The 72,089-nt window shown below is 37.3% G+C and overlaps 1 protein-coding gene across 1 annotated transcript; it reads right to left on the bottom strand.

Moving 5' to 3' along the window:
* Positions 1-5,682: 5,682 nt before the first annotated feature.
* LOC122034089 (protein SWEETIE-like) lies at positions 5,683-56,825 on the bottom strand. The gene is made up of 44 exons (XM_042593217.1): positions 56,531-56,825; positions 52,770-52,977; positions 51,262-51,368; positions 50,383-50,619; positions 50,173-50,262; positions 50,014-50,098; positions 47,464-47,528; positions 45,811-45,915; positions 44,766-44,855; positions 44,603-44,683; positions 34,494-34,562; positions 30,025-30,150; positions 28,419-28,522; positions 26,992-27,124; positions 26,781-26,887; positions 25,774-25,887; positions 25,517-25,684; positions 25,307-25,393; positions 25,028-25,121; positions 23,896-23,964; positions 23,677-23,799; positions 23,514-23,582; positions 23,324-23,428; positions 21,845-21,886; positions 21,294-21,482; positions 20,650-20,799; positions 20,434-20,483; positions 20,165-20,264; positions 19,727-19,861; positions 16,258-16,380; positions 15,071-15,223; positions 14,788-14,874; positions 14,574-14,702; positions 14,171-14,371; positions 13,627-14,085; positions 11,330-11,392; positions 10,615-10,712; positions 10,378-10,471; positions 10,067-10,202; positions 8,582-8,916; positions 8,359-8,505; positions 8,123-8,287; positions 7,033-7,158; positions 5,683-6,896 (listed from the first exon to the last, which is right to left on the bottom strand). Exons 1-44 carry the CDS (start codon positions 56,690-56,692, stop codon positions 5,931-5,933), a joined length of 6,546 nt encoding a protein of 2,181 aa, XP_042449151.1. The 5' UTR covers positions 56,693-56,825; the 3' UTR covers positions 5,683-5,930.
* Positions 56,826-72,089: the final 15,264 nt, after the last annotated feature.

The following is a 72,089-nucleotide window of genomic DNA, read 5'->3' on the forward strand; positions in this document are numbered from 1 at the left end:
AGGGATTAGATATGATAACTGTTAGTTGTCTCTCTACTCATTAAGTGCCACATATTCCAAGGGAGTCATTTAGGAAACCCGATTTAACATTTACTATCTTTGTGGAAACTAGTAGATGAAGAAAAGTATGACATATTTATAAGCATAGTAATAAATATATTAGATTTGGAAATATTATTTTTGCTATTTGATTCATGTCAATCTTAAATGTAATGTCGATATTAATTGTGATATTAAATATAATAAATCTTAATTATTTAAAATTAATTTAAAATTATTTTCTATTATTATCATTAACCTTCTCATCTATTTAGCAAATGCCATGTATTCTTCATCAGGAGACCAACTCTGACATCCACCAGCCCTCTCCCCATTCAAGAGGCACTACGTACTCACTCACAGGCAGTGCAGAGTCAAACTGGAATACTAAATCCAAGTGATCGGTCTAAGTTGGTTCTAGTGCCCAACAAAATCCTTGCCTGATATCCGATACAAGCTGAATTTGAGCACTGAGGCTGAGCGCTTGTTGTAAACTGAATTTAAGCCTCAAGGGCGGGTGTCCGATGGAACCTAATTTACTTGGTGCCCGGTGTAAATTGGCTCTGGTGCTCGATATAAGTTGGTCCTGGTGCTCGATGTAAACTATCTCTGGTACTTGATGTAACCAAGTCCTGATGCTCGGTGTAAGCTAGTCATGCAGTACCATCAATAACATTAATAGTATTTACTTAGAGCATATCATGATATAAATAAAATATTGATAAATTTAAAAAATACAATACAATTATATTTTAAAAAATAATTAATATAAACCATCTTTATAAATAGAAAATATTAAAATACATAATAAAGACTCTTTCCTCCGTTAAATTTTTAGTGCACCGCTGATTTTTATTCACCCAGTTCTTTTGCTTTTTGCTGTTTAATGTTTCTTCTGTGTCTTCATCTTCTCTGTTGTTGAATAATAGTAGAGGGATGAATGTTCTTACAAAACAGAAGAAGAATTCCTTAGTTTATTTGCCACAATCTTCTTGACGCCGGTTGTGAACAGGGATGAATCTTCTTGACAGGGAAAGATAATCATAGAAATCAAGCAACAATTATGCAATTGAAAATCGAAACAGAAATATAAATTAACTTTTTATTCTAGACAATCTGCTGAATGATTTGCGACTAGAAGCCCTGCACCGGCCACCTACGGTCGGGGTCAGGCAGCCACGACGACCATCTTCTCTTCCTTTTCTCCTTCTCCTTCCTTTTACCCCCGCGGTCGCTGTCCTCCGGCGCGGTCCGGCGCACGATCCGCCCGGCCTTCTTGCCGGCGGCGGCGGGAAATTTTCGGGCGAGTGAGTGGGCGAGGAAGCAGCAGAGACCGAAAAGGGGCTGGCGACGAGGCGACTCGTCCAGCCGGCTCACGGAGTGGGGGAGGCGCTCGTAATTGGTGAGGCGATCACAGTCGGCGGAGACAGAGGATTCCAGAAGACCGTGGGAGCTGTGGGAAAGGCCGAGGACGCTGCGGAGCCGGAAGTCGCCATGACGCTCGTCGGTTTCCATGGCGCCGCGCGCTCTGTTAGATCTCACCGACTCAATCTTGTGAAATGAAAGATACCATCCCACGTTCCCTCAATCTTTTTTCAGAACTCTCAATTAAAAAACTAATGAAATAAAATTCTTTTAATAATATTTTTTTTAATTGATATTGGAATTCGGTCTAATGAAAAAAACTTATTGATAAGAAAGACGACATCAATTGCATTTGTTTTTTATAAGAAAAATGTAAAAAATCAAAAATAAAAAAAAACGTGCCGATAAGGAAGACGACATCCATTGCATTTGTCAGCCAAAGATAGTTCCCCTTGGTTGAACGTTGACTCGTCTAATCCACTCCTTCTCGATGGTAAAAGGTCAAAAGTCAGCGCAGAAGTAGGCTACCAAGATTCATTAGTTTCACCAACCTCTGGTCCGGAATCCTGATTTTTTTCCGGGTCCTTCTGTCATTTACATATTAGACCGTGATTGAAATTTAATTATGAATTCCTTTAAATTTATCTTTCCACTTAAATTATATTTTTAATCGAGTTAGATATTCATTGGCGATAGTTCATCCAACTGTCATCCGACCGCTTAGCTCTAATACAAATTATAATCTAGATGGAAATGTGAATCTAAAAAAGATTATAACTAATTTTAATCGGATTTCAACCACCACGATCTAACATACAAATGATAGAAAAGATTATGAGAACATCAAAGATCTAACATACAAATGATAGAAAGGATTATGAGAACATCAAAGCTTACCGACTATGCAATGACAAAGAATAATAACTTTTTTTATTATTTTCTCCTGATAATAGTTATAAAAATATAAACTAAATTTACAATAACTAAATTAGAATTAAAATAAGTCCAAATTAAGATGGTTAATATATTTAAAATTCATTATATAGTACAAATTGAGTTACCATAAATATAATATGAGATTAAGTAATTTCATTTTAAATTTGAATTTTGAGTGAAGATCTATAAAAGGAAATTCATTTTTTTTTTTTCCAAATTAATGAGTTAAAATTTATCAAATGAAATGATAACTAGCACGGATCGGACTAAGATAATTAAACTTGAATGAAAATTATTTACTTGGGTAAGTAATAAAATATATAATTTGTTTCAACACTAAAAAAAAGTTATGCTAAAAAACTTCAAATTGTTAGGACCAAAAGGAGCTAGAGGGGGGGGTGAATAGCTCGTCGCGTGCTCGTTGCTCGGTGTTGCTGGTTTCTTCAAGAATGCGCAGCGGAAAATACATAAACAAACACAAACACGCTAACACTAGGAGTTTACTTGGTATCCACCTCCAACGGAGATGACTAATCCAAGGATCCACACCACGCACCCTCCACTATGAAAACACTCCTTTTCGGTAACTACCGAGGGCGGAGAAGCTCTACAAGACTCTCAGTACAAGAAGAAGAAAGGGTAGTAAAGAATAAGCAAAAGCTTACAAGAAATGCAGTAAAAACCCTAGCTTCTTCTTCTTCTCGTTGCAACTCGCCTCTTGACTTGGATGAACCTCCAAGAACCTTCAAGAACTAGCGGTGAGGAGCTTAAAGAGTGCTGGGGAGGAGCTGTGTTGAATCTGGAATGAATCGGTGAAGTTCTGCTGAAGAAATCGCACGCCCCTGCGCGACGGTCGAATCCCAATCGATTGGATTGCTCCCAATCGATTGGGAGGCTGGATCGATCCACGGATCGATCCAAAGCGCCTCTGTGAAAAAACTTCGGATCGATCCACGGATCGATCCGGCCACTCACGACGGCGTCCCAATCGATCCACCGATCGATTGGGACCTCTGATCGATCCACGGATCGATCCAGAATCTGTTCGTGGGGACTCATCGGATCGATCGGTGGATCGATCCAGATCTTCGGATCGATCCAGCGATCGATCCAACCTCTTGGATCAATCCACGGATCGATCCAAACCTTGGTTTTGCCCAAAACCAAGCCCAAAGCCCCTAAACCAACATCTAGTCAACCATGACTTGTTGGTACATAAGACCTAGCATCCGGTCACCCTTGGCCACTAGGACTCTCTCACCAAGTGTCCGGTCAATCCCTTTGACCCACTTGGACTTTTCTCTTCTTGCCAAGTATCCGGTCACTCCCTAAGACCTACTTGGACTTTTCTTCCTCGTGCCAAGTATCCGGTCAATCCCTTTGACCTACTTGGACTCTCACCAGATGTCTGGTCAACCTTGACCCATCTGGATTTCTCTTGCCTGGCTTCACTCACCAGGACTTTCCCAATTGCCTAGATTCACTCACTAGGTCTTTCACCTGGCTTCACTCACCAGGATTTTTCTCCTGCCTAGCTTCACTCACTAGGACTTCCCAATTGCCTAGCTTCACTCACTAGGTCTTTCACCTGGCTTCACTCACCAGGATTTTCCTCCTGCCTAACATCCCAGTTAGGACTTTCCAGTCAAGTATCCGGTCATCCTTGACCTACTTGACTCTTCTTCAATCAACCTTGCATTGTCAAACATCGAAACTCAAATCAAGACTCAAGCTTGGTCAACTAGGTCAACTTTGACCTGAGGGATATTGCACCAACACAAATCACTTGAGGCATAGAAATTATTGTTTTTCCCCATCATTTATTGGAACGATGTGAGTAGTTATAGGGTAAAAGATAATTCGAGCTTAAAATTTTTTGGATACTCGTATAGTTTAAATTTTTTTTTTATTGCATTTTATTAGGGGAAAAAATAATTTCATATATTCTGCTATCTTTGCTAAGATTATGAAGGAAAATAATATAATTAATTTTAAAAATAAATGTAAAATATATTTAATCAGATTTCTTGAGGTAAACCTAACAAATAGAAGAAATCTAGCAGCTCGGAAATTTTCTCCATAAGAAAGAAAAATTTATTGCCTTGAAAGATTTTTGGTAGTGAAATAAAAAAATCTAAACGCGAGATACATATTATGCCAAGTTTATTATGCTATGGAATAAAAAATTAATTACCAAATGTTCCAATGTATTGAATTACTCTCGTAAGAGTATTATGGTGTTATCATCATGAGATCTAGTCTGGAGGTCAAATTCTAATTAATAACTGGATGTCTGTTCTCCTTATGTGTTATTCAACTGCCTAAGACTAGTAGTCTGATTTACCTCTTTTGTATTAGCCTCAGAACCGGTCTTGAAAGGGAGCCTTGGTGCAACGGTAAAGTTGTTGCCATGTGACCTTTTGGATTTGAATCCTGAAAACAACCTCTTGCAAAAAAACAGGGTAAGGTTGCGTACAATGGATTCTTTCCCGGGACCTCACATGACAGGAGCTTCATACACCGGACTGTTCTTCTTTTTTATTTCCTAATTTCATATTTGATTGAAAATGTTGAACTTATTTAACTTTAGCCAGACAGTTTTTTCAGTCAAGAGATAACCTTAAATAGTATTTATTCCAAAGGCTAATAGTCGTCCATGATTTACCTTCTCCGTGTTGGCCTTGAGACGAGTTGATGAGGACGCTGGGGGCGAATATATTCACCTTTTGTCACAATGTACCTATCGAGAATCAAACCATGTCTTGAAGAAGATCAGGATTGATTACACGAAATGTAGGTACATGCTCTTCAAGAGATCTACATTAAGGCTACTATCAATTGGGACACTTGACTCGACAGATGATCAAATTACTTATTAACCGCCACTAATAGAATTGCCAATGATAATAATATACATTCATCTAACTTGAGTGCACTCATCCATCCTAATTGCTTGTAATTGGGATGGATTATTTAATAATTGCTTCTGAATCAAATTATACAAAGAAATTAATTTGAATCGTGTAAAAGTTTGATTAAACTTACAAGTATTTAGAGATATCAACAGATTTAAACACATTTAAATCTGATACCCATTGATGCCCGTGTTTCACTAACACTCTTTTGAATAATTGACATAATTGTTTGCATTATTCTTTACATGCTTGAAATTGGTAGACATGAAAATTGTAGTCCTGTGTTCGGTCCAACCATGTGTTTACTTTGTAAGGTAAATCAAAGGATGCGCGTTGGGTACCATTCATTAACCGTTCCTTCACCTTTACAAGAGAAAATATAATGAAATTAAATACAAATTTGATCTTCTCTTTTCCCCTTGGCCGATACACATCAAATTTCATCCTTCATTGACAAGAACCAATAAACACTTCAGAGAAACGAATTCGCAAGTCATGTACATTCTGTCAGCCACCCTGGCCCTACGTAATCTTATAACGCCAGTTATGAGGATACATACATACATATGGAACTACAAAAATGATTTCGCTTTTGCAGAATTAAATCACTATATAAAAGTTCTAGCACATTGGCAACAACAAAAAATTGAATAGCAAATGAGTATCATCCATAATTTAGGTGCTTTCCACTTTCATGTCATTGGCTGGTTCATTGATGTCCTCAGAAAGTTGCAATGAACCAGCGGATAGCTCTTTCAATTCCTCTTTGGCATTAGTTTCAAATCCACTTCTATCATTGGACGTGCTACCAACCTCATCTGGCTTATCCGTTTCAGCTATCAGTACACCATGTGAATGGTTGGAGTTGTCTCCATTGGTGTAATTGTCCTTTTCAGTGTCTACAGATGCAGAAAGCATATCACCACTATTTTTTTCAACGTAAGCTTCACTATCTTTTGTAGCTTCATCATCATTGACAAGTTCACTTTGTTCCTCGCTCACTTCCTCAGATGAATGATTTCGAGTTGAAGGTTGCAGTGAATTATGCCCTATATTTGAAAATCCATCTTCATTTATCTGGGCACACTGGTGGAGATCCTGATAACTGCTTTTACAACTATCTTGTACGACCATTTCTGTTTGTGAAACACTCAAGTCTTCCTTAAGTTTGTCCGTGACAAGGTTTGTGGTTTCTTTGGCTTTGACAGGTGATGCATCATGTGTATCGTTAATGTCTTTGTCTTCACCAGGTGAGGCATTTGGGGGTGCATTACTGTCCTCTTCAGAAATATTAAGCTGCAAGTCATCATGGACAAGACCTCTATTCTGATCCAGAGGCAGACTCTTGATGGCTGGATCAAGTGAAGCTAGCTCTGATCTTGCTCTGCCATCATGTGATTCAACAGCAGAAGCAGGTGCAGTATCAGCAGGAAAAGATTGGAAGTTATCCCAATCGTCATCTTCATCTTCATTTTCATCTTCACCTTCATCTTTAGTGTCACCATCATAAGTATGTTCTTCATTTACCTCTTGCTTTTCAGATAGTGCTTGTATAGTATCAAAAGTCTGCACCTTAGTGTCCGGTAATTTGACCTGCATTGTCATCTGACCTTGTGGATTAATGGAAGCCCTAATCATCTCCTGAAGATGCAAATAACAGTATCTCAGTAGTTACATTCAAGTAAGCAGAGGAGAATGCAATACCAACCCACAAGAATACACAGTGAGTTGATTATTTGCAAGCAACAAAAACTAAAATTTAACTCAATAACTGAACCTGAAGTTGTTGTCTTTGCAGAACAGGCATTTCTAACATCGCATCTTTGATATGGGCTGCAGCTGTAGGAATCTGAACAAGACGGGAAACCATCCTCCTTGTAGTAGTATTAATGCCACTCAGTACCTAAACAATATGTCATGTGCAATGAGAAAGCATGAAGACAATAAGACAACACTTCTACTTGTGCAGAATGATGAAAGTTTTCCCTTTTTTAGACTGTATCATTAAACACTAAAAACTGGTAGATTGTCCTCCTAATCCCCCAACATATGAACCTGGCACTACTTGATGAAACCACTATAGTAACTATAACTACATGTCTATATGCCAACATTTTCTAATTAGAACTTGTTGCTAGGGATATGTATGTAGTCTGGAAAGGAGTAGAGTATCTTGAAGACTTTAATCTCCCAATGATTTGGTGATGATATACTTCTAGTCTGCTTGACTTGAAGCCTACATCTGTCCAACTTCATTGTTTAAAGGAGTCGGTAGAGCACCAAACATTAGATGAGACCTAAAGCATTTCCTTTTCTGCTTTAAATCTGTAAATGACTATATGAGTAAAGAGTCTAACTGTGCTAAGGTCATAAGGATCAGAGATCAGCCAGGATGCTCTGATAATCTATACTTCCCAACCAAAGAATCAGTTCAATTCACAAGGAGTTGTTTAGCTGTCACTGAAAAAGACATTTGAAGAACAGACCATGATGGAATGAAAAATTCAGTAATTGTATCGTCTTGGATGAATGATACATAGATTCCAGTTCAACAAGTGACTGACAATTGAAACTTACAACTCAAGTGGTCTATAACACTGTACGGTGTGGAACACCTTGTGTACACTTGTATTGAGATGTAGAAGATGGTATAGTGCCAGATATTGGGCAGTACACACATGGGCATTAGCTTCAAGAAAACAAAATTGAATAATAAAATATTAACTTTGACACCCACATATTAATATTAACACTAGAATCATCATTATCATCATCAAATTGAGTTTGCCCTAGTCATCTGGGTGGCTAAAGGAGACATATCTAATATCACCTGTAATTAAGTCTAACCGAATCATTAGCTGAATTACCTCTGCATGGCATTCATTGGATTGATAGAAAACAAGATGTAAGGCTTCCAGAAGAAGCAGTGTGAAATGATGCTGATGTTCACTTCCTTGTGCAAGTGTGTGAAAGATGAAAAGCAGTTTCAAGCACTCCTCTGTGACAGCTAGAGATTCCCTTTTTACTCGCTCCTTCATAACAAATAATTCAGTCAGGCATGAGCAAGTGGTATGTTACTTGACCATAATTGTTCAACAGCTACCTTGAGTGTTTTGTCAAGGAAAAGAAAAAGAATCCCTAGTAATTCTCCAGATAAGAGTAGAATAAATGAATGGTCCCTCCGACGCGAGTCCTCAGCAAGTTCTCTTTGTGCAATAGTTTTCAGCATATGAAGTCCTAAAGCCTGAACCTGTCAATTAACTACCACTAAAATTCCCCCTGAAACTATCATGTTTTAGGCAGCAAAGATTAGCAAGTACCGTTACCTGCATATTGTTGGTAGAGATAATATTGCTGATACAGTTGGTGAAGTTGTGCACGATGCTACAAAAGAGCATACCATCAATTGCACTATTTTCTGAGAGTTGTTGAGCTTCATGTACTAGTCTAGCCAAAGCTACAGTTTCTTCTAAACAGAACACAAGTATCATGGCTAGAAGTTTAGAAGACTCATTTATCCTGTCGTCCACAATCAAAATCCTTTTAATGCATTCGCCAGATAAAAATAAGAGGACATCAGCCCAGGATCCTAAGACTGTTTTTTGAAGGTTGTTTTCCTCATCGTAGTTTCCACCATCAACGGCAAATAAGGAGAGGCAACCTGTAAAATATATGGTCATTTTTGCATGCAACATCCCATTGAAATTATCATCAAATAAACAAAAGCACAGAATGAGAGAGTAGTAAATCACAAATTTTCATAAGCAATACACATGAAATATGTCAAAACCCAGGACTGCATGTTCATAGAAATTAGTGAATTACAACCCGAGTATGCACATCAAGTAAATTAACTAATTTAACATGGATCAACACCTATGCCAATACAATAAATGAACAAGAATTTGATGGTAGATGTTAGACTACCCACAATATCAATTAAGAGAGAACAAGATGCTTCCAATAAAATGTTTGTCCCTAGTTTACTGGCTGGCACGTGTTTTGTCTTTCAATGTTTTCAATTAACATAATATCCTTGTGTCTATCTGGCAAGAGTAGAAGAAAAGAACTAACTTGCAGGATTATTATCACTCAATTTCCTTTTGGTGTTCACCATCACAATCATCAAAAAATAAAGTTTCATTGGCCTATTCAAGTTGGTGCTACCATTAGCTTCATATTACTTCTTGGACCCTCCATAATGCCCAGGCATCCATGTTTGGTTATGAAAATCTATTGAAGTTGGGTGACAAACAAATATTTTCAATTATTAGTACTATTGCAGTCCCACAGTCTAGGGATCAACACTTGGTGGTGACAGTCTATTGAAGTTTGGGAATTACTTAGTTACTGCTGCAAAGTCAGTTCCACACTTTAGGGATCATAAGATTAATTTACTCTATCATCTAGCCTGTAGGGAGGAGGATTCCAGTAGCTGGAACTTGGCCTCCTCCAGAGTAAATAAAAAATCATTTTAATATTAGATAAACGACAATATCACATTAGATTGCATTACAGATAACCATGGAAAAAAAGGCTCACACATAAATTTAACACCAACTACGATTGAAATTTTCCTCTTTTCTTTGTAATTAAGTCTCATCCTTAAATAGAATGCTCTGTCTCAGACATTATAGCACAATATAAAACAGCATATTTCCTCCCAAATCCCAATTCAGAATGAATGGTTTTGGACAAACATTTTCAGTTTTATAACAATGTTATACATCAAGCTAGCATGCAGTCAAGGAAAGGAAAGTCATGGATCTATTGTGCATGGAAGGGCCGTGAACAAGTCAAATAACACATACATCTTAGCAAATCTTTAATTGTAGGCACCATATATTGAAGAAAATAGGCAAATTTTGACAATCCTAGGCCATCTGAAGCATCAGTAAACCATTGATAGAAGAGTGACATAACTGCCACTATCAATTTCCACCTTATCTGGTATAAAGAAATGACACCAATTAGTACAAAAAATAAAGAAAGGAGAACCTTGACATATATATATATATATATAAAGAAACACTAATTTTTGTTCAATTCTACAGGATGATAGGAACTTCTCAAAAGCAAGCAAAGCGATGGTCAAGATGGAATATTATGTACTGTAACATACCTTTTGCTTTGTCCTATATGCTACTGTTTTAAAAACAGTGGACAAGGCAGCAAGCAGATCCTGGCCGCTGGACTGAAAATTTGCATTCTTGCTTCTGCAATTAAGTTGATAATTAAGATGAAAATTCAGTTATTGACGACCAACAGAACATAATCTGATATTAGGAAAATATGATAGAAAAGTTAACAATCTTTTCCTCGAAATAGTAAAAGTTTGAGCTCTGTGTTGCTTAACTACCTTTGAAATGTTATTACAAAATACTTGAGAAAAAGCTCTGTTGTTGACGTAGTAAAATTTTCCAGCTCAAAAAAGGTATCAGGACAGAACTGGACTATCTGTTCAAAATAATAATCATTGTAAAATTGAATGTTTGTGCTAGCAAAATTATATTAAGAGAAATATAATATTTTTGAGATATGCAAATATATTTTAGCGAAAAATATGCATACTTGCACTGCCAAGAGTATGAAAATCATCAATGAACTAAATATGCAATACATACTTTCTCCACAAGCTCAGAAAGCAATGGCAAAAGGACATGTGTTCCCAGGAGGTGAAACTAACCTTGTCTGTGATCATGTATATGTAATTTACATGTTCAAAAGAGATAACAATCGTTCACTAGAAATAGACAAAGTTTGAGTTTGGAGGAAATTAATAAAACCACCAATTGGACAGATGAATCAATGGCAGTGAACATACACCATTGAATTGAAAACTGAGACATTTTCTTCCCTCTGTATCGCTGAGGTAAATTTCTATACACCAATTAGTTGCCACTAAGCAGTTTTTCCCCCCAATAAAAGATGTAAATCAGATTACAGAGTTTGGAGGACCTAATGTCTACTGTGAATTTTGATTTCCATAGATTTCATGGACCTGATTCTTGCCGGTATTGTGAGTATGCAACTAATAGTTAATCTATTGGAATTAGAGCATCAATTCTACTTACCTGTGACAGTAAAGATATGACAAGGCCACCCCTAGAGTAAGGTATCTGAGCATACACAAGAATCTGCACTCGAGAAAAAACATGAAGAATTAGAGTATTACCTTCCATCAGTCAAATTATAATGACAAGGAAGATTTTAATAGTAGTAAGCATCAGAAAATATTGGCAGTGTTTTGAACCCTTTCGAGCATCATACAATTATCAGAAAGCCATTAGTTGCAGTCTCTCTTGCTCTATATCTTTGTGTACATGCATACATGTACATATATTTGTGTCCATATATATGCATATATCTATTTATACAAACACACACATTGAGTCTTGGAAGTGCAATGCATGTTTCCATTGTTTTAATATTAACTCTGTTGGTTAACATGACACCAATAGATATTAACCAGAGGGTAAATAGTTACTGAATAACAAAGATGGACTTGAATGAATGCAAAAGAATAAGGACATTTTACCAAAGGGCACACCTAAACTTTGGAAATTACCAAAGGGCACACCACACTTTCAAATTTATCAAAGGGCGCACTTCTTTCCAAAGTATTCCTTTCATTAAAAACTTATATAGAAAAAGCTGCCACACAGCCAGGGGCATTCAGTGTATATATATATATATATATGCAACCTTTGGTAAATTTCAAAGTGGTGTGTCCTTTGGTAATTTTGAAATCTAAGTATGCCCTTTGGTAAAATGCCAAAAAAATAATAATAGAGAATTAAAGAATTGGAGACCGGAAGTGTGAAACTAAAGAAACCAATATCACACGCAAATTCATTTTATACCCTCAGTCCCAGACATCATTGTGACCTATGTTTAGAAGAACATATAATTAAAGATTATTGTAGCTGATAGCCAAAAGGGACCGCATGCCACTCAAGTGTGATAGGCAACATAAGACAAGATTAGGCAAATGACAATAATTGATATATAGTATCAGTTCCCATGACAATTTAGTTCAATGGAGTCAAGTACCGACATATATATGCCTCATTGCTAACTGCTAGTTGTTAGTTTAGGGGGGATTATTTCTAATGAATAACCCTTAAGTAGCCCCCACTACTCATAGATGTTATTGATATCATGAAATATTACAAGTATTTTACTTTGAGATACATATTTACACATAGGTCCCGACACTCCCCTCAAGCTTTTTTTAATATATTGTAGAACCCAACTTGTTCTGGACAAGTTTAATTTTAGGCCCTCTTAACCATTTATTTAGCAATGTGCCAAATAATCATCAGAAATAACAAAGTCACAATCTCATTAGATTGTATTACTTCATCTCAAGAAGTGATAATCACTTTACGTGCTTTGTCCTTAATATTAGATTTGAGGTTGTGTGCATTGTAGTTTGAATATCACGTAAGGATGTACTCTAGCTTAGTTAACAAATGCTTAACCCAAATGAGCTCATATCTTGCTAAGGCCATAGTCCTATATTCTCACTCTACACTTAACCTAGCCACCACCACCAGTGTTTGTTTCTTACTTTTCAAGAAAGAAAATTAAGATTACATCCTAAGAGCCAAGAGGATACAATAACATGATGTCCAAGAAATACATACTAGAGCATATCAAATACGTACTTCGGGATATAGATACCTTCTTTCAAGCGAGTCATCTTTATGTCAAGAAAATACTTAAGGCCCTCCAAATCTTTAGTCTAGAAGTGCTGATGTAGATAGGCCTTCAATTATATAATCCCTATAGTCATCACCTATGATGATGATATTGTCAAGCTCCTAATCATGTCATGCTGAAGAAGAGCTAAGTTGAATTACCAAATCTTTAGTCAAAACATGTCATGCTCCAAATTTTTGGTCAAAGGTGGAGCACAAAGGGATATTTGGATCATCAAATTATGGGTGGGACACTGTTTTGTTAAATATTTACATATAGGTCCAATAGTTGCCAAAAGATGTTATGGCACAATTAATGCAAAACCCCATCAAAATATATTAATTCTTCTCATGAAGAATGTAAATTGCTTAATGACTGTGAGAGAATATTATCCTGTTAATAGTATACAACCATGTAAAGACACCACACAGATACATAATTAGTCATACAAGTATCCATGTACTTTCACATTCAAATGCAGACAAATGCATATGGGGGCAATCAGATATGTACATTAGTAAACACATATACCAACATATATACAAAGAAATTAAATAAAATCAACAAGATTACTGATGATAGATATTCTTCAACATAATGCAATGGCCAACATCAGTCTAAGTGAATTCAAATCCAATAAATTTGTTGCCACCATGAATAAATTTACCTGAAAGATGTCGGCGCAGAGATCTGGTGAAATAAAATCATGTTGGAAAAAAGCTTCTGTTGAAAGAGAATGAAATACAGATAGAGCAATCTCATAGGAAGGCAACATAAAATGAGACCCCCCTTGCAACACGGGACATCGATTTCTCTTTTCATCAGGAGGGAACAATGACACTTCCATATCTGATACAAGTTGCTGCCCTTGAAACAAAATCAGCAGTGACAGTCCCCACATAAAATGAAACTCCTCATTTTCCAAGCCAATCATGCTGTAACCAGATAAGGACAGATGTTTATCCGACACTTTAGTATTTAATTCTGAAGGATTTTCTGTTTTGAACTTCAAAGGTACAACATCAAGAACAATTGCCTGCAGAATTAGTGCCCAAACTTCATTCAGACACTTTTTCACCTCGAAAGAAACCACTGCAAATTGAATCCCATCTAGGAATGGTTTATACTGCAAGAAAATAACCATAAATGAGAACTTAAGTGTTTCAATCCACCTTTGTAATAAAAAGAAAACAAAAGAAATGTATACTTACATAAAATTTTGAATGCAAGCCAAAAGACATATAGGTAAAATCTTTAAGAACACTAATCCAGTATTTCCCCAAAATTGTTGAGCTGGAAGAAAATAATGGTACCAACTGCAGGTACCCATTAGGAATATCTTTCTTCTCTTTCAATAATTGATAGACATAATTCTTTATGGAAGCATGGGCAGCCAGAAGTCTAATCTTAATCTATTAAGAAAGCCAAAATCATGGATAAAAATATTAAAATTAATAATACAAGAACCAAATCATCATTATTATTATTATTTGTTACAAGGAAGATCAGTAAAAACTAGCTAGCACGTCCTCACTCTAATTTAGGTCTAGCTTCGAGAATTCAAACTATAAAACGTCTAGTAAAACAAATTGATGGTGGTAGAGAAAAAAGTACCTTGCATGCAACCCAATCAGCAAATGATGGATAGCACAAGTCTTTAATATCATCAAGTGGACGAGAAATCAGAGCATACAATCGACTAAGAGCAATCTGATCTTCACTAATGATTCCGCTAGTCAGGATCTGCAATTTCAGGTGCAATGTCCTTTAACACCTTAAACTAGCAAACAAGTAAAAGAGATCAATACAAGAGTTGTAACTTTTGCACCTTCGTTGCTAGTTCTAGACCAGATTCCAAGAGAAGAGGACTAGAAGATGTGCTTATTGAAGTTCGAACAGCAGAAACTAGTTGAGCCTGCACAGAAAAGAGCAGTCAAATGCAGCACAATAATCATGAGATGCATAGCTGTACCTTTAATCCTTTATCCAACTAATATATGTCAAATGTTGCAAAACCAGGGATATAAACTTTCCAGTTTGTTCTGCAATTATGCTTACAAAACATGAAGAAATGATTGTTCTTACAAAGAAAATAAATATGATTGACCTACCTGATATTGTTCCAACAAGAGGTGACCAGGAAGATCAGGATCCAATGTACCACCAAACTGCAACATTAAAATATAAGGTTGAATGTCCAACTTGATTATCCATGTGTAAGAGCTCAATTCAAGTAATAAAAGAAAGAATATGAATGTAGAAAACAGTAGAAATAATGAAGATCAAGAAACATGAATACGTAAGAATGAACGATAGCCCCTTCAAAGATATATCTGCAAGTCAAAAACACCAGATCAATACAGTTGGAAGCTATATGAATATTTTCCCATCAGTACACTGCAGTATTTTTTATTTAACAGAGCAAACCAACTAGGATGACAAATATGCATTCAGCAATTTGATATTGCATGAAATACAAGGAAGCCGCATAGTGAAGGATAAATTACTGGAATTTATAAAGGCTAAGCAGAATATAATTGTTGAATAAGCCCTGCCTTAAGAAAATAATTAGGCTAACTCTGATTATATATAGTTCACTAGTAAAAGGAATGTTTAGACAATGAAGGTTACATAAAGAACAAATTTGTCTAAGGAATGTGCAAGACTGCCCGTACATCAGACTGACAAGATCAAACTTAATGCAAAATTGCAATGGCACACAAGATTTATCTACAGCAGAATTAGCAACATGAGCTAGAACAATATATGTTATATCCTGAAAATTAATAAGATTTTAATGGATGTAATTTAGGATAATTGGAATTTAATAAGATTAATTTGGGATTTTTACAGCTGAACCAGATGTGTAAAAAGCTTATTTAGGATAGAGTAGTTTCAGGAGCATTTCAAGTTGATTTCACTTTGGCTCAAACTAGGCTCCAATCAGACTCAATTTGGATATTTAAGGGATGAGCAAGTTTTGGACCAAAATAAATTGATTTAATAGGTTTAGTCAATTTGTTCTAATGCCTAGGTTGATTGGGATTGGGTATACGGTATTTTAGATACCCATTGTTTCCCCTCCTCCCTAGTCCCATGAAAAACCACGAAATCCCCTCCTCTCCGTTCAGTGTGACACACGTGACACACCTGGAGCCCCTCTTCCTCCTCTGCTCAATGCAACCTCAGCTCAGGATGCTGCTCCTGATTTAACCAAAGCCCCCAGTTGTATGCTCTTTCCTCTCCAATCATTTTCCCTCCTCTTAACCTTTCATGAGCCCAATCCATGTGATGCCACCAGTGGCTCAGTGCTCCTCTGCCACTGCTCTTTGCTGGCACAACTTGTGCATCCTCCCACTCCAGTTGCAGCCTCCATTGCTACTTGACGATTGTTGCCTTGTCCTATGTCACCATCAAACAGCTGCACCTCCCATGGCAGAGAAACCATAGCATCTTCATCTCCCACAGTCACAGAGTATTGACAACACCATATTGTATTCGGCACAACCCTTGCAGTATCCATGCAACATGTTGTTTCACATCCATCCACTGATAGTAGGTTTATGTTTTGATAACTTAGGTCTTCTTGTGTTATTTGGATTGGCGTGCTAATTTTTATTGTTCACTAGATTGTTTTCCAGGACAATTAATTGGGAACTGATTGAGTTGCAGCATTGGAAAGCACCTCTTTGAATCAAGGTAGAGTCTTACCTCTCTTTCTTAGTTGTGGGCAGTTTTCCATAATGGTCGGGCATTGTAGATCACAATATTCACTATGATCTTTGTATTTGATCGGTTTGAATTGAGTGTTATGTGTGGATGAGTTTGATGTCTATGAGAAGAACAGATTGGTTATGACAATAATATAATGAGGCCAACGGTGACATGAAAGATGTATTAGTTAGTTATTGAATCAACAGAAGCTATTGAGATTGTTAAACAAAAAGATAAAATTAGAATAATCTCAGTGGAAGTTAGAGGTATTACTAGCAAGAATGATTGCACATCTAGATCCCTAAGGATAATTGTGTTAATTTTCTCAAATGATTAACCATGATAAATATGTGATCTTGTGGATTGAGTTTGCTTTAGTATAAATTGTTCAAATTAGAAATTTGATCAATAATTCAGAATTAAATCATCTATTTAGGAGTGTGAATGATATAGTGACTTCATGGATTTGTGATGGCATATGATTGTATACTCGTGACATCAATAGAATAATCTTGGATCTTTATATCCATGTTGTTTAGGAGGTTGGTCATTTAGGAGATTGGTCTTGATGTGCTAGATCATATGGAGAAGCTGTTTTACCAGGTTGTTCGATATGCTTGTATTGTCTACCGCCATTGTATTCTTATTACCTTCCTTTTTTGATAATATATTATTGATACATGTGTCATCTGATGATCTATAATCAGCAATTTACAGTAGAATATGTTATATCTTACACCGTATTAGAGTTTGATTGTGTAGCTATTCATGCACTTTTTTACAGTGTGTGTATATATGTGATGCACTTTGCCTTCAAGAACTTCCTTCGGCCTTGTCCTTGTTGTCAAGTCTTCCTTTGCCAGCTTCTTGCTCTGGGACTTCAACCTTGTCAAGTCACACTTCGACTTACATTGCCAAGACTACATACTTAGACTTACACTGCCAAGACTCCACTTGGACTTTAACCATTGTCAAAATCACACTTGGACTTTTCATTTACCAAGATCTCACTCAGACTTTCCTTGTTGTATCTGTATCCTGCACACTCACAATGCATATCAAATAGAACAATAAACTTAACTTAAACTTTGCCCAAACATCAAAACCTATAGCACCTAGATTGCTCCAACAGTTTAATCGTGTTGGTATGGTATTTCTGTGGCAAAATTGGTGGACTGTGACTTAGTGACAATTAAGGTTCTTCTTCTCCTTTCGTTTTCTCAAGATATGCATGATTAAAATTGGGTAAATGACCCTCTATTGGCTGAAGATTTCGGTCCTATTAGACTAGAATCTAGGTGGCTTCTTCTGATCCTGTTAGACTAGATTCTAGGTGGCTTCTATTTATATTTGGGTGATGGTAGTATTGGGAATGACACTGTTTTTATCCAATGTAGCAAAGAATAGGAGATTATCTTTTACTTGTCACTTGCAAATGAATTGTATCTCTTATGTTTATTGTTAAGAAATTTACTGTTAATAAAAGTATTAACTATTATACCTAGGAAATAGCGCATGAGTCCCAACTCTTCCTAGATATCTATACATGCCCCTCATCCTGTCCTTCGGTTTATCTTGCCATTTATTTCGAGTGTTCATTCTCCTCTAACGTCACTGTGCTATTTTGATTGCTTTAGCTCTTTAGGACATGGAGAACCATCAGTAAATGTGTGTTCATTTTCTTGTAAAGTATGATATGAATAACGAAATATTCCTCAGGTAAAGATATGTGGTCCTTCCATAAAAGTTAGTTAAGTATTATGCATGAATGCTTGAGAAGTACATTGTGAATAATGTAATGTTCATCTTGTAGAGATATCAAGATAAATATGTGTATGTGTGGTGACAGGTGCCCCGGGATGAGCTCCGGGAAGGCCTTGCCAAACATAAATGAGGGTGCAATACGGTGGCTTCGGCTACACCTTATAAGTTATCCTAGGCCGCACCTCTAAATTACATGATCATGGACCACATGAATGTGCTCTAATGATGGTTACCACATTTGCATCATATTCATCTCCTATAAGTTTAGGTATAAGTTCCCTCATACGTGTAAATAAGTTCCTGTGTCATGTTCACAAGTTCTCTTGTTTTATGTTATTATTCATTTCATGTATCTACTATCTGAATATGCTTACTGACTCCTTGGACTCATGGTGTGATTGATGCAAGTGAGGTAGACGCCACCACAGGTATGGTAGAGGACTTAGGGGCAAAGTAGCTGAGGAGACAAGATGGATGCATGGCACACTGTCCGGGGACCCCTATTAGCATGTCATGATACCTGCCCCCTACTATGTCGTGTAGTTCATGAATTAGGATTTATTCGTTTGCTAACTTGGTAGAAGTCTCTAAATTTTCATTTGAATGAGTTTATGTTAAGTGTTGAGGTTCATATGTTATGCAACTTTCCTGTGGTTTTCCTGTTTCAAAGCTTTATTGCATATCTTGTCATAAGTAGAACTTTAGGGTTGTTTCATGTTTTATCATTGCTAACCAAGTCTTCTAGATCTTCCTCTTCCCCGTGTAACTCTTCTATGATTACATATCATAGAAATTCAAACAAACAAAAAGAAAAGGTGACAAACTCAATAAGTTCATTATGGTGATCCAGCTAAAAAAAATTTGCTATTCGTACCCAGTTAGATGAAATTTTTTAATTAGATTAAGCTACTTTGAATTCTAGTGGCGTTTTTCATAGTAGTCCAAAGGGGGTATGAATATTAACTAGCTAAAAGATATGTGTGAAATATGGTAATTATGAAACTTTGACAATATACATAGTAGCCTGTATTTTCTGTTGTACATATAATCCAGTAAACTTATTTGATTCTCAGAGAGCATTTGAGCTATTTCAAAGCAGAATAGTAATGTAAACAAATTGACAACAGTTCATTGAGCATGTCATAGTTGATAGGAGATTATTTCCTTCTCTGCTCCCCATATAGATTTGCCACTATCATATCCAACTAAATGGAAACTAACATTGGTAGGACAAACATTAAATAAGACCTAAAGAATAAACTCTAGAAGACATTCTAGATTCTTCATACCAAAACACAATTGAGAACTTGATAGCACTTGTGATATTCAAAAGGTGGAATAGCAAAACAAAACCATGAGTTTCTCACCGGGTCCTTTTCAATAAGATGGCGAAGAGTTGATACAGCAAGATGACGAAGACTAGGCTGTTAAGAAGTACATGAGCATATTTTAAACAAAAAGGAGAAAAGGCATAAACAAAGTCTCTCTGCTTCCAAAAAAACCAAACAAGCCAATTTGTGAAAGTTCCCAACGAAGGCCCCCAACGTTACAATCCTATAATATTGTGCATCATCTCTATTCAATGGGCAATTTCAGAATTGCCTGTCATGGGGCCTTGATAGATAGATTTTGAAAATGACAACCTTGTTTGGGTATTTTGGACCAGAATTGACTTTTTGGGTATTCGCCCAATGAAAAAGTGAGAACTGGTATTAATATAAAGATACCTGTCCAGAGTATAGAGTAGGGAGAAGGTTTCTAACATGAGAATGCACAGAAGCAGCATGTGGAGCAAAAAGTACAAGCTGCTGAGTGAATCTAACAGATCTGCAAAAAAATTACATTGATTGTCAAAAATATATATATTAGAATGATACCACTCAATACAACCAATTTAATGACACCATAGTTCTTAACAGGTTCCATATATCATTAACCATACATCTGATAAATGTAACTAAACAAAAAGAAACTAAAGTTTAAGATAGATACTTACTCTATGAGGGATGATGTTTCTTGACAAGAGCTTATTTCTGCAATAACAGACTGGCAAAACACCAATGTTATACCAAAAGAGGAAAACAAAGGGCTTTCTAATAATATCACAAGTACATTTCTTGACACAAACAATATATATTACATCATAACACAGTTATATTTGGAAAATATGAGTAGCTCAAAAATAATAGTATCAGTCAACATAATAAGATACCTTGCAACGAGAAAAGAATGTACTTCCAGGAGAAAGCTCAGGACCAAGAACAGCAACTATAGCATTTATAAGGCGTCCTAGCTCCTGCCTAAGATCCGCCGATCCATTCTCCTCTGCCAAGAGGATCTCCATTGCAAGAAAAAGTGTTGCCTACATATCACAGACAAGAAAGGACAAAGCATAATAAAAAAAATAAAAACTCACTCATATGTGTGGATCGTGGGCTACTAGATGCAATATCAAATAATTAAAAAAAAAAACAAGAACTGCCAACTACTTGAAATCAGGATTAGGGATCTTATCTCCAATGCATGCTAACCTAAAATAAGCCAATCTTCTATCAAGATATGGCCAAGACATTCAGATTACCACAATCATGATTATGCCGCCGCCTAAATAACATTTGCTAATAAAATGTTGGTCTAGGCTTCCTTATTAACCTACTCTGGACACATTGGTGGCTATGGGTAATTGATTATTTAATTATTGTTGCTTATCCAGAGAGAATCAAAAAGATTCAATGATTTGGAATTCAAAATGATCTTGTCAGTAAAGTGAAATAATTGATTCAGAATATAGAAAAGCATAACAAAATAACAGGCATTGCACTGTCTGAGCACTGATTATAACAGGCCACATTGTACCTGCACTTGAGAGACATACGATAACCCAGCAGCTTCAATGATCAATAGAAGCGAATGCAAAGACCATAACTGCAGGTAAGCATTTGAACTCTTGGCTGTTAAAGATATTGATTTAACAGCCGAAGTCACCAGAGTATTCAGTGCAATGCCCCCTGCACTGCATTCCATATACCAGAAAGCATCAATCAGCTTCAAATACCACAGAAGAAAATTGCAGATATATTAAATAGACACAAGAAAATGTTTTTACACCTCAATAATCTCTTGATGTGATTAAAACATAACATTGCAACAGTTATGACCTTAGAATTTGAATTTGGTTTAAATTATTCAAATTAAGCTTAAATTAGACCTTGGATTTTATTAATAATTTGATTGGATTGTTAGGCTTCGATTCAGATGTTGGCAAACAAAGGAGACAAAAAGATCAAGATTCAGGGGTCATTTGGGCCCCAGATCATATTTTTCTTCTTTCCAGATGACTAAATCATGATTTACGTTGTTGATTGATCAATTAGATTGTGTGAGGTGTGAAAATAGTGTTGACTAACTGTTCGAACCGGAGATCCGAGCTCTCCAAGAAGTGACCGAGTCTGATCAATAAAAGCAGTTCGGCAATGTAGAAAACAAAATAAGAAATCAGAAAAAATAAAGTTCAATTCAACAACTATTGTATATTTCACATCCAAATTATTAGTCAGCCAAGTACAATTAAATGCCCCTAATGAAATAAAAATATGTTTACAAATCCAGATACTACAAACATCAAATTAAATGAACACATTAGCCTAAAAGTATAAGGTGTGAGCAGAGTCTACTATCCAAAATGACTAACTGTTTGGGTGGGGATGCCTTCTGCCACACATAAGCCTAATACAATCATCAAACTTGGCCACGCATGACTAAAAGAGATATCCCTAGCCCAGAGCTAGGTAGCCATCATCTACCTCACACTGTCATGCCTCACTTGGCATATTTGGGGTGCCTAGACTAGGGCAACTTTCAAACAGAACTCATGTGCCTCACTCTGTGAATTGCAGGACAATGATGTATACATGCATCATGCCAGATCAACATCCCATAACAGATCAACATCCCAAAACTATTAGATAAAGGCATCACGTCATATCAAGAGTGCAAGTAGTATAACACAATCAAGGAAGGACAAAAAATATCTATCCCCTCAACTGAGTAAAACATATTCTCTTCAACTGTGGTTAGAAACCAGTAGGTAACTAAGTAAGATATTCTCTTTTCAAACTGTGGTAATTGAGTAAAAGGATAAGATTGAGATCTTTTCAGTCTCCATTTTCAGAAATTTTGGAATATTAAGAACAAGGAAATGAAGCAAATTAGTATGTAACTATCTACTTGAAATGCTAACCATCAAATGGTATCTGTCCACTCACAGCCATCTTCTCTAATTCATGTCAGCAACAATTGAAAACATACATGGAAAGTCATCTCAAATCTGTGTTTACTTGGAGAAGAATTAGTGGGAAAAGAATACATTGAATGGAGGACCAGGAATATATTCCACCAACCCTGTTGACTTTTGATGGAAGGAAAGAACAAAAGAATTTAACCTACTTGACCATGACTTGAATGACAACCATCGGAACCTGTGACAATGTGACATGGCCGAATAGCAACGGAAAGGACGAGTAAGCTCATTTATCATAAAAACAATGCGGCCAGCAAGAGTAAAAGTGAAATGATCATTCTTGTATTTCACTCCTTAAAAATGAGAGAAGTTGGTGGAAGTATTTGCCAATTCAAAATCTCAAGTCATGCTTGAGTTTCTGCTATGATTAGTTTCAATGCTTAAATTCAGTTGTGGTTCTTTATACTTGAGTAAATGAATCATGTTGTTGATATCACAAACAAGTGTGGCTTGTACTCACAAAAAATCTATTCAAGAGATGATCAGCTAAGTTGTGAATACAAACCATATTAACAAATAGCCATATTCTATCCAATAGTTGAAAACAGAGACAATTGTGGCAACAACATCATAGAAACCAACCGACCATCTTTGCAGTGAAGATATCACTTGCAAGACGAGCTAACAAACCAAGACCCTCACAGGATGCTCTTCGTTGAGCTGAACAAACTTCACTTTCTGCAAGAATACCCTGTTCATTTCAAGGAACAAATAAATCAACAAAGATATGAATTAGATTGACAGTGAAAAATACTGAAACAACAGAGTATGCACACCTGGAAGATGGCCTGGATGATGGTCAAAATCTCAGGTATTAGTGTCTGCTGCCGTAATGCAATTGTGGCCTGTGGATAAGGAAATTATGAGTTCATGAAAAGGCATTTCAAGCAAGAGTGATCCTAACATGCTATTCTATCAAAATTTAAAGAAGGTTCTTACCTTCAACCCAGCCAGTAGGCCAACACATGCATTTGTTACTGTGGCCACATGCCATGGTTGCTTCTTTCCGGTTTTTAAGCACTGATCAACTTTGTTAAGTAGTGCTATTTTTCCTTCATTATCCTTGAGATTTGGAATATCAAATCAAACAAACAGATATTGATCAACATTATTAGTGAATACATTAAATACTTCACAAAAAAATCCTGGTAGACACACCTGGGCTGCAAACATGGTGCCAAAGCATAGAAGCATCTGATTAACTAATAGTTTGCACATTGATTCTGACTGAAGTAGATACAATTAATCACCAGTAATTAGATAAAGTAAAATTTCTTTCAAGAGAACATTAAGATCAAAAATAAGAAATTTGTTCGTGTTTTTAACAAATGCTACTACATGATGTAGTGATCAGAATGAACAAAATAGAAATATCTTCCAAGAGAACACGAGCGAGCGAGCAAGCGAGCGAGAGAGAGAGAGAGAGAAGAAAAATATAATGAGTGTTTTGACACAGAGCATGTGGGAGCATCCATAATCTAAAATATCAATTGGAACAAAGGAAAACAGCTGCAGAAAAAAGATCAACCATTAAACAAATAGATACTTAAAATGTAACTTTATTTAGGACCAACGGACCTTGCCGCTAATAAAAAATTAAGCAGCAATATATGTTGTGCGAGGAAGAAAACCAATATCTGGAATGATTTATCCTTTGACTGAGGACAAACATCTTCAATGAGTTTGACCAATATTTTACGAAAGAAAGGATTCTGTTTCAATTAACATATTCAAGGGGCAAAGCTTAAAAACAGTAGATTCGGCATACCATCATCTATTTGCATAAAAATTAGGGTATACATAAGTTTCCTAAGGCATACAGTGAAATTCTGGCTCAAGAATTTAAATTAATTAAACCAGAAGAGACAAAAGAGTATATGAGGTTCAAGTTTTTAGAAGACAAACTTTTCAACCGTGCATTGGATTTTAGATCCTTAGGAATAGGCAAGCAAATGGATAGAACACTCTTGCATATTTGACGGTGGGAGGAATCAGAAGATTGGAGAGAAGAGGAGACATAAACCAGTATCTAGCAATATATTTCGAATGGATTCTCTCCCATGTAGAATCCATGGGTCTGCTTAGCCTTTATGATTTACAGATTCATGGGTCCAAAATAAAGGCATTCTATTCTCCTAACATTTGATACATAAGAATACAAACATGATCGAAACAAACCTTGTTTTTTTCTATTATTCTATTAAGCCAAAAAAGAGAGTATATATTAAAGGATCACCTATAGCAACTAGCAACTAGCAACTAGCAATCAAGCAATATGTGTTTTCATTACCTGAGGGAAGACGCAAATATTATCATCCCAAACACATGGTGTTAGTCCATCTTTACCACCATCAAAAGCTCGAAGTTCATCTTCATACCAATCACTAAGAATACACAATAACATGAGGTTGTTAAAGTTACTGAAAATTAACTGCTGACAAACAGAATTTGGCATGGGATATCAAGCAGTATGATTGGCACATGCACAAAATCAGTAGTATGAACAAATATCACTCCAACGCCATGCAGAAGTTTCAGTAAACAGAATGCATAAGAATGAAATAAGCACCTCCCAGGTACCCAAGGGCCCAAACATGCTTCCTTCTTGTTTAACAAGGCTCTCAAACTTGAGCTTTCTTCATAAGCAGAAGGATCACTTTTTTTGCAAGTTGTCACAATGAAAACAAAACAAAATCATAACTAAATATCATGAAAAGCATTTCAGTGTTAAGTATGAACACCACTCAAGTATCAAAGATAGAAAACCAGATCAGTTTACCTAAATGGAGAAGTGCATATTTCGATAATTTGCTGATGATCATTTTGATAGGCCTTAGGATTGGGAATAGATTGATATGCCATCAGTGTTCTGATTGTGAAGAGTGCTAAAGCTGACTTCATATTTGGTAATTGCTTTGTGGAAAAGAATGAAATGTAGAACAAAGCTCTGAAAAGGATCAATTTTCATATTCAGATATCTGTGGGGGAAATCAATGAAAGAAGTAGCAACGATAGAGGTGACGAGGATTAACTAACCCACTGAGGTATGCCAATACTGGTTGTAGAAGAACTCCATTTTGAGTTGCAACTTCTGGAGAAACAAAGCTTCTTATGAAAGCAGTGAGTGCCTCAATTGCAGCCGATAACACACTAGATCAAAGTTTTGCTGAAGTATTAGATTAACCATACTAATAATGTGAAATAGATGATTCTACTAGACAGTAACAGATGCATTATGTTGATTTCACAATGAATAACTGCAAAGTGATGACAAAGCATCTAACAAATTTCATATATATTGTTCAGTGAGAATATCCAAATGAAGTAATCCATCTCAATCTGAAAAATAGTAAGGGAAAAATAAAGTTTCTTCAAATTGGCCAAACACGATCAAAAGCTGTAAGTTTCACAAGAGATTTCTCTGGTCAAGAATTGTACATTCACAAGATCCTAGAGGCATCCTCCAAACCAACTCCAAGTATGTTGAACATGACCAATTGGCATGATTAAGCAACTAAATGCACCAAAATAAAACAAAGACAGAGACCCAAGAATCACAATGACACCTTTGAGATCAAATACATCTATAAATTAATTGTTGACAACAGAAGCAACTGCTATTAAAAATACAGGGAAAAAAAATCTAGTAGTCAGAAGGCAGCCATTCCAAACATCCAAATATAAAACCAATAACTGAGAAACATTGGATCATATAGTAGCATAACCAATCATATACTTGGAGGCAACTTAAAACTTAAAAGTGATACTTTATAATTGGATTTGAAACACCTCGCATAAAAGGAAAACTGTCCTATCATTGTCTCCTTCCAAATAAACCCCAAATGACACAATTCTCTAATCACTTGATTTGTGGATCATTGTGTTTGACAAACATATAGAACATTCTTTTCTATGATATGACAAAGCTTTCCAAAATTCTAGTCAAAAAAGGAATATAATAAGAACACTAGAACATGCATGCAAAATAGGACTAACAAATATATAAGGGATTGTAATTTGTAAGAATGATAAATCATGTTTACAGCAGTTCAGCTGCCAAATCTTGTGTCTGCCTAAAGTAAACTTCTGGATTTCCAGCAAAGGGACCAGCCCAAAGTAAAAGAATATCGAAAACTTGGTCCTCCAATTCCTGCATAAATGATAAGCTTGAAGGTAGCAAAAAAAGCAAGACAATGCAAAAAAAGAACAAGGAGAAGAAGAAGAAGAAATTCTTTCTAGAAGCTTCATGAGCACCTCTTTTGGCATGTTTGCTACAAGAGAAGCTAAAAGCAACCAGCCAGCCTCTTTTTCGACAATTGCAGCTTGAGGGTTACGACTGAAGGAACTCAACATCTTTTTTGAAACTTGAAAGACTGAATGAGGCAGCCTGCAAGTGGTATATTAGATTAAGATAAATAAAATGACTATAAGGCCATTACACAATTAAACTTTTATACTATTTAATATTGTGAAACATTGATTACTTTCAATATGACATTATAGAGAGAGTTGTGGACTACTGAAAAGAGTTCAAAAGCTCAGATGAGCTAGTAACTTTAGCTTGTGAGACAGTGGTTGAGCCCAATATAGTTAATTCTAGTCTTCCAAATGTGAGTTGTGTCAGTCAACATGAGTGAAAATTTTCATTCTGCCTATTGATTGACACATAGGAAGCTCCTATACCTCACCACGCTAGTGGATTAGTTCTTCTGAGCCTTTTGCTTTTGTTGTGATCCTTCCGCCTTCATCATCTTGAACTTCGCTCAAGCCTTCCATCTCTGCCGCGAGCCTTATGCCTTTGTCGCAAGCTCCATTCAAGCTTCCCCATTCATCACGATTTCCTCTTGAGCTTTTGCCTTCATTGCAAACTTCGTCGAGTCTTCATCAGGAGTATCTACAAGGACGAAACTCAAGCCTACGTAGTAATCTCTACCCGAATTGCAAGCTCTTCCACAAGCGTCTTCCATCTTCATCATGAGATTCAATAAGCCACAAGTGTCTTCCGTAATTCTCCACTAAAGCCCGAAACCCTCAAGTTTTCTCATTCTCTTCTTCCTTCAACTCTTCTTCTTTTCCCTCCTGCTCCTCCTTAGAATCAGCAACACCCAGCTAAAATAGAATGATACAATACCAAAATAAAAGTGTTCTGGTCTCTACCAAAACTCTAAAACAGTCCGAGACTTTAACTTTGGTAATTTGGTTGATTCTCTCAATTAAGACATATGGTGTAAAACCTCAGCGGATTTGTTTTCATAGATAAGCAAGAATTCACTTTAAGTTTGACATGTAAACTGACATAAGAGAGGAGGCAAACTACTTCCCATAAAGGTGGAGGCGACTGAAACAAACAGGGGAAACATAGCAAACAACACCCACATATGATATCAATGGAACAATTGATGCAGATGGAAAAAAATTAAGTTGGAACAAGATAGTTATTTGGGTAAAGTGCCAACTTGGATTGTGTTAATGATGAAAAACACTAATAAAAATCATAAGTTTAAATAAAAAGGCTAAACTTTGATAAGTCTTGTATCTGTTTTGGGAGAATTGATATATTGGAAGTGCTAGACAACAACCATAAAAGGTAGAACACGTATTGAAAAATCATCGTCACATACAAACATGCTAAGAAATAGAAGTCTTCTGAAACATGACAACATGGGAGATTAAACAATGACCTTGCAGGATATCCAAGAAGTAACTTGGGTGAGATTGAAACAAGCGCTGCCAAGAGTGTGGCTTGCCCATGCAGAGAGTTTAGCTCAAGATCCAAATTTGTTCCCTACTTTTTGAAAAGATAAGTCAGTTTCTCAAAAGCAGGAAAATTTGTTTCAGAAACAATAGAGGAAATATATGTGGCAAATGATCTATAAGAACATATAGCTCACTAGGCAAATGGGAGAAATTGTAGAACCGTACAATTATTCAAGCTTTGTGAGAGTTTGCTGATACAAAAAACTACTTAACTAGAAGATTAACAAACAGAAAGAATGCCAATAATCCAGTAGACAGATAAATCTCATTCGCTGAAGTAAACACATGCAGCAAAGCAGCAAGACCACCAAAATTAATTTAAACATGGAAAGTAATAAACATTGTAAAATGTAAAGTACAATAAGGTGGGGAAAACCTCCTCACCTTCAGGACCTTCAAACAATATTAATATATCTCTTACTACAACTTTACTATGCATAAGTTTTAAGATAGAATAAAGTGCCAACGCATGGGCCAAAACCAGAGAATGTTGAGGGTTGTTGTTAGGCCTTGATAGCTAGCGTAACAAATATGTAAATCATGTGAGCGTGGAGTGGGCCTTCATATGTTACTAAAATAGTTCAACTATTAATCATGGTTTGAAATCTCATACCATGTCGAACGAAATAGTCAAAACGTATCCTTCCAGTAAATTATCAAAACTCGAGACCACTCGGCACCAAGGTTCAAAATCTCAAGCCTGATTTCAGTCTTTGATCGGAAAGATACCGTTCCAATATCATATTGATGCTCTGATGCATAGTGTCATGACAGATTGGAGGTTGAAGAAGGAAAGAGAAAAAGTAAAGAAAAAAGACATTAGTGGTATCCAATTTCGGCATAAATCGAAACATTGGCACGATACCGAAACAATAACATTCAAGTCAAAGACTTAAACTTCAACACGGCTCAAGATTTTGAATCTTGCTATTAATATAGCCTCTACTAGTTTTGGTAGTAAGTTATAAGATAGAATACCTTAATCTTACACCTTAGGTCAGCCTCACTAGTCCAATCTCTTGTTTGTATTATACTCCCGAGAAAACAATCCTGGTTGGCTTGCTTAGTTTAAAACTTACATACAATTGAAAGTAATTAGTCAACTTAACAAAATAAATTAGTAATTGGTTTCTAAATTTTGAAAGTTTCATTGGATGAAAATTTTGATAATAGCACAATCAGTTGCTCTAGTATTATAAAGCATACCTCAGCAATTCTTGGCCTCTCAGACAGTTACTCTAAAATTAGCATAGGGAATTTTTCAGTGAAATTCTTTGACGATTATTAGACATCAAAGACAATAAGCATAGTATCAATTCAGAACCAATAACTGTCATTCTATCATCTCAAAACTATTTGTCACAATTTAGAAAGAATTCTTAAACCGATGCATTCACTTGAAACAATGCTAGAAAAATTTTTAGTTCTAATGAACTTTTATTAATGAGTTAAAATAAAATTGAGAACATGGATGTAAGCATAAAATAATCTAGAATGTCTGTTACAAATCTTCCAGCCAACCAGGATTACCTTTTCCAAAGACCCGCCTTCTCTCAGCGCATGTAAAGTTGTGACACCATATGAAATTAATCCACCAACACAAGTGGGATCAACCTTTGCCAATGAACGCAATGTCAATGCAGATTCAATGCGTACCTACAAAGAAAATATCCAAGAAATACAACAGGAGTAACCACAAATAATGATAAAAATAAATAAAGTAAACAATTGACAAATTTAAGAAAAAGAAACTGGAGAAAAGATGCTAAAAGACCAAGACTAGGCCTTCTGTTGCTAAAGTCCAGGACATGGGAGCTAGAAAGATATAGCCAACTTTAGAAAGGGCTTCCACATACAAGATTCTTATGTATCATTGGACTATTTTACGAACTGCACCCAATAGCCATCAACATTTTGACATCTAATGCATTTGAAAGATATCAGACATCGAATCACGGAATGATTAACAAGTGCCCCCATAGTTGTTACTTGCATGGGTGTTTGTTCCAATAGGTTTGGGGTCAATTTATAGTGGGTGCAAAATGTCTCGTTAGGTGTCTGACCTCCCATGAGCAAATGGCCGTTACCCTAGGGAAAAACGCCCCTCGTGATTTACCTGCATGTATCTTGCAATAGGGCTAGTGATACTAGATCGCTTGGGGTGAGCGATATCACCTTTTGTTCCAACGGAACGATTAACAAGCTTCTCATGGTGAGAATAGAAGAAATAGTCTAATTTTAAAAACTAATCATGTTTTCTTGTCTCTCCTCTCTAATATATTAATCATTGATATAATGATAGGCAAGGAAGCATCAATATGGTTATCTTGATAACACATACCAACCCAAAATGCAAGATAGGGTCACAGTGAATAGGACAATTAGAACATAGTATGATCCAATTAGAATAGCAAATAAAAAAATCCAGGTTTTGAATTAATTAGGTTAGGCCAAATAAAACATGTATATGAAGTTGGGTACTTTAATTTGGTTATCTAATACCTACCCGTTTTGGTACTCTTGTATCTTATTAGTTAGTTTGGAAAGGAAGTATTAGAACTTGATCCATTTTAATAATACATATAAAATGTTATTTTGCATTATATTTGGAGAGAAAAAAGTCCGTCATGACACGTCCCAAGCCCGGATGAGAAATGGTGAGGGTTGCGTTACGTTATCAACCAGCGTTAAATTCAAGCAAATGTTCAAAAAATAGATTCATCAAACTATTATAATGCTAAGTTGTGGGTTCGACTATAATGTCTCGATAAGAACCACTACATTTCCATGAGAACTCGAGTATAGTGTTAAATATGTAAGAGTTCGCATTGCAAGTCCGACTATAACATATCAGATAGCTACATCTTCATAAGAACTTGAATGTAATATTAAATATACAAGAGTTCTCACATCATAGGTTTAATAAGAACAAATATTATAGAAAAATAGAAAAACTTATGGTATAAAATTTAGAACACGGAATATAGTAACACTCACTGCTAAAGTAATGAAGGTAGTAGTCTAATAGATATGATGATTAGGAGAAGAATTAGTATTTTATGTGTACAAGAGACAAAATGGATAGGACAAAAGATAAAGATGATAGAGAACTCGGATTTTAAGTTATGGTACACAGAAATGAGTAAAATAAGAAAGGGAGTAAATATTACTGTAGATAATTCGTTAAAGGATGAAGTTGTAGGAGTAGTTACAAAGGATATAGGATTATAGCTCTCAAAATAGTAGTGGTGAAAGAAATTATTAACGTAATTAGCATACATGCAAGTAGGATTATATGAAGACATTAAATCTAGGTTTTGAGATGACCTAAATGAGGTATTACAAAATATTCCGCTAAACGAAATGATTTTAATAGGAGGAGATTTAAATAGATATGTCGGAGTACATACAAGAGGAATATAATAGGGTGCATGGGTTATGAGTCTAGAACAAGAAATGAAGAAGGAAAAACTATATTGAATTTTGTGACAACATATGACCTTATACTAACTAATACATTTTTTAAGAAAAAAGAACAATTAGTCACGTAGTCATGTTAAAAAGTGGGAATAATAAATCACAAATTGACTTTTTTATTATTAGGAAAAAGGATATAAAGATTTGTAAATATTGCAAGGTTATCCTAACTACCCAATATAAGTTGATAGTATTGGATATACGCCTCAAACATAAAATCAATAAAGGAAAATATGCACGACTCCTAAAATTAAGTGGTAGAAGTTAAAGGATGAGAAGCAAAACATAGTTAAGGAGAGGGTAGGAGTACAAATATTAGAAGACATATATGACAACTCGAATACGACATGGAATAAGATAGTATCAAAGTTAAAAATAGTAACCAAGAGTGTATGAGTCAAAGGGACATGCACAGCTAAGTAAAGAATCTTTGTGGTAGAATGAGAAACAACAGGAGAAAGTGAAAGAAAAACGAACAGCTTATAAGACATTATATACTTGTAAGAACAAAGAAAACTTTAAAATATATATATACAGAGCCAAGGAAGAGGCTAAAAAACAATGAATGAAATAAAAAAAAAAAAACTTTTAAATGCTTATATCAAAAATTAGATACAAAAGAATGGAAAAAATACATTTACAAAATAGCTAAAAGAGAAAGAGGAAGACCAGGAATTTTATCCAAATAAGATGTATTAAAGATGAATGCAATAAGATACTAGTAAATGATGAGGAAATAAAAGAGCGGTGGAAGAGATATTTTCATTTTTTTAATGAAGGTTTAGGTAACAAACTTAACTTAAGTAATTTAGTATAAAAATTTAAATGTTTATCATAGAATTCAACTTCAACTTCAGAAGTAAAATAAGCGTTAAATGGGATGCAAAATTAAAACACAGTTGGACTCAAATAGAGGTAAGGTATTGAATGACTTACAGACTTATTTAATTTGATATTAAAAATAAAAAAATATCTAATCAATGGAAGGTAAGTATTCTAGTTCCCTTATATAAGAACAAATGAGACATACAAAATTTTATAAACTATAGGGTATTAAACTAATGAGTCATACCATGAAATTTTGGGAAAAAATAATATAAAAAAATTCAGAAAAGAGACCACAGTGATCGAAAATTAATTTGGATTCATACTTGGATAGTCAAGCAACTAATTGAAAAGTATCAAGAACAAAAGTAAGATCCACACATGGTATCTATTGACTTAGAAAAAGCTTATAATATAATCCCACGAGAAATTATATGAAGAATTCTAGAAAAGAGAGGTATTAGACTAAGCATATATTGAATTAATTAAAGATATACATGATAATTAACCAAAGTGCTTCCCATAAAAATAGGATTGCATCAAGAATCAGCTCTAAGTTCATATCTTTTTACACTAATCATGCACGAACTTATTAGACACATCCAAGACACAATACCATGGTACATTAAACTCCAATCTTGGTGGGATTGAAAGAAAAAGGTTTTAGGCTTAGTAGAGTAAAGACATAATATATGAAATTTAAGTTTAACAATATTAGACATAATCAGATAATTTTTAAGATAAGAGGTGATGAATTATAGAACTTTAAGTATTTAGGCAAAAAGATAGAGAGATTTAGAGAGATGTCTTATATAAAATACAAGCATGATAGTTAAAATGAAGAACATTGGGTGTTTTATGTGATCGTAAAGTGTATCTAAAACTTGGGTACAAAATGGCAGTGAGACTTATTATGTTATATGGAACTGAGTGTTAGACTAACTCAAGCACATGAGAAGAAGATGAAAATTATAGAAATAAGGATATTAAGATGTGTGTGGACATACGGGGATGGACAGGATAAGAAATGAAAACATTAGAGAGAAAGTTAGGGTTACATATATTTGGGGAAAACTCTGAGAAATACGTTTAAGATGGTACGAACATGTACTTAGACGACCAATAAATACTCCAGTTAGGAGATGTGAAATTATAACAAATATGAATATCAAGCGAGGATGACCAAAAAAGACTTGATTAGCAACAATAAAACAAGATAAAATTTATTTAAATATAGATGATGATATAGTAGGGGATAAAGCCCAATGGAGTAAAAAGATCTATATAGTCGACTCCACCTAGTGAGATAAGGCTTGATGGTTATGGTGGTTGTTGTTATTGTATTCGGAGAGAAAATGGCAGTATTGCCTTAATAAACTGATGTGTGAGGCATGATAGCATGTCAATATCTTCATAGCAATCATGCTGACAAAAGAAATTCAGTGAGACAGCATAGCTCTGCTACTCGTGTTTTCAATTGGCTACTCAAGATGTTTGAATACGGGTGGGATCAATTAACTACTCTGAACATTACATTCTTCTACTATAACCTGTAAATATTTAACTCCAATTTGGATAGGTTTTGGCCTTCCTTTCCAAATAAATAAATACATGTATAGATATATCATATAAGTCAAACTTTCTTGAATAAGTTACACAAGACTCGAGCCAAGAACCATGGAGAAAAAATAAATTACCTGTAATGAAGAATCGGATAAGGCTGCCACAACTGTGTTATCAAGGATATTTTTAAATTCAAGAGGAACCTGCAGAATTCAATAACTGTCAAAATAATATGCAAGAACTGATAACATATGGGCACAGAAATAATGGTCCCGGAACATGGATGCATGATTCAGGAGAAATAAATAAATAAGGGATGTTTAATAATCATGATTTGTAATGTTTGTTGTGTTGAGCACAAGATCAAAATGTACCATATTGGTAAATTAACAAAATATTACATACTAATCGGCATAAGTAATTTTTATTGTGCCACCCATTCTAGTGAACGTTCCACAATGCCAACATAACAAGCTCCATCACATTTTGACATGCAATAAGGTAAATTCAAACAACCTTTGTTAATTCATCTCATCAAGCATTAAAGTAAAAAATGAACAAAAATCATTATACTATAATGTTACTGAAAGTAGAAAAAATAAGTTAAATTAGATTAAATAAATAACTTATTTGAATTACATGCTTTAACCCATTAGAAAGTTTGTCAAGCAACAAAATTAAAACTTGAGTAACTTAAATTATAAGTACACAAGCCAAATGGATGACATATATAATAAAAACTTGTATGAATTCATCTCAGCACATTTGGGAGAGTGTCAGCTGGACACAACACCAAAAGTCTAACAGGACATGAAAATTTATATCTACGAAGGATGAATCCAGCCCAAGTCAAGCAAGGAATAAGCATGCAGTAAGAAAATTTTCAATAATAAAAGCTACTCTTGACAAGCAAAAAAAAAAAAAAGCATTATCCATGTTTTGATCAGTAGCTCTAATGTAATGCAATACTTTAACACAAAATTGATGTGCAATGTCTATATGCCAAAAAATCATAGGCAATTTTTGTAACCAATTTTGGATCAATAACAAACCAAGTGTTCCTCAAATCATACAACTAAATGCTTGGTCTTATCATATTGCATTAGTAAAAAATAGCTATTTTAGTGCAGTTATTGTCTACGTCATACATTCTTCAATATATTAATGAATCATATTTATTAATAAAATAAAATTGTTAGCAAATAAAGAATATAATACTTCTCGATAGAGTGACTAAATAATACTAGATCACAATATATATATTGTGTAGCAAAATTATATGATTGATATTTATATTATACTAGTTTACTTGGGTCTTGATTATAATTCACATAAAAGCTGCTCAAGGGTGAGGTTGTCAAGAATGAGATTATTGTATTCTCTCTCAATTAACACCTCATTCTTAGAGAGGATTGAGTAGTCAAAGTGCCTCTGTCCTAGTGGCAAGCATGGAGACACTTGTTGCCTAAGGTGTCGGGTTCAAGCCCTCTTAGCAACGTATTAATGTTGCTACGGTGCCGTGTCCGAGCCCTCTTAGCAACAGTGTGGTACTATATCTCTCAAAAAAATCCCTTCAGGGGTTTCTAGAGTATGGGGCCGCTCTGCAGTAGGGCCAGTCACGTTTAAAAGTTTACCCAACATAATTTTACGTCAAAATACCTTTGTCCTAGTGGCAAGCATGGAGACACCTGTTGCCTGAGATGTCAAGTTCGAGCCCTCTTAGCAAAATATTGTTGCCTACGGTGTCGTGTCCAAGTCCTCTTAGCAACAGTGTGATACTGTGCCTCTCCAAAAAATCCCTTCGGGGGTTTTTGAAGTATGGGGCCGCTCTGCGATGGGTCAGTCACGTTAAAAAGTTTACCCAACACAGTTTCCTAGGGATGGGTTGGAGGAGGCATTGGAGGCGAGCGAATCGCCTTTTGCCACATTAGAGAGGATTAAGTATTCCAATGCAAGTGGTTCTCAAGCATATAGAGTTGTGATTCAAGCAAGGCACAAAAAGACTCTCTTTCTCTCCTCCTTCCGGTGAATGTCATTGTAACTCAAATAGGAATCTACACTATATGGGCAAGATCACCTTAGTTTTCCAAAATACAAATCCAGTACAATGTAATGCATTTCCAATTAATTTCTTTGAATATGTAGCTCTTAGCATTGTTTTAAAAAGCGACTGCACAGGTCGCTTAAGCAATTTTGTCAAAAACTATTAAGAGATTATTTTTAAAGTGACCTAGGTAGATAGCCTAAGCAACCGTAGTAGTCAACCTAAGCAGCTCATGTGATCCACCTAGACAGCCAAAGTCGTCCACCTAAGTGACCCAGGTAGTCCATGCATGTCTAAAAAATTTATTTTTCTATTGGTTATTCATTGGCATTAGTTATCTTATTAATTTTTAGAATGTAGGTATGATACTAATTATAAACTAACTGTGTTTTCTTACAATTTTGATTTATCGGTATAAATTATTCAATTTTTTATTTTGCTTTACATATGGCTTAGTGTTCACAATTACCATTTCAATTTCATGTTCACAATTACTGTTTGTAATAATATGTGAACAATAAAAATTGTGAACGGTAATTATGAATAGAAATGAAAATTATGAATAATAAATTTAAACAGTAATTATGAACTATAAATTAAACAGTAATTGTAAATAGTAAATTGAACTTGTGACAGTAAAAAAAAATATGAATAAAAATATACTTACAACCCCGACTTCTCTGTTGGTGTGTGAGAGGCTGACCCTCTCATCTTAAATAGTCTGCATAGGTTTTGCACAAGAATTCTCATATAGTAAATATACTTACTGTTTGTACTAGGGTACTTAGATAAGGACTGAGGAAGGGAAAATAGCGGACCAGCAAAAATATGTCATAGGCCACTCTTTTTTTTTAATTTGTTCATACCAACGATATTCACAAACATACACAGACAATATAAACATAGAAACTACCAACAAACCAAAGACGAACAAGACTGGCAAAAATATTTACAGACTGAGACTGCTTACACGGATGAAAGAAAGGAAAGAAAGGAAAGACTACTTACAGACTGGACTGAAAAACTAAAGGGTTGCTAGGGGGGCAGCCTGCTGAGCAAGGGTTGGAGAGGGTTTTTATAGAAGAGGGGGATGTTCCTTAGTGGAGAAGGAATAGATTCCTCCCATGAGTTCTTAGCGTGGCCTGGGTAAAGGAGGAAAAGATTCTTTGAGGATGAGAAGGAATAGTTGTAAAAGTAGATAAGGATGATTCCACTGAGAGTAGTGGAGCAATAAAGTTAAGTGGAAAAGGACAATAGAGTGGGTCCCTATAATTCCATCATGTTGGCTAGGTTTTGCTCGCTAACAAAATCCAATGATGGAGTAGAATTCGTTCCTTGGGCGTCCTGGAACTGGGCTAAAGATCCTTGGGCAGAACTTTGGGCCTCATGCCCAGATGTAGATGTATCTTGAGATGCATATTATTCCTGGGTTGTATGTTGTTGCAACCTGGCTAAGGATGCTCTGGAGGATAGAGCGGAACTTGTCATTAGTGGTCCATCCGTCAGCCTTCCCTTAGTAGTGTTGCAGTAAGGTTAAATGTTATGTTGTAAAAGAGAAAGGAAAGAATCTGGTACCCATGTCTCTAGGCCAATATATTTTCTCTGTGTATGTTTCTCCGGCTAGGAGATACTCATTTGAATCTTATGACCACTTAGCTCCTTGAACTATAGCTTTTCAATGTTTTATTGTTATGATAAAGAGGAGAAAGCTTCCCATTCTATCTCAAAATCAGAAGTATAGTCATCAAACTCCGATTATCGGGTATTGAGTTCGTCAATGTCAATTTTAATGAAGTGTCGAGCAGGCTCTATTTTTAAGCCGACCTATTCTGGAGATGAACTTTCTAAAGTACAAATGGCAAATATCTCTTCTTCTTCTTCTAGAGCTAAAGAGATGATTTGTCCAAGTTTCTTTAGAAAGTCCCGAAGGGAGTCTGGATCATCTCATAGTTTGTAGAGCAAGTCATAGTCCATTAAGAGGAACAGAGTAATTACTCTTCCTTTAATTGTTGGTGGTTCATATGTGTCCATGTTTATATGTACTTTTCGGAAGGCGTATAAGAGGTTGCATTGACACCCATATTTTTCTGAAGTTCTATAAATTTTGTTGCGTTTGTGGCATTTAAGCTTGGGGTTGCTTTCTCCTTCATAAATGATTGTCATCCCTTTTGAGATCTTCTGTTGGTGTAAAATCTTTAAAGTTTCGCATAATTCAACAAAGATTGGAAAAGTAAAGTCTTCTGCAAGGCGTCTCATATATATATATAGAAATATCATCTAGAATAATATTGGGAAGACCCAACAAAACTGCTTCTGAATGCCTTTGTGTGGATGTGGCTACAGCATTGGTTATTAATTATTTCTATATATCATCCACAACACTATTCCAGATGATAATTCTATATATCAGCGGCAGACTTGCCACCAAGTCCAACCAAATCAAGCAACTTATCAGAAACGGCAGAAGTGCCAGCCTGCAACGTACCTTCAAGAAGTCCTTTACCAGCTTTAGCCATAGCACCAGAAACAAAACTAGGGACGGCCTCATCAGGGTTAGGAACATTAGAGCCTTGAATGGCAGATTTAATACCAGCATCACCCATGCCTACAGTAATTACTCCGTTCCTCTTAATGGACTATGACTTGCTCTACAAACTAGGGGTCCCTCCCGGACTTTCCAAAGAAATTTAGACAAATTATCTCTTTAACTCTAGAAGAAGCTTCTAGAAGAGACATTTGTCATCTGTACTTTAGAAAGTTCACCTCCAGAATGGGTCGGCTTAAAAATAGAACTTGCTCGACACCTCATTAAAATTGACATTGACGAACTCAATACCTGACAATCAGAGTTTGATGACTATACTTCTGATTTTAACATAGAATGGGAAGCTTTCTCCTCTTTATCAAATCAACTAAAACATTGGAGAGCTACGGTTCACGAAGCTAAGTGGTCATGGGATAAATTAGAAGACCCATGTGAGTACCTCCTATCCGAAGAAACATACACAGAGAAAATATACTGGTCTAGAGGCATGGGTACTAGATTCTTTCCTTTCTCTTTTACAACACAACACTCAACCTGACTACAACAGTACCAAGGGAAGGTTGACAGATGGGCCACTAAACGACTAGCAAGTTCTGCTCTATCCTCTGAAACATACCGAGCTCCTTAGCATACCGAGCATCCTTAGCCAGGTCGTAACAACATACAACCCAGGAACAATATGCAGCTCAAGATACATCTACAACTGGACATGAGGCTCAAAGTTCTGCCCAAAGATCTTCAGCCCAATTCCAAGACGCCCAAAGAAAGAATTCTACTCTATCATTGGATTTTGTCAGCGAGCAAAACCTAGCCAACATGATGGAATTATAGGACCCACTCTATTGTCCTTTTCCACTAACTTTACAGCTCCACTACTCTCGTCCTTCTCTACTTTACAGCTATTCCTTCTCATCCTCAAAGAATCTTTTCCTCCTTTACCCAGGCCATGCTATGTACTCACGCGAGGAATCTGTTCCTTCTCCAATAAGGAACATCCCCCTCTCCCTCTTCTATAAAAGCCCTCTCCAACCCTTGCTCAGTAGGCTGCCCCCCAAGCAAGCGTCTAGCAACCCTTTAGTTTTTCAGTCCAGTCTATAAGTAGTCTTTCCTTTCTTTCCTTTCGTTTATCCATGTAAGCAGTCTCAATCTGTAAATATTTCTGTCAATCTTGTTCGTCTTTAGTTTGTTGGTAGTTTCTATATTTATATTGTCTGTATATGTTTGTGAATATCGTTGCTATGAACAAATAAAAAAAATAGCGACCTATGGCATATTTCTTCCGTTTTGTTATTTTTCCTTCCTCATTCCTTCTCTAACTATCCTAGTGCGAACAATAACTATATGAGAATTCTTGCGTAAAACCTATGCAGATTATCTAAGGTGCGAGGGTTAGTCTCTCATACAGCAACAGAGAAGTTGGGATTGCAAGTATATTTTTCTCTACCGGTGAGGCTCACTGAAAGGAAGAATAGTGCATAACCCACTCTATTCTGTGCACAATTACTCTTTAATTTACGATTCACAATTTTAATTACAATTCACGATTATTATTAACAATTTTTACTATCACAAGTTTAATTTACTATTCACAATTACTGTTCACAATTACTATTTTAATTTACTATTAATTACTGTCACAAGTTTAATTTACTATTCACAAATACGGTTTTAATTTACTGTTTACAAGTACAGTTCATAATTACTGTTTCAATATACTGTTCATAATTTTAATTACTATCACAAGTTCAATTTACTATTTACAATTGTTGTTTTAATTTACTATTTACAACTATAGTTCATAATTATTGTTTCAATTTACTATTCACAATTTTACTGTCACAATTTTTACTATTCACGTGTGTACAACAACAACAACCAAGCTTTTTCCCACTAGATGGGGTCGGCTGTATGAATCATTTTACGTCATTGAGCTCTATCTCCTACTATATCATCATCTATATTTAAATAAATTTTATTGCTTTATTGTTGTTAACCAAGTCTTTTTTAGTCTTCCTCTTGCTCGTTTGATATGCATGTTTATCATAGTTTCACATCGCCTAACTGGAGCATTTATTGGTCGTCTAAGTAGATGTCTGTACCATCTTAAACATGTCTCTCAGAGTTTTTTCTCAATAGATGCAACTCCGACTTTCTTTCTAATGCTCTCATTTCTTATTTTGTCCATCCTCGTATGTCCACACATCTACCTTAACATCCTTATCTCTGCAACTCTTATCTTCTGCTCATGTGCTCGAGTAATAGCCCAACATTCAGCTCCATATAACATAACAGGTCTAACTGGGTTTTATAAAACTTATCTTTAAGTTTAAGAGGTACTTTACGATCACATAAAACACTCGACGCTCCCCTCCATTTCAACCATCCTGCTTGTATTTTATATAAGGCATCTCTCTCAATCCCTCCATCATTTTGCAAAAATGATCTTAAATATTTAAATCTCTCGATTCCGGGCAACTCGTCCGCTCCTATCTTAACAATTGTCGCATTACTTCTAATATTGCTAAACTTAAATTCCATATATTCTATCTTTAATCTACTAAGCTTAAAAACTTTCCCTTCTGTTCCCGCCAAGATTCTAGTTTAATATTTATTCCTTCACGTTTTCATCTACCAAAATAATATCATCTGCAAACAGCATGCACCACAATACTATGTCTTGAATGTTCGCAGTGAGTTCGTCCATAATTAGTGTAAAAAGATAGAAACTTAGAGTTGATCCTTGATGTAACCTTATCTTTATTGGAAATGCTTCTGTTACTCCGCCTGAAGTCTTTACTCTGGTCGTTACATCCTCGTACATATCCTTAATTAGTTCAATATATGTTACGTTAACACCTCTCTTTTCTAAAATTCTCCATATAATTTCTCTTGGGACTCTATCATAAGTTTTTTCTAAGTCAATGAATATCATGTGTAGATCTTATTTTTACTCTTGATATTTTTCAATTAATTGTCTAAGAAGATGAGTAGCTTCTATTGTCGACCTTCCAAGCATGAACCCAAATTGATTTTCGATCAGTTTAGTCTTCTTTCTTAATCTTTTTTCTATTACTTTTTCCCAAAATTTCATAGTATAACTCATTAGTTTAATACCCCTATAGTTTGCACAATTTTGTACGTCTCCCTTGTTCTTATATAAGGAAACTAAAATACTTATCCTCCATTGATCAGGCATTTTTTTTTTATTTTCAATATCATGTTAAATAATTTTATAAGACATTCAATACCTTGTTTCCCTATGCACTTTCATACCTCTATCGGAATATCATCTGATCCAACGGCTTTTTTTGTTGTGCATCTCATTTAAAGTTTGTTTTACTTCTGAAGTTTGAATTCTACTATAAAAATTAAAATTTCTATGCTCATTTGACCTATTTAAATTACCTAAGTTAAATTAGTCACCTAAACATTCATTAAAAAGTTGATGAAAATACCTCTTTTATTTCTCCATCATTTACTAATACCCTATTACATTCATCTTTAATACATTTTCTTTGGCTAAGATGTCTTGTTTTCCTTTCTCTCACTTTAGCTATTCTATAATGTCTCTTTCCCCTTCTTTGTATCCAATTTTTGAAATAATCGTTCAAAAGTTTCATTTTTTGCTTCACTCACTACTTTCTTAGCTTCTTTCTTGGTTATTGTATATTTTTTTAAGTTTTCCTCGTTCTTACAAATATATAATTCTTGATAAGCTATTCGTTTTTCCTTCACTTTCTCTTATATTTTCTCATTCCACCACCAAGATTCCTTACTTAGTGGTGCATGTCCTTTGACTCACCGAGTATACTCTTCACTACTATTTTCAACTTTGATACCATCTTATCCCATGTTGTATTAGAGTCATAGTATATTTCACCTAATGCTTGTACTTCTACCTTCTCCTTAAATATATTTTGTTTCCCATCCTTTAACTTCCACCACTTAATTCTATGAACCGTATATATTTTCTTTATTGATACTATGTTTGAGACGTATGAATGTTGGGTAGTTAAGCTTTCTCCAGGGATGACTTTGTAATCTTTACAAATCTTTCTATCCTCCTTCCTAACCATAAGAAAGTTAATTTACGATTTATTATTCTCACTTTTGAATGTGACTAAGCGTTCTTTTTTTTTTCTTAAAAAACGTATTAGCTAATATAAGGTCATATAAAGATAGCCCGGTGCACAAAGCTCTCGTCATACGGGTCCCGGGGACGGATTCATTGAACGCAGTCTTACCCTGCTTTTTGCAAGAGGATGTTTCCAGGATTCAAACCTGTGACCTTTTGGTCACAAAGCAACAACTTTACTGTTGCGCCAAAGCTCCCCTTCAAGCTAATATAAGGTCATATGCTATCGCAAAATCTAATATAATTTTTCCTTCCTCATTTCTCGTTCCAAACCTATAACTCTCATGTACCCTCTCATATTTCTCATTTTTTACTCTGACATGCCCATTTAGATCATCTCCTATTAAAATCATTTCATTTGGTGAAATATTTTGCAATATTTCATCTAAGTCATCCCAAAACCTTGATTTGGTAGCTTCATATAATTCTACATGTGGTGCATATATGCTAATTATGTTCATAGTTTCTTTCGCCACTATTATCTTAAGGGTTATAATTCTATCCCAATTTCTAACTACTCCTACAACTTCATCAGTTAACAAACTATCTACAATAATACCCACTCCATTTCTTGTTTTACTCTTTCCAGTATACCATAACTTAAAACCCGAGTACTCTATCATCTTTGTCTTCTTGTCTATCCATTTTTTCTCTTGTACACACAAAATACTAATTCTTCTCTTAATCATCATATCTACTACCTCCATTAATTTATCAGGGAGAATTCCTATGTTTCATGTTCCAAATCTTAGATTATTAATTTTTTTATCATATTTGTTCTTATCTAACCTATGGTGTGAAAACTCTTGCCTATTTAACACTACACCTAAATTCTGATGGAGATGTAGCGGTCCTTGCTGAAATGTTGCAGTCGAACCCTGTAACGCGAACTCTTGCATATTTAGCACTACACCCGAATTCTGGAGATGTAGCGGTCATTGCCGAGACGCTACAGTCGGACCCTGCAACGCGTTCCTTCCGAAGAACAACCTAGCAATAGCAACGCGTCATAGTTTTAACGCTGGCTGGCAACCCTCCTCCTTTATCCAGGCTTGGGACCGGTCATGACCGGTGTGTGTGTATAAAATTTAATTTGCTTCTCTTCTCTATTTCAAAACCAATCTCCTAGGTGTTAGGCAATAAGTTGATCACCTACCATCTGTAATTGTCTTTTAATACCTTAGATCTTATTAATACCTAAGATGCCCACTCGCTTAAGAACAATCTGAACAGCATTGCTGATCCCTATCCAACTTAGTTTCAAAACCAGGAAGCAAAGGCTCCTTCGCCAATTCAAACCAAAATATAATACCACACACAGTTCTGCTCTAGTCAATAAATTGGAAAGAAATAATATGAAATGTCCATCTTGCCCTGGTAAGATGATTTTCAGTAATAATACAAACTTAAGGTCTACAATTTTACATTAAGCATATTTCAAAAGAGCATGATGCAACCATCCAAACTTCAAACTTCTGAATTCATAGGTTTCAGGTTACATTAACTGCTATTATCTTACCTCCCCCAAGTTAGTCAAAAGATAAGACAGGATTCGCAATATAGCGACGCTCATCGGTGGATTGCAATCAGCAGATTCTAGCTGAATAACAGAAACCAGAACTAATGAAAATCAAATTTCAAAAAGCAATAAAGATGAGATGACATAAAGGATCATATCAAACCTTTTTACCCAGAAAAATGAGAAAACTGCGCTGAGAAGATTCAGTCAATTGATCAGCTATGCCCACACGAAGAATGTATATAACACAGGCCTTAGAACACAAAGATAAAATAAGTTATTTGAGAATAAAGTGGCATCATGTCAAACACATGAACTAATCATGCGAAAGACCAATTTTCAAAACAAGAGGCCTCCAAATCACATCTTCAAGAGAATTTTTTTGAAAAACTATAGAATGGTAGAGAATGTTTTAAGAAATATATATACATATACACACACATACAAGTCATATGGTCACAACTAAGTGGAGTCAGGAAACTTATCATTTCCACTTCGAAGAAGAATATTGAAGTTGTAAATGTTAAAACCTAATCAACAATACATAAAGACCAACAATTAAATACACGATCTGCATGATAGAAAGTGAGAAAAATGTCAACAAGTTGATAATCAACTGAGAAAATGCATACTCAATATCATGTGCTATTCTAGAACCCACCCAACAGTGACATGGCTATAAAGTGACAAGTAGGGCTACTCGCAGATAAGGTCATGTTTTGTAAATTTAACTACCTTAGTACATGATATATGTCACGATTTGATGTAGTGTGTACTAGTAAATATGTTTTTCATGCCATATTCACCGAGTAGTCCCATAGTTAATATTTTCCATGTTAATTAGCTTATATTATGTCTCATCTGCCTCCTATTTGCACATTCTTCCAAAGCATTTAGCAACACAAGTTACATGAATCATAAGTCCTTCAAACCTCATGAATTTAGCAAGCACTTTAAACTCAAATGTTATCACAATGGTAACATAAAGAATGATATGCTGATACTTTATAAAGTATAGATTAATTGATAACCATACAAGCAAACATGAACCTGATGTAGATACAAATGTCATCATGTGTCCCTTCATTATTATTCAAGCCTGACATATTTGTGGCAATTGGCATGGAGAACTATTGTGTGGATAGAAAGTTACAATTACTCAAACTAAAGCAAAAGGCACACAAATAATAAAGAAAACAAAAGAATACCAGTGCATGAGGATCTGCAAGATCGTTTCCTTTAAGAATGTCCATGGCTAGTAAAGCATAATTTTGAAGTTCATTTTCTAGGACATGATATTTTTGATGAAGAACCTGATCATGCAATGGAAAGAATCATTAGAAATCAACTAAAGTATGTATCCAGCCAATGAGGAATTTTTGTCGCAATAAAATAACAAGAAATTTGTGTGACCATAGGAGAAATGTAAAATAAAAAATAAAATAAAAAATCTTCCATATTTGAGAATATCCAATCAAGAATACTAATAAAGAATGCATGAATATGACTATCACATTTTGATGAAACAATTAGTATGTGAAATCTCAAGCCACGTAGGGGATTCAATGTGTGACGGCCAAAAACATGTCTTGCATGTCAAGTGCTAGTGCCAGTGAGTGAGTCAAGTTGGCAAACAGAAGGGGGAAAGAGTAGAGGAGAAAGAAGAAAACATTGTTTGAGAACTCGTGGAAGCATCACAAACAATGGCCAAAGCTCTCACTGTCATTATGGAACACAAGTGAAGACTTTGTCATAGTCTCAAACCATGAGCAAAGCCATCACCATGTCATGATCTCAAGGAAGTTACATCTCAAGGATCTCGACGAGGTCATCGATCTTGCACAAGGTCAGCAATTTTGCATGGAGATTGTCCAATGGTAGCAAAGAGTCATTGAACTCTAGGTGTTACCGTCGAACAAGAAGTTATGCCCGTGATACCAGTACTGGGTGGAATATTAATTAATGAAAATGATTATGCTGGAAAAAAGATTTGATGTCCTCTCCATTCACACTGACAAGATGACACGATCAGTTGAAAAACAAACCATAACAAGATAAACATATCATACAATACGAGAAAATTAACCAATTTGTCTACCAAAGAACAAAAAAACTATACAACTCTTTTGATGCTTCTTTAATGGAAACACAAACTGTGATTATGACAAGTGGTCATAGATATAGAAAAGTGAATAAGGCAAAGAAAAGAAATTAGGTCACAATAATAGATGCCCTGTGTGTTGCGCAAGCATAAATCTTAATCTTATATATCTCAAAAGTAATCAGTGATTCTGACCAAAAAAAGTAATCAATGAATATTTCGCTAATTCTGCATTATATTCTTAAACAAAGTGTTTGGTTAATATTCTAGTGTCTATTCCAAATGACTAAACAAAATGTAGCATAACATATAAAATATCGTGCCAGTTTACTTTGAGCTATCTATTGTCCTAATTCATTGTATCAAATCAGAATATACGATGAGAATTCAAGTAAGAATTGTAAATTTTCCTTTTAAAAAAATTAAGGCATATGGTTCATTGAAGATCACTAAAAGTCTTTAGTGAAAATAAATATGAAAGTTGCTGCACTTAATATTCAATAAAATGTTTTATAGGGTAAGATAAATAAATACATGGAAAATACAATATTTACATTTCAATTTAATTAAAAAGGATGAGGTGGAAAAGATACATATTTTAATTATCTCAATTAATTAAAAAGGATGAGATAGCAAAAAAGAACACATGGTAACTTATAATTAGCTAATCAAGATGAAATTAAAATGCATAATTATCAACAACATGAGAAAGACAACTTAGTGAGAATTGTTTTTAGTATATATTATAGACAGGAGTTACCTGTAGAAAGAATACCCATGATAATGTGAGGCCAATTTGAATGTCCTTTGCATGTATCCCACTTGCTGAAAAAACATTAGATTAAAAAATAATAAGTGATTCAAAGTGGCATTACTCTTTGACGACAAAAGTTAACAGTTTGTTAAAATATAGGTGTAACTGCAGCTTCAGTAATTGAAACTGTTGAAGGCATTGGAAAGTAGGACATAAGATCCATAGAAATGTGTTATTTAATCAACATTTTCCTAGTAATAAACCTATCTTTAAGCAACAGCGGCTACTCTTGTTTGGCATAACTGTACCAGGTTTCACACCATTTGCAAAATCCATCACCTCCATTCAAAGTTCATCCATGTGAAAACTAGAAACACTACATGCAATGAGTTGGTATTTTAGAAAGGCATTATTCCAAGGATATATAATGATCATATTCAGTGTTGTTCCCTAAATAGAATTTAAAGTACTCAATCGTTTGTGATTGTAGTTGATAACACAAAATCTATTATTTACCTTCTTTCCAAGCATGTATTGTGTATCATCTTACTCCAAATTAATTTCAACTAACAATTCCCCAAATAATAGGAAGCTAAGTAACAATCATGCAGGAGGCACATACAATGAGGCGGTAAGGCATAATATGGGATTTAAAAAGAGTAGATGTCCTGGTTAGGTTTGGGGAAGGAAATAGTGTGTTACGCCATATTATGAAATAAATATTACCATAGTATAATAGACTCATGGTAAAATGCTAGACCTAGAAGTATAGAACAAAACCTGAATATATAGAACTAAACTTAGTAGACCTTTTACTGAATGAACCAAATTCTTTCAACACTCCCTTTTCAAGGTTGTTACATAATATGATGAAAGCCTATTATGACTAACTTGTTGATGTCCACTTGTTACATAAGCTTTTCTAACTTTTATACACGTAAGTATACAAGACCATATGACATGAAACAATAACATTCCCACATAGGAAAAACAAAACATAAGAGGATAACAAAGCACGTAGTCAATGATCCCTTCAAGCTCAAATCAGCATACAGCCAAAGAATAGCACATAGTAAAATACAAGCAGGATGAAGTGAAATGAGAATAAAGATAAAAAATTTCAAGCGAGTTTCATCCTCAAGAGAAACTCACAGTAGCACATAAAAAATTGAGAGAAAAGGGAAGTACTTGAGCTAGAAGAAGAAGAGGGGAAGAAAGTGGGGAAAAAGAAATTTATGAAATCACCATTTCCCCTATCTCACATGGATTTGCATCCAAGCTTTCTACTTTCATTCTCTAGTTCCACCCCAACCTATGCTATCAGCACCTCAACTCCTCTCATATTGAATGTGAGCTAGCAACAATGTTGCACCACTCCTCTTGCCTTGACCTCCACTCAAATGCTCTCTTCTTGCCTCAACCTCAGCTGCCACCTTCACCTAACCTTTGCTTGCAGCATATACATGCTTATGTCAATGCTGCACTGCTCTCCTTTTTCCCCAACCTCCCATGCCACCTTAGCCCAACCTTTATTTGCATCAGATGGGAGCTCACTCAACCCATGCCTCTCCTCTTGCCGTAACTTCCGATCGTGTTGAACGCAGTTTCACACCAAAGTTGCACCTCTCTCCCCTTGCCTCGACCATAGTAGCCATTGCTGCCCAAGTTTTGCCATGAATGCAACTGAGTGTCTCGCTGCACTGGATCATGTACCAACTTGCCACCAGAGGAGCATGAGGAGAGCAAGCCAATATGAGTATATTGCTAGAGAATCACAAGGAGAGTGAGCATGAGAAAGGGCTTTTTGGACATTTTCATTGATCCTCAGATCAATCTCATCAGTTCTGCCTAGTTTCAGTCGAAATCAACCAAGCCAAAAAGCATTCCACAAAAGGGTCTTGAAGACCCTTCCTCCATGATTTGTGTGCAGGTAATCAAAGGAGAGACAACAGTCAATGCCTAAAAAATTTCACCCTTTTGTGGGAATAAACAGGGCCTAAAGCAACTACCAAAAACCAAACCAATAAAAACCTATCAAGCATCAAATTTTATAGTGTCAATGAAACATGTGTATATTAATCATATATCATTGTTGCTTATCATCATCATTAAGCCGTGTTTATCTCCACTGAGTTCTATGTAAGGCAAAATAACTAGTAATAGTGTCAAATAAATTAAATCAATTTTTTTTATATTGCCTAATATTTCCTTTGCTGTTTATCTATGTCACTCTAATAAATTCAACTCTTCTACCTATAGAATCAATTGATTATCTTTGAATATATCAATATCATTTCAACCTATTTTCTCTCATTTTATTAACTATTGAAGCTACACCTAATTTTCTTTCGAATATTAACATTTTTTATCTTTATCTTTTTTTAATCTTTACTCCACACACTCAGTGTAGCATTCTCCATCTATAAGCATGTTTGCTCATAAAATGCATCTAGGAACATTTCACACTCCACTAAAAGGACGGATTTTGCATAAGGAATCACCAAGACATGCAGGAAAGGAACACAGACAAGAGACAACAAGCATTAAGATCTTTACCTTTAACAAAGGGTAATATAAAGTGCTTCTGTAAATTGTCCTCCAACTTCCGTGCAGGAACAGTAATTTTATTCCCTCGCTTTACCTATAAAATTGAGGTATTATTGAACAAACTTATATCTTAGATTGATAGCTTATAAAACATCCTGCCTAATCTACCTGTGCCTCCGGATTCGTTGCAAGAGCAAGCAAACCACCCAAGGCTTCAGCAAAAGCATCCCTAACAGACGAAGTAGGATCAACAAGAGCCTAGCCAACCAGAAAAGGAAGCATAAGGTTGAGAATATGAAAGTGGATAAGAATAAATGCATCCAAAAATGCTAAACCCAAAGGGAAGACACAAGACATGAAGGAGAAAAAGAAGGTTACCTTGAGGCAATACACAATAGAACCTTCAAGCTCTGCAGGTCCTAATCCAGGACTGTCTATGTTGGCAAATGTTTTCAAGCATCTGGCTGCAGCCAGTCTAACTATGAATGATTTATCAGTTACACCCACTCGCATCACAATGCGGTGTGCTTCTGAATAAGCTGTAAAGGGTCCACTACCACCACATCCTTCTAATGCTTTGTCAAGCATTTGCAATGCATCTTTCCTCACAAAATCCTGGAATTATGGCACAATAAAAAAGGAACAAAAAAAGCAAATATATTTTACTGCAAAAGATTGTCAAAAACAATCAAACAGAGTGTGATGCTGCATAATATAACAAAGGAACAGCAGAGGTTAACACTGCAATGCCATTTTATCAGAGATTAACAAGATTAACGAACCAGATACATAATTTATTTCTCTTTTTGTTCATGCTTTTGTTTTTTTTCCCAGCAATTTACCTCTTCTAATTATATATATTGATATAGACTTTTACCTTATTTCTGTTAACATCCTATCCTTCCCGCAGAGTAAAATATAGAAAATGTATCCTTCATTTGGAGGGATTATGACAGAATTTTCTGTTATATATAACAAGTTGGGCATCAATCCAACTTGATGCTTTTCTCTTGAAGTGTTAGAATGTATATAAGCAAATCCCCCGTCCCACATAAGATGTTACTATTATGTTGAGGTCCTATGTAGTTGGCTGTGATATTTCTCTTTTCTGAATAAAGGGAGTGTATTACTTTCAAGTCTCATACTTCAAATTATTAAAACAATAGGAAAACATAGAGACCTATTCCATTAATATCAGGGACAAGCAAATAAAGAGAGGAGAATAAACACCATTTGAGGACGAATAACAAAGATTACCTCATTGAACTTCATAAGTTTAGCAGCTATGTTGATTGTCTCTGTCAACCCTGAAGTAACCCTGCGTCCAAACAGGCGATACAATTCTCCCAAACAATGTGCAACACCTGCATAACAACAATTAGTAGGAAGAAGAAAATCAGAGTAAACAAACACAGAATACAATGTGAAATTTGGCAAATATAGTTATGTATATTGTTTAACTACCATAATACCCATATTAACTTGTGAATAATATCAACATGGGTTTTAGCACCACATCAATATGATGTAGAAGAACTTAAGAGTTAAATTAAATTTTCTAATGAAACACAAATCTCCATATCAGTCATAAGGAGCATCATCTAAGTGCAACAAAATTTTCAAAAGCATAATAAGCGCATTGCATAACCATAACTGTAATAATAATATAATATATTAATAAAAAGAAAATAATGATACTATTAATACTTAGAGCATAGGAAAGTTAAAAATTCCATCTCCAGATGGAGTTAGTAATGCCACTGGATGGGAAAATAAATTCATCCAATGCCTTCTAAACCCAGCATATCTCATGAGTGAAGGAAACCAAAATGGTTTTTGTGATCCCATGAAATTCCATGGGATGAGAAAGAAAGCTTCTATAACAAACCAGATTTAAAATGAAAAGAAAAAAATGAGAATTAATACTTTCAGATTCCTTGATTGTTTGACAATATTTGATATCAGTCATGTAAAAAAAGGTTATTGAATGAATTTAAACCAGTTCTGATTTGCCTCAATATTTATTTGTTAACTTGAAAGTTGAAATTGTACAAAAACAAGTCAAGTCTCCTTATTTCAGATACATATGGGGGAATAAGATCTGCATAAACAAATCAGCAGCTAATCTGGTACCTATATTATCATTGACAAACCAAATCCTAGACTTGTTAATAGCAATGTGATATCTGCATAAGGAGAGGGAACCTTCACGTGTTGGCCATAAGTACGGGAAAAAGCAATTGAAAGCAGTTTCATCCTTTCTTATATTTTTCATTGTAAAGGTTGGGTTCCCCATATCACGGAAATCCACCCATGCACAACCTTTCACTTGAACTCCTGATGGCATTTCTCTATTATACAAAAGCATGAACCTTCATCACAGTCCATAACCTTCCCTTGCAATTAATTCCCAAGAAGGTACACCTTTCCACTATGTTTCCTTCCCTCCTAGGAAATGCAGACTATGTCATTACAGCTAACCCTGAAATAGAATGGTTCAGTCCAACCGAAATTTTGCCAAGCACATTGAAACATTTACACGTATGATAGGCATGTGCTAGGTTTTTTTATAGTTATCCACATCTGTGATGTTGCATCCGTCATTACAAGATTCAAATTTTATTTATCAAGACATTTTGCTACATGTTCATGAGATAATTTATCACTTTTTGTCAGCAAAAGGATTATAATCAACTAAAAACAGCAAGATAAAACAAACATAGATTAACAAATAGAAGAGACACAATGTGAAGATTCATTCTAACCTGCACAAGAAAGGGGCTCATTTCTTTTACCATCTGCTAGCCATCCTTGTAGGCTACTCACTCTTGAGTATATAGAAATTCCGTCACCTTTTTGAATAACTCTTCCCATTGCTATAGAGGCAAGCCGTCGAACAGGGCATCGAGCCCCTAAAATAAGCAATGAATAGAGAGCATCCTCACACTTACGTTGCCACTGCTGTAAAGCTTCCTAAACCAGAGGCGCCAGATAAACATTTTAAGCGTAACAACTAGTCACTTAGATTCAGTTCATCCAACGAGATGATAGAAAACATAGCCAGAATAAACAAAGAAAAAGAGAAAAACAAAGCAAGAGAAGAGATATTTATAAATAAAGAACAATGCAGTCAGATCCTAAACACAGTTAAAGAAGATTTTTCCTAGGATGACTAAAGAAAAGAGACTGTCAAGGTCAAGGATCCCACTTAAAAACAGTGAGAAGGCCATAAAATACAAGCATAGCACCAGAACACTACCATATGTGCTTTAGATTTAGAGTTATCTCTACTGTCGATGCCAAAGTGACTGACATATTGCCGATGCAAAAGATTAACTCCTTTCCCCACTTCTCCATGGTATCGGAGCTGCCTTTCAAGGATAGAATTTTTTTCAAAGAAGAATATTCCTCTAAGAGGGAGGTTGGTCGACTCCCCTCATTCACATCTTTTCCCCATCTCTTTTCTTCTCCCTACCTTTCTTGTATTCGCAAAGCAACTTTGTTCTAATCATAAGTTTGAGGCCTTATTGCTCACAGGACTAGTGCCCTTGTACAACCTATGCCCTTAACACGATCGATGGTGCGGTCACCAAAGCAATGAAGCTTCAAAGTAGTCGATCATGTAAGTAGTGAGCATGTAGATTAACTAGTCCTACAAGTAATAAGGCCCCAAACATATGACGAGAACAAAGTTGCATGGAAAATAGATTAACAGAAAAGGAAGGCACATAAGGACCCAGGATCAACGATGGATTGTACAATTAAACACTTTATTGGAAGTAGCAAATTAATAATGAGAAGTTTTTCTTCAGTTCAAATCTTCACTAGAGATAGATAGTTCAATTTTTAGTAGGAAATAACTAACTAAAGGACAGCCCAATGTACGAAGCTTCTGCCAATGCGGGGTCCCGAGCAAAGATATATTGTACGCAATTTTACCTTACTTTACAAGAGGTTGTTTCCACGAGTCGAACCCAACTTTACTATTGTACCAAGGCTCCCCTTCAAGTAGCTAACTAAAAACAAAATGTTTTATCTATTTGGGTTTTCATTGGAGACGGAAGAGTATGCCCTAAAAGAAAGAAGAAAGAGAATGGTTATATTTTGAAACGAGCAAACAAATGGATTCCAGATATCAAAGACGTACAAATAGAGTGATGTGGTGCTGAATTTCTAGAAACATATATCAATTTTGATTAATGTCATGGCTGCTTGATGTTGGAAGAGGTACCAGCTACTTGCCTCCCAAAAGGGTATTTATCCAAAGAAAGAACAACAAGACAAAATAGATCTCTCATTTGCTAGAATGAATAAGTATATAAAACTTGCTGTGGAGTTGCTGCCCACAAAGTTGTGACGGCACCATAGTTTGTTCTCCTGGTGAAGATTATTAGAATGAAGAAATATATAAAGCCTGCTACGGTGTCACGGTCCACAAAGCTATGACAGCACCAGAGCTTATACTCCTACAGGAGTTTGCATAGAGGAGCTATCACATGAAAGTGCAGCAGGAAGCATCACCGCAAGGGAAGAGCTGGCTAAGCTCTTAGGCAAAGTTGTTTCCATCAATGGGAAGGAAGGACTGAACGACCTATCATGGGAAGGAGTAGCTCATGCAAACACAAGGTGGTAGCATGGGTTTCTCATGCAGAGGAGTCTAGCTTCCACTTCATGATCCGGGAATGCACAAAAGTGTGCAAATATGCTGGAAAAACTACGCTTTGGAAACTCTAAAATTAAAATGTGCTTTGATACCAATGTTAAGGAGGAAGTGAATATTTTATTGCATTGACATGAATGATCTTTCCATTGGCATATTCAAACTCATACTAAAATGCTGAATGCAAGAATACCAACGTGGGACTAAATACAGTACACTTGATAGTCTTATTACTATAATACTCATAACACCATTTTTGCCAAACTAATAGATTTTAAACTTGGCTTACTTGAATAAATTGAGGTTATAGTAGACCTATACTACATAGATTTTCAACCAAACTATTAAATGGCAGTTCAGCAAGTATCACCAGCAAACACATTGCGAAATTAATTATTTATTTTTTAATAATAAGATAATTTAAGAGAAACTTGACAGCATAGATTTTACAATGGTCTCTTTAAAATCTTGGAAGTGACACTATTTGAATTCATAATGTGTATGCATTCAACCAATTCGTTGAAATAAACTAGATGCCTACTTTAATGACAAATGGATATTTCGGAGAGACCAAGAGCATATAATAAAGAGTAGAGATAAAGGAGAGAGTGAAAGTTGGGTAAAAAATTTTAGTTCCTACCATACTACTTTCCAACCTAGCCAATAGAATAACTCACCATTGAATGATGCCCAATTAAAAAAAAAATAAACAACGATGACATTAATATATAGCAAAAGGTTGTCAATACTTAAACCTCGGCTAACAATGGACTCATTCGACCTTCATTCTATTTACTTGAATTTTTCTATGCAATTCTATTGTTAGTAGATTATGAGAATGATTTGTACTCACAAAAGCTTTATATTGTATATGGATGGTTGAATCATCTTTTCGGCCCAATTTCAAGTGAGCTGATGCGCAATTGTGTTATTGATTCTTTGAATGATCCTCCTAATATTCAGAACTTTTAATTTAATAGACTTCTTTATTTTCCATTTATGATCCTTTTCCAAAAAAATATCCGTAACTTCATACAAACTAATATAGAGGGAAACATCCACCATTACAAGTCAGGCTTCATAAGATAAAAACTAAACTACTGGCAAGGAATAAAAAATGTATTTCTTTTGGATAATGGCATTCCTTATTAAGACAATCATTCTCACCTTTATCAAATCATTCTATGATGCAAAATATTCATTCTTACTCTTTGTTGAAATAGAAAAGGTTCATTTAGAATTTTATATGTGAATCTTATATTGGATTTTACATGTTTTATCTAGAAATAGTTGGATAAATTATCATGTATTTCAAATTATGAATCCAGCTTTAGTCAATGCATATCAATATATAAAATCAAAAATATTGTTTGACTTATCACTCATAAACTTTTGAACATAGTCAAAATGACGCTATTATGTCATATGAATATATACAATCAAAATTCATGTTCTAATTTTTCCAAGAAAATTGTACTAAAATGTTTATGTCATCCACAAACTTAGAATTTAGAAACACCAATTCGCCTAAACTTATGATACAACAACAAGCCATGAGAGCCAGTAACAAATCCCACCATGGAAATTTCTAATAAACTACCTCATACTAGTTTGTTGTTAAATTGAACTGTCCTAATCCAATATATAGAAGGCATATCTACATCTTGCCCCAAAAATATAGTAGGAAAAGCTATTTGAAAAAAATCACTTATTTTCGTTAGTGATAGAAAGAGATAGACAATGCAAACCCTAATCTCCATGAAACTCTAAGATCCGCAACCAAACTGAGTGAGATCTACGTAATCGCTCGGGAGGGAGCTCTTCCGTAATGGAGTAGGAGAAAAAGGATCTGAATGAAGAACCGACCTTACTCTCTTCTTCGACTGAAGCAACGAGCTCGGAGAGGAGATCGAAGCAAAGAAGAGCATCGGGAGTTTGCTGACGAGCGGAGACGACGATCGACTGCAGCTGCGCAACGAGGACACCGAAACGAGAGAGGGGAATGGCGTCGGCCTCGCGCCTCGCCATCGCCGTCGGAGGTCGCCGTGAGCGGAGAGACGATGGGAAGTAGAACCGGGCAGAAGGACGCACGATTCGTCAAAGAGAGATATATTCCGGAGGAAAGTCACCCAGTCTACGATATTTTTCGAAATGATCCTCGGATATTTCAAACGACTGGTTTACCGATCTACAAATTTAATCATTCTGTAAATCTGCCATAAAGGTGAAATCCGTCACTGGATAAATCTGTATAACTAACTCGGCTATATCTTATGGACGACCTACAAATTTCATCAGCACCCGATTTAGGTGCATAATAAGTTTTACCCTCACGGATTGTCGCTGGAGCATAGCCGCTTTGAGAAGAGGGATGCGACCCTCTTGCATTTATTAAAAAAATAATATATTATTTGAAAGCTCTCATTCTCACTTTCATTAGTTGATTTCATCGCCGTCAAAAACTAAAATTAATCGCATATTAAATATTGACCTAAGCTATTCATTATATCACTTTTACAAATAAATCTTGCGACTTGAAATATTAAATATTACATTTTAAATTTTAAAAATATATATATAATAATAAATGGATAAATTAAATTATAGGACATGAAGTGAGGACATTAAATCAAAATTGAATGTGTTTAAACTAAATCCAATTAGTAGGTACGGTTTAAACGAATTTATCCTATTTAAAATGAATTAGAATATTTTCAAGAAATTATTATTTTTTTTCTCTTCCTTTTCTAAACAAAAATTAGAACCGCTACATCAATGACCCTCCTAAAATCAGTCCCACATATATGGAGGAAGAAATATATGTACATAGTTGAAAGCGCATGACAGAGACGTTAACCCTAGGCCGTGAGGCCCGTGGCACCACGAGGATTAGCGATGTAAATGCACCAAACGGTTCACGAGCTATTTGGAGCTCGATTCGGTAAAAAGCTCGTTCGAGTTTGTTCATTTATCTTATCGAGCCGAGCTCGAGCTCGACAGTTTTATCGAGCCGAGCTCGAGCTTAAGGATATTCGACTCGTGAGCTCGCAAACATGTTCGTTTATAGGCTCGCGAGTCTTAAAACGAGCCTTAAACCGAGAAAAAAAACGAGCCAAAAAAACGAGATCTAAAACGAGCCTTAAAATGAACAAAAAAATGAGCTCTAAAACGAGACCGAAAATGAGTCCGAGCTTGCTTAACGAGTTAGGCTCGTTAACTTTGATAATCGAGCTAATAACGAGCCGAGCTCGAACTGTTCGTGAGCTTGATAATTCTAAAACGAGCCGAGCTCGAGCCTTGTGTTAAAAGCTCGATTCGAGCTCGAGCCGAGCTAGAGCCCGAATATAACTTAAACGAGCCGAGCTCGAGCCTAATACTGTTCGGCTCGGTTCGGCTCGTTTACATCCCTACCGAGGATCTTTTTTTTCTCTTCCTTTTCCCTGCACACATTGCAGACACGTTGTATGTCACCCCTTCGCTCATTCCTCTTTTTTATTTTTCTCTTCCTCTTTTTTCCCATCTCCTTCTATTCTCATATGATAATAAACCTATCATTTTTTTCTTCTATTCTCAAGTATAAGAGCTATCTTTTCTTCTATTTCTTTTTTCCAACATGCGAGAAACGCAATATCAGTTGCTACCGTCTTCCAACAATAAGAGCAGCCTTCAGTCTTCGCATCTTCTTCCGCTTCTCTTTTTTTAGGATTTTGTTTGTATCATAATAATAGTCATATTTTGTCTTGTCTTACTCTCTTTGTGTCATTGTCGAACTCACCAAAACTAGTCCAGGTTGCTAATAAGGAGGTAAAGTTCTACTATTTTGTTTCTTCCTCCCTATTTTCTCTTTTCTATTTTTCTCAAGGGCAATGGTCTTCCAAAAGGAGTAAGTTCCTCTCTTCTTTTATGTTTCATTAATTGAAGAAGAATAGTAAAATATATTTTTTTTTTGTTAAGTTGTTAATTGGAATGATTATTTAGATCACAATAAAAGTCTAATATGTAGGAATACTAAATATTATGAGTAAGTGAAATCACAAATGATTTTTTGACTTTGAGTCATAGATAAATTTATCGATGAATCGTTGTTTCAACTATAACCAAAGACTATAATCGAAAGTTTTAAATTTAAGTTCATTTTCAACCCTTTAAATTTGAAATTTAGATTTTTTTTGGATGGTGAAAATCATCTATACTAATATTTGAATTTTTAAATATCACTTTACTTGATTGAAATCTTGACTATATCATTATTTATGTGTGATGTTATTGTAGATAATACATCATGAGATTGATTTCATCGTATGTGAAATGCGTCGGAGGCTATATTTCATACAAAAAGTCACTGTACTAGATGAAATCTTTATGATTTATCTTCTTTTCAAATCACATAATACAGTGAAAGGAGAGTTCCCGGATAAAAATTATCACCTTTTTCTGTCATAATAATTTTATGTCTTCTTTTATGCATCAAGGGCTTCTAAAATTCAAAATTGATTAAAAAGGGATAATTAATAATAATAATAGTTATTTCGTTAAAAAATACTAAGACAAAAATAACAAATAATAACTAATATAATTTATTAATTTCTAATGTACGGTGTGGTGTATATAGAGTTTAGAAATGTAATCTTAAAAAACTCATTAGGTCTTTCACTATCACCCAAAATATAATGTGCTACAGATATCTAGCATTTGTTGATGGCATACCTTATTTGCTAGAGAGGATACATCATTTGTGAGTATCGTGGTAAATAATTTAAATAGTTTGTCGATACGACAAGTTTATATGTAAATCTGTTGAAATCTAAGATATACCTAGTCGGAGTGGATGAGCAATATAATTAGTTAGGGATGCTTTGGTGTCACTCCTAAGCTTTCAAATAGACACCTTGTGATTCAAATATGTGAGTATTCCATTAGCATCGATGAAGCTTAATTAGGATTTCAGATTACGACCACGACATACATTTTTGTATATGGCAATTAACTATAGCTAATAGTGCATCAGTTGGAATTGAGTGTTTTCTACTCTCTATCCTTCTACCTACTGCTGCATTCTATCACTGATAGAATTTATGTATTATAAAGAGGATTTGTATATCTTGCTAGATACCATCTGATAAAGAGGATTTGGACCGGCATTTGTATGTTGAAATAGAAAGAAAGCTATGAACTTGAAGACATATAGCCGCAGGGCCGTACCTGAGTTTTCGTAGGCCTAAGTCAAAGTTTTAAAATTGGGTTCCCTCACATAGTGCGATTAATTTTTCTTAATCAAAAGTCTTCTTCATTAATACCTATAAAATACAAAGCAAAATATTAATTGATTACAAATTATCATGACCTTTTGAGTTCTGTCCTTCGCTGTCCGAGTCTGATGGTCATCCACAATTTGTAAAACATTATCGCATTCACTGATTGTAAATTTGCAATGTTCAGAGACCGAGAGGCGAGAGACGAGATGGTTGAAAGTTGAAATGTTTAATTTAAAACTAGCGGAGCTGGTTCTGCCAAGCTTCCGATGGTCTGAGTTATAGAGTTGATGTGGTACATAGCAAAATCGGGTGTAGATCGTCGAATCGGGAAAAAAATTCATTGACTAAGATATCGAGGTTTGCGTTCAATGCAGTTTCGTCTCACTTCCAGTTATGCTTCGAGGTTCTCTCGGGTCGTCTGTTTCCCGGGATAAAATGGTAAAACCACGCACACAACCAGGCACTGGTTGTTCGTGGCGAATTAAGATGCATCCAAGTGCTATCACGAGTAGTTCAATCGAACGGATGCACGACTGAGAGAGTTTTATGTGAGAACACGGGTGGACGGAGGTTCACTTCTGGCTCTTCCTCTCTCTTTCTCTTTCACTTATCTTCCGCTCCTCTCATTGCTTAAGATCTAGCCTCCAAATTATGGTCATTTAATGCTAGGTTTAATGTCGTCATTAATGGATTTAATGTCTTCATTAATGTCGAGATGTTACGTAATCATTATTAATGAGTTTAATGATGTCATTAATGCCGAGCCGTTATGAAATGACCATTAATGAGTTTAACGTCACCATTAATGTCGAGACGTTACAGAATCGTCATTAATTCCATATTAATGTTGTTATCACCCTCTTTGTTGCAAAAGGTGGAACCGCCACCTTAGCGGCCCCCTCGGTCCGGCCCCACAGATATCCAGAGGGGGTAAATCACGGTTAAGCTGGGCAGGAGGGGTGAATGGGGGTCGAGTGGAATTTAAAGCGCAGCAGACCGAGATTTTACGCCCGTGTGCAACTGGCGACCCTCGACCCCTGAACCTCCGTTGCAAGCGTCAAGCACCCTTCCAGCTGATCCAGCATGTGGGGGCGCTTTTATCACCCTCTTGATCATATAGCTGTTGGTGCAATATCCCCTGAGTCAGGCTGACCAGGTTGACTAAGCTTGAGTTGACTCAAGCTTGAGTCTTGATGTTTAAGTTTCGACGTTTGACAATACATGGAGATTGCAGGTACAATTATCCAATTGGGAAGATTATTGGAGCAATTCCCCTTTAGTCAAGGAATGACCAGTTTGATGTGAATAATAGTCAAGTAGGTCAAGGTTGACCGGATACTTGATTGGAAAGCCCTGGTGAGTGAAGTCAGACAGTTGGAAATCCTGGTGAGTGAAGTCAGGTGAAAGACCTAGTGAGTAAAGCTAGGCAGTTGTGAAAATCCTGGTGAATGAAGCTAGGTGAATTACCTAGCTAGTGAGAGAAATTAGGCAGATAGAAAGTCCCGGTGAGTGAAGCCGAGCAGTAGAAAAATCCTAGTGAGTCAAGTCAAGTGAAAGTTCTAGTGAGTGAAGGTAGGCAGGTGAAAGCTGTTGGTGCAACCTTAGGTCAAGGTTGACCTGGTTGACCCGACTCGAGTTGACGTGACTTGAGTTGTATTTTGATGTTTGACCTGGGAAGATTGTCGGTGCAACCTTAGGTCAAGGTTGACCTAGTTGTGTTGCATGTTGATGTTTGACACTCGTGAGAGAGTTCTATTCTTGATGTGGGACAAGAATAGATGTTTGGGAGATTATTGGTGCAACCTTAGGTCAAGGTTGACCTGGTTGACCTGATTCGGGAAAAGTCCAAGCAGGGAGCTTGGCACGCGAAAAGTCCAAGCATGGAGACTTGGCACTGGAAAAGTCCAAGCAGGGAGCTTGGCACGCGAAAAGTCCAAGTATGGAGACTTGGCATTGGAAAAGTCCAAGCAGGGAGCTTGGCACGCGAAAAGTCCAAGTATGGAGACTTGGCATTGGAAAAGTCCAAGCAGGGAGCTTGGCACGCGAAAAGTCCAAGTATGGAGACTTGGCACGGGAAAAGTCCAAGTATGGAGACTTGGCACTGGAAAAGTCCAAGTATGGAGACTTAGACGGAGAAGTCAAGCGGGAGCTTGGCACGAGGAAAGTCCTAACGGGATGTTAGGCGGTGGAAAGTCCCTGGTGAGTGAAGCCGGCGGTGGGAAAGTCCTAATCGGGATGTTAGGCGGTGTGGAAAGTCCGGTGAGTGAAACCAGGCGGTGGGAAAGTCCTAAGGGATGTTAGGCGTGGGAAAGTCTAACGGGATGTTAGGCGGTTGGAAAGTCTGGTGAGTGAAACCGGGCAAGGAAAATCCAGATGGATCGATGATCGGACTTGGTGTTGAAAAGTCTAAGTGGGTCAAAGGATTGACCGGACACTTAGCGGGAGTGCTAGCAGTCGAGGGTGACCGGATGCTAGGCATGATGTACCAACAGTCAAGTTGACCGGATGTTGGTGTGGAAGCCTTAGGTTTAGGGTCGAAAAGTTTGGATCGGTACAGCACCGATCCAATGATATAGCTCATCGATCGTGGCCGTCGGTGACCGGATCGATATGCTTGATGGTTATCGATCGATGCAGAGACCGATCGAAGGAGATCGATGGCGGCGGAGAAAAGCTGATCGGTCCGTAGCCGATCAGAGGATTCTGATCGATCGTGGACCGATCGGGAGGTTCTGATCGGTCCATGGACCGTCGAGGGGAAGCGTAGCATAGGCTTCTTCCACGTTGGTGCGGCCGTCGGGATGTTTCTGATCGGTCGATAGACCGTCGCTTCGATCGCGACACGATCGGTGCGGGGACCGATCGGTGACAAAGCTTCATCGCCAAGGCTCGATCGGTGCGGGCCGATCGGGGTTAGCCGTTATGACACAACGGCAGTTTCTTCATTGTCTTCTTCGCGGTATAAAGGGTCGAGGTCGCTGCTGCGAGAACTTCTTCCTCTTCTTCTACATTAGATGCTGGTGCTTGAGCTTTGTTGAGCTCTTCTTCGCAAGCTTCGCGTGAGCTTCTTCCTTCGGCTGGGACTCCGACTGAGCTGCTGCTGTGGTTGGCGTCTGAGAAGCTGTTGCTTCTTCAACAGTTGACAAGAAGGCAAGGGTTGTTTACATTTGCTGTGTATTTACTTCTTGCTTCTCTTGTATTTGTACTCCTTATCTTGCTGTTGCAAGAAGTAGTTGTGGCGAGGTTTCTCCACCCATAAGGAGCTCATATTTAGCCGGTTCTCCGGGGACTCATCCACCGACGGATTGGTAGGCTTCGTCCACCTTACGGACACGCCGAGGAGTAGGAGTTCATCTCCGAACCTCGTTACATCGGTTTGTTTTTCTTCTCCTTAGTTTCTTCCTTGTATTTCCGCTGCGCTAACCCTACTTGTAGGAAGAAGCAAAGATTTGGGGCGGCTATTCACACCCCCCTCTCTAGCCGTACGAAGAGATCCTAACAAGTGGTATCAGAGCGAAGGTTCGCTCTTCATCGGATCGACACCCGTGGGAGCAAAGCTAGAGATGGATCTCTATGGAGAAGATGTCACGATTCAACCCTTCTACGAGTCTCACGACAACTTCACATATTGGAAGGTAAGGATGATGTATTTTCTTAGGACTAATATGTTAAATTGGTTTTGTGTACAAGAAGGGTTTTCCCCTCCGATGGATGAGGAAGGAAAACCTATCAAGAAGAAGGAGTGGACGAAAGAGCAAATCCGACAATCCGAAATCAATGACGAGGTAACGAAAATCATTGAATTTTCTTTACCTAATGATGTTTTGTGTAGGGTAGAAGGATACAATAGTGCCAAGGAGTTGTGGAACAACTTGGCCAAACTTCATGAGAAGAACTCCACTTCAAGTCATGAAGAGGAGACAAGTGAGTCATCAAGTAGCTCACTTCATGGAGATAGAGAATTAGGAGTTGAGGGTTACTCAACATCTAAGGAAGAAGAGGAGGAGAGTTCTTCTTCAAGTTCGGAGCAAGAAGAAGAAGCTTCTATCTCCGGAAGGGATGAAGAAGAGAGCTCGCATCCACCCTCATCCCTAGGTAACTCAAGCATTTTAGTTTCAAATAAATTACATATATTATGCTTTGAGTGTAGGGAGTATGGACATTACAAGAGCAAATGTCCAAAGAGAGTTAGGAAGACTCCACCGGCGCCAAAAGTCAAGGTAGCCGGAGTCCCGACACGCAAGGGCAAGGAGCACGTGGTGTGCTTCCAATGCAAGCGAAGGGGACATTATCGGAGTCATTCTCACAAGGGCAAGAGACCGAGCACATCGATAGGGGGAGCTAAGGCAAACCCTAAGGTAACCTCTAAGGTTCATTTTTGCAACTCTAATAAAATGCATGCTAGGAATTTTATTGCACTTGTCGATAATAACAAACATGATAACCTTAGGAATCAATACATGTGCTTAGGAGCCAAGCATGTTAGCCTAGATAAGAACAATTCTAGAAATGCTAACCCTAGAATTAACTCATTTAAGGCTAAGGAGAACCTAGGTAGAAACCCCAAAACAACTAGACACATGCCTAGGAATACCTCAAAGAAAAATGACAAATCAAAAATTGAGGTATTAGAGAAGGAGAATCAAGTCTTGAGGTCAAGACTTGATACTTTGGAAAAGGCTCTTAAGAACTTGGAGAAGTCATCTCTAGGGTTTAAGGGTCAAAAACCAAAGCCCAAGGACAAGAAAGGTTTGGGTCACAAACCTAAGTCCCAAGTGGTCAAGCCCACTTACCACAATGTTCCATTCGATTATGGAATAAAACCTAGGGCTAGGAAGACCATTACCAAGGTTACAAGGGGAGTCACCCCTATAGTTGACCTTGATGAGACCCAAATGACCAAGGCTTCAAAGCCTAAGAGGGTCATTAGGAGGGTTGCTAGGGAAGTCATCCCTAGTGAATATTTAGTGAACCCAATGAGCTCAAGTAGGTATTGGGTTCCTAGGAGCATCTTCTCTACCCCATAGATGGGATAGAGAGTGTCAACTCCAATAAGAAGGGTAGTTAACCCAACTTTGAGGAAATTGACACTCAAGGAGCATTTTCAAGGTTTTTGGGAACCTTTGAAAATGAAATGGAATAATCTTTATCATTCACTCCTTGGAAGAGTAAAGTGTGCCAAAGTGAGAATATATTAATCTTACTTTAAATTGACACAATTTGGAAAAACCTAGAGAAATATCAAATTGGGATTTTGATATTCTCTTAGGTAATCAAGGCAATCCGGGCCTTAATTTAGAAATGCTACTCTTGTAGAATTTTAAATGGTATAAATCAAACAAGAGATCAAGAAATGCCAATTTGGGTTTTGACATTTTCTTGGAGCACTTTTGGCAATCTAGGATTAGAATTTAAGTTAGCTAAGTGATTAAGGATACTTAGATAGGTAATCTAGGTATTTTATTTGTGTTAACTTACCATGGTTGTTTGCCATATGCCATGTCATGACATCATATTTAATTTATGATCATTTGAAATGCCATGATAATGCTTAGGTTATTATATGTCATGTGTTAGTTTAGTTTCAAACTTTATGCCATGACATCATGACATTGGCACATGTTTTTACTTATGATATCATTATATGCCATGTCATCATCTCCTGCATTAATGATCAATGAAATTGATTTAAGGATGAAAAACACATTTTGATATTGAGATCAAATTTGTGTTTAGAAAATGCATGAGACCTTAGCCTAAGTTGACCTTAACCCATATCTCACATCAAATTGACTTGAATGTGGTTTGATGCACCTTAGATGTGTGTGAGATATTAGGATCATGAGTTAGGATCAAGGTGCATAGTCATTGTACCTAGATGACCCTAATTCAAGAAATTAAGGATCATAGGGAAAGCTTGTGTACAAGTCATGTACATCTAGCCCTAAGATTATGGTCCTAAATTCAAATGGTTTTAAAAACATTTTAAAATTGATTTGAAAAACCTTGATGAAGCTTTCCTAGTGATAGCATTCTTCATTGAGCAAGATGATACAAAGATGACTTAAACTTGAACTATTTCAAAGTTTTTGAACTTTGTATCAAGATTGAAAAATGGAAACTATTTTCATAGAAAACTATTTTTCCTTGATAGTGTATGACATGAGGAATGTATCCTCAAAGTTTCGTAATTTTTGGAATTTTCTGTAATTTTCTATGAGTTTCTGAACTTCTTCCGGGGAGAAAATCAGAAATCTCTGATTTCAGAGGCTGGATCGGTCACCGGACCGATCCAGGGAAGGCCTGATCGGTGATCGGTGACGATCCAGTGCGATCGGTGAAGCGTGGATCGGTCTGGGGACCGATCGGGGCTTCGATCGGTCTGGGGACCGATCAGGCGTGCCGAATTTCTGATTTTTCAGCTGGTGTCTGAAATTTCAGTTATGGAAGTGGTGTTTTTGGATTTCTAAAGGTTTGGAACTCTCTAAGACATTGTTGGTGCAATGGTCAAGGGGGAGTTGACCTTGAGGGGGAGTTTTACCTAATTGTCAAGGGGGAGTTGACTTTTAGGGGGAGTTTTTACTCCAAAAGACTTTTAAGGATTAGTGATATGAGATTATCACTAAGTTGATTGTTGAGTTTAGTATCAAGGAGGAAATTAAGAGTTTCAAATGAAAGGTATGGGACTTTCATTAGGAAGAAACTCTTGACCTTGATACCCTCCTTGTTCTTTTTGATGTGTGTCAAAAAGGGGAGAGTGTTCATTGGAGAATTATTGGAGAACCCAAGCTAGGTTATCGGGTTAACCTAAGCTAGGGGAAGAATGTCAAGGAATGTTCAAGGAAGAATATTGGAATTCTTTTTGATGTGTGTCAAAAAGGGGGAGAATTATTGGGGAACCCAAGTTAGGTTATCGGGTTAACCTAAGTTTGGGGGAGAAACGTTCAAGGGAGAATATTGGAGTTTGGAAAGAATGTTCAAGGAAGAACATTGGAAAACCTGAGTTAAGGTTATCGGTTTAACCTAACTTGATTATGGTTTTGTCAAACATCAAAAAGGGGATTGTTGGTGCAACCTTAGGTCAAGGTTGACCTGGTTGACCCGACTCGAGTTGACGTGACTTGAGTTGTATTTTGATGTTTGACGGAAGATTGTCGGTGCAACCTTAGGTCAAGGTTGACCTAGTTGTGTTGCATGTTGATGTTTGACACTCGTGAGAGAGTTCTATTCTTGATGTGGGACAAGAATAGATGTTTGGGTAGATTATTGGTGCAACCTTAGGTCAAGGTTGACTGGTTGACTAAGGGAAAAGTCCAAGCGGGGAGCTTGGCACGCGAAAAGTCAAGCATGGAGACTTGGCCTGGAAAAGTCCAAGCAGGGAGCATGGGAAAAGTCATGAGTGGAGACTGGTGAAAGTCCAAGTGAGTGAAATTAGGCAGAAGGAAAGCTTATGAGTGAACACAGGTGAACGCCCTAGTGAATGAAGCTAGGCAGAAGGAAATCTTGTGAGTGAAGCCAGATGAAAGTCCTAATGAGTGGAGTTAGGTAGAAGGAAAGTCCTGGTGAGTGAAGCTAGGTAAATGAAAAATCCTGGTGAGTGAAGCCAGGTGAAAATCTTAGTGAGTGAAGTTAGGCAGAAGAAAAACCTTGATGAGTGAAGGCAGGTGAAAGCTCTAGTGAGTGAAGCTAGGTAGAAGGAAAATCTTGGTGAGTGAAGCCAGGTGAAAGTCTCGGTGAGTGAAGCCAGGCAGACGAAAGTCCTGGTGAGTGCAATCAAGCATGTGGAGATCTAGGTGGGTCAAGGTAGATCGAACATTTGGTGTTGAAAAGTCTAAGTGGGTCAAGATTGACCGGACACTTAGCAGGAGCTGGCAAGTCAAGGGTGGCCGGATGCTAGGCATGATGTACCAACAGGTCAAGGTTGACCGGATGTTGGTGTGGAAGCCTTAGGTTTAGGGTTGAAAAGTTTGGATCGGGTGCAGACCGATCAATGATATAGCTCATCGATCGGTGCGGTGGCGATCGTTGACGACTCGATATCTCGATGGTTATCGATCGATGCGGAGACCGATCGAAGGAGATCGATGGCAGCGGAGAAAAGAGCTGATCGGTCCGTAGGCGATCAGGAGGTTCCTGATCGGTCTGGACCGATCGGTTTCTGATCGGTCCATGGACCGATCGACCGATCAGGGACGGAACAGAGGCTCCACATTGGACGCAGTCGATCAGGATGTTTCTGATCGGTCGATAGACCGATCGAGCTTCGATCGCGACACTGATCGGTGCGGGGACCGATCGGTGACATAACAGCTTCATGCGCGGGGCTGATCGGTGCGGGCCGATCGGTTCTAACGTTGCGACACAACGGCTAGTTTCTTGTCTTCTTCGCGGTATAAAGTCGAGGGCATCTGCTGTGCGAGAACTTCTTCCTCTTCTCTTCTACTACAGAGCGCTGCTGGTGCTTGAGCTTTGTTGAGCTCTTCTTGAAAGCTTCGCGTGAGCTTCTTCCTTCGGCTGGGACTCCGACTGAGCTGCTGCTATGGTTGGCGTCTGAGAAGCTGTTGCTTCTTCAACAGTCGACAAGAAGGCAAGGGTTGTTTACATTTGCTGTGTATTTACTTCTTGTTTCTCTTGTATTTGTACTCCTTATCTTGCTGTTGCAAGAAGTAGTTGTGGCGAGGTTTCTCCACCCATAAGGAGCTCATATTTAGCCGGTTCTCCGGGGACTCATCCACCGACGGATTGGTAGGCTTCGTCCACCTTACGGACACGCCGAGGAGTAGGAGTTCATCTCCGAACCTCGTTACATCGGTTTGTTTTTCTTCTCCTTAGTTTCTTCCTTGTATTTCCGCTGCGACTAACCCTAACTGTAGGAAGAACGCGAGAATTTGGGGCGGCTATTCACACCCCCCTCTCTAGCCGTACGAAGAGATCCTAACAAAAGCCTCCGTGAGTGAAGTCAGGTAGTGGAAAGACCTGGTGAGTGAAGTCAGACACATGGGAATCCAGATGAGTCAAGGTTGACTGGACACCTGGTATTAGAAAGTCCAAGTAGGTCAAAGGGTTGACGGGATACTTGGCACAAGAAAATTCAGATGGGTCAAAGATGACTGGACATCTAGTAGAAGGAAGTCCAAGTGAGACATGGAGGAACAGACACTTTGCACAAGACGGTAAGTCCAAGTGGGTCAAGGTTGACCAAACACTTGATGATCCTGTCCGAATCAGAAGTCAACGGACGCTGGGGACGTGGCGCTCCCTGCTGGACCCTCGAGTGCTCCGGCGAACCTGCAACAAACCGAGCCGGGAGGGGTGTCCCGGCGACGGCCCTCCAACGCTCAAGTCAGGCGAGGAATAACAAAGAGGTGGCTTCAGAGATTAAGACCCGCGTACCTCCGATGAAGAAATGAAGGCCTTATATAGACCTCTCGAAGGAGCCTGGGCGCGCCAATCAAAGCAATCACCTGCTTTCGACCATGCTCAGGTATGGGTTTGTCAGAAGGGCATCCATAAGGCCATACCGCTACTGTATCAACCTCTCCATGATGTGGCGAGATCCTCATCGTGCACTCTTGTGTATGGCGTAATCATCGGACATGCCTTCTCTGACATCCCATATCTCGAGCGAGCGAATAGGCCGCTCGGCTAATCTTTGTATCCTCGCCCTTATCTGGCCGAACGGACCTCGGTCCCAGCCAGGCGGACACCCGCTCGGCCATTCGATCTTCATGGCGTGACCCAAGCCCATTGGGTTATCTTTAGCTCAGCTCGGACCTACTCAAGCGCTCGTGCCATTAAGCTTAGTCGACCCTCCATACGTCCTCAGTGGGACCCTTCTGATGGGTCCCCATTCTTACCGCGGATCACTTGCCTTCCCTTGAAGTCTAGTCGAAGGACTGGACTATATGTCCGAGCGGGCGGTTGTCGCCTTACCGTCGCCTATAATATCCCTTGAGCCGTTCGGCCCTTATGCCAAATTCACCGCTCGGTTCTTCGTTTTGGTTGTCTTGTCGTCAACGTGGATGTTTGCTTGTCTAAATCTTCTCGAAAATCACGCAAATCCTCTTCATTAAGTCGAAGCATGCGCGGTATGGGCGCCTTAATTGCACCTGGTGACAGAGCGCCACGTGGCTCTTCTCGCGTGGCGGTGATGATCCGTACGATGGGACGCCGGTTATTTCGAAACGGACGGTTAGATGATGACTTCGTCTTCCGTGACCTGCATCCGACGGACGAGGCCGACCAGCCTCGTTCGTATAAAGCCCTCGTCTTCGCCTTTTACGCCGCATTCTCTGTTTCATCGCGCATTCTCCGTCGAAGGTGCCCGCTGCTGCTGCATCATTCCGGCTGTCCCAGCTCTCGCCTCTTGGTGGTCTTCGGCTCTCTGGTGATCCTTTCTGTCCATCTTCCCTCAGTAAGCTTCTCCCTTCCTTTCGGCCTTTCCCTTTCGCGGGGAACTCCTTTCGTCCCCTTGCTTGCGAACTTTCATCAGTCCTCTGTTTCCGAGTGTCTTTCGGCTTCCTTCTTTCCTCTTCTTGGGGCTTTAGTCATGGCGAGCACCTCCGCCCCCGCTGTTGATGTTCACAGTCCCTGGTATATGACCATGGAGAGTCGATTTGATGAAGAGGGCGCTCGGCGCCTTGTTCGGACGTACGGGATTCCTGATGACCATGAAATAGTTATAGCCGACCCGACCGACCGGCCCCATGACCCTCCGATCGGCACCGTTTGTTTTTTTCTAGACCAATTCCAGGGCGGCCTTAGATTTCCTACCCATCCCTTTATTTTGGAGGTTTGTAATTATTTCCGCATCCCGCTCGGCCAACTTGTGCCGAATTCCTCTGAGCGGGGTGGTCGCCCTCTTTAGGCTGCACAGTATCCCACTCGACCCCCAAATATTCCACTACTTCTTCTACCCCAAACAATCCGAGTTGGGTACTTTTATTTTCCAAAGTAGAATAGGCTTCAAATTTTTTGAGAATATGCCGACCTCCAACAAGCACTGGAAGGAGTTCTTCTTCTATATACGACTTCCCGAGCGGCCAGCATTCAGAACCAAATGGCGGATCATTGTGCCGACCCAGCCGGAGCTCGGCAAATTCAGAAGCAATCCAACCTACCTTCATGCGGCAAACTGGTTGTCCGGCGGTACAAAATCGACCAGTTGCTTCTCAAGGGGGTGTTGTACATTTTTGGACTATCTCCCGTTCGGGCCAATCTCCTCTACCGCATGAGTAAGGACTCTTTACTCCCTTCGCCTTTTTTATCTAACTGATTTTAATTTTTTCCACTGCAGCTGAAGTCATGTGGCGCTCCAAGGCTACCGAGCATCTGGCAGGTAGTGGAAATCGAGGTGACTACCAAAAGAACTCGCGGGGTCTCATCCCTAGCCCGGCAGATCTGAGGAGAGGGGCGCGCCCACAAGCGAGGTTGCCCGCTTCGACGGAGGTTGAGGCGAATCCTGTTTCCTCCGCCCCAGGTCGGGGATTCACCACTGGAAGTTCGGCGAAAACGTCGAAGAGGCTCCAGCCTTCCGCCGACCCAAGAGGGCGATCCACAAGCGTCGATCAGGGTCGCTTCGCCAGATCGCACGCCATCGCAGATCGGGACCCCAGTGGCCTCGCCCACCGCACAGCCCTCTGGCTCTCCTCCACGGACTCGTCGTCGCTTACGACGGTTGGGCGAAACTTCCACCATAGGGGAGTCCTCGGGCCAGGCGACTGCGTCTGAGGAAGTGCCGGCCAGCCACCCTACCATCAAGACTACCCTTCGATTCCCCTCGGAGGAATATTTATTGTCCGTCGATCGGCCATCCAGCCCCGTTCATGAAATAACCTTGACGGTCCGCCGCTGAAGCTTTTCGAGGGCCTTGATTGGCCCTCATGGCGCTAGCGACTAGGCGATAACAACATCTGACGAGCCACTCGGTAGGTTCATTTTCTTCTTGTGCCACTGCTCTTGTTGGTTCTGATTTTATTATTTTCCTTACAGCATTGGTAAATCGCCACTAGCCATCGGCTAGCCGAGTGGAGGATCTCATGGAAAACTCAAGTCTCGGGGTCCATCGGCCGGGAGAAACAAGCCCTCGAGGCCGAATAGAAGAAGGTCGCCGACACAGCTGAGAGGTGGCTCGACTCAAGACTTGGTGAAGCGCGAAGCGCGCCAGTAGC

This window comes from Zingiber officinale, chromosome 11B (assembly GCF_018446385.1).
Source record: "Zingiber officinale cultivar Zhangliang chromosome 11B, Zo_v1.1, whole genome shotgun sequence".
NCBI classification, from domain to species: Eukaryota; Viridiplantae; Streptophyta; class Magnoliopsida; order Zingiberales; family Zingiberaceae; genus Zingiber; species Zingiber officinale.

Bases quoted from the DNA above. Each gene is read 5' to 3' on its own strand.
- LOC122034089 (XM_042593217.1), bottom strand. From the start codon at position 56,692: ATGGCGAGGCGCGAGGCCGACGCCATTCCCCTCTCTCGTTTCGGTGTC. The intron at 25,888-26,780 runs GTAAACATGATT...ACTTTGATCTAG, and splicing joins GATTTGGCAGCTGAACTGCT to TGTGTTATCGGCTGCAATTG. The intron at 25,685-25,773 runs GTTAGTTAATCC...GATCCTTTTCAG, and splicing joins GTATTGGCATACCTCAGTGG to AGCTTTGTTCTACATTTCAT.